Raw genomic sequence first — 70,266 nt, forward strand, 5'->3', positions numbered from 1 at the left:
ATCCAGTCACTGGTGCTGGCAACCAGCATATCAGCAGACACAAGACATCTTGTTTGCACTGCTCTCTAAGGGCATACCTTTGGTGGGTCTTATTTAAAGCTCATATTTCAGCTGGCTAGGTAACAGCAACTGAGAAGAGTCCTTTTCTTGTTTTGATGCCACTGAGATGCTTGTAAGAGTTTAGCCAAGCCGAAAGGTACTAGTGTTGAACCTACAGCAAACTACACCAGTGAAAAAATGTGCACAAACTCCATCTGCAGTTTATACCTTTGCTATCTGAGATTAATATCTACATCTCCACGAAATGAAATATTGTGTGCCAGAACAACAGTAACACCTGACCACCCTATGAAATGTCAGTATTTGAGAAAAACAGTAGCTCAGCAGCAAGCACAGGACATTAATCTTATTAAGCTTCAGAATGAACATCAAGCTTGATAAAGCTGAAGCTGTTAAATCCAGAGATGCAAAAGCTAGTGGAAACGTGAGGTGGGCTCTTAATTCTGAAAGGTTGAGAGCATGTCCAATTTTATTAGAAAAGGAACTTTGAAAAAAAATACATACAAGATTATTTTTTGTTATTTTTTATGGCCACAACAAAAACACCAACTGGTACAGAAGAGTACCTGTCCCTTAAAACAACAAAAGGCTTGAAGATCAAGGTATGTTCCCTGGGGAAGGCTGAAGACTTCAGTCTATTCGGAAGTAGTGTGCAGTCTTGCAATCAAACACATGTTTGGGTGGAACAATCCCATGTTCTAACCAGATTTGAAGAGCAGAATAGCAACTTGGCCCAAGTAGAAGTAGATGAAGTGTTTGGTCTCATGAGTCACGTAGCTGCCAAAATTTCTTCCCACAATACAGTGCCAAGTAGGATTGTATTTCTTGTCAAACTCCTGGAAAAGAATCACTAAAGAACTTAGTACGACAGATGTTAGCAGCTTCATGCAACATTTTGGCTAAACATTTCAACTAAAAAAAATTACTGCATTTTGAACTTCCAATGTATTTTAACACAATCTGTTCACCACTTCTGTTCTTGCTGCATATCAAGAAATTAAAAGGCTGCACCCACAAGGTTCGTTTAGTCTAACATCCTCACAGTGACTAGTCAGATGTTTTCAGGAATCCAACAAGCAGTGTGTGAAGATAACCATCTTTCCTGTTGCTGCCTCCCAGCAACAATGCATTTCATTATCTTCAATATAGCCATCAAGACTAACAACTGTTTAGGCCTATAATCAGTTTGTCTCATGTTTTAAAGCCACACAAGATGATGGCCATCACATCTTGGAGCAGTGGCCAGACTTTGCGCATGGGCAGTAACAATACCACTAGTAGTATAGCACTTGTCAATGTAAAATCTAGATTCGTCTTAGAATGCTAGGTGATCATGAAGGATGTACAAAAATTAAACAACTGGCGTAACATTCTAGCCATGTCCACCAAAACAAGTTACATTAATGAGTTTTTACAATGAGAACATAGGCTCATTTGAGCCATAAGACTGTCTATTCTTGGGAGTTTGGGGAATTTCACTATGTAAATTAATAGAATGCAAAAGCATTAAGAATTGAAGTTTGGCCTACTGAGTTGCTTTCTGAAAGTGGAGAAAAATAATCCCTTGTACTGCTTCAGATGCTATTGTCACAACATTCGTTATGATAAACTGATGCACTGAAATTGAATATTTTGCTTGAAGCTGCTTACATTCAACATATTTCCAGAATTAGCGCATACCAAAATTCACAGCTTTTCATAAGTCTTACTGCAGCATTCAACTCCTGTGCTAGTCTGAGACTAGTATAACCAGCTGTAAAGTCAGTCATTTGTCTCAGTCATTTGTATAACAGCAACCAGTTCCTTGAGTCACCAACATTGTTCAATATGTTGCCTTCATAGCTGTAAAAGCACATGAAGTTGTGTTTTTAGGTTTGTAGTGTGTCCTCCCCCCCCCCCACAGTCTTCATGGAACTGAAGCTATGTGTCTTCACACTGACTTGAATTGGTATAGTCCTATCACTGGCGATAACAGGGCCTGAATCATCTCAGGAGCTGTACTAAACCCATGAACAACAGATGCTTAGCTAACATTCTAGGAGTCACTCAGCAAGACAGACATGCTGTCAGATCAGCCTTTTGCCCAGGCTACAAAAATTATTTTTGGGCAAACCATACCATATTTTCATGTTAAAAATCTGTAGGCCTATTCCTATGTATTGAATTAGAAACGGGTTTCTAAATAATCTTATGTAGTTTCTTCAATTATCTTGAGCTTCAGTAACTGCATATGTTTGTACTGTAAACTGCTCACTCTCTTGGCCCAGATTTTCCTTTTTGGAACAACTTTCTTTATATTAATTATTCTAAATGTCACTGCACAGCAATAATCAAGTACCTTTTTTATGTGGGCAGCAATGTCTTTCTCAATGTTATATTTTTCCAGGGCCTGTGTAGCACACTCCACAGAGTCCTGCTGCATCTCCTCAGACATATCCGCATTCTTGATCACAGCCTTTCGATCACTCATGGTTACCTACAAAGAACAGACAAGAATGAGAAATAGCTGGTGTTAGCAGGACTATCCATTCTAACGTTACTTTTTTTTAAACTTGCATTTTCAAAAGCAGGTATCTAGTTCTTTATAAGTTAAACACCCTACATATCAAAATTTGTTCTACTTATTGTAGTTGGTAACATATGAAGATGTAAAAGAAAAAATTCTGAACTATCCATAACCATTTTTAAGAGCTCGGAAAGCTTATTTTATTTGTTCCCACACTTAGAATCTGTTTTGGCACAATAAATCAACATTTTGGATACTTCTACCAGAGTACATGTAGCATGCAAATTTGAATATATGCTATGCCCACTCAGTTTTCAGTGATCCTAGTCCTACCTAGTACATTGCTAGGTATAAAGTCTCTTTATATTGATTTTATCAACCTACATTGTACTTATCAGATGTCTCTATGCATAGACTGTTAACAATTCACACTGCATAATCTGCCCTGAAGAGGCCTATAACCACAGTAAAGAAAGGGCACCTGAAGTTTACAACTACTAAATTTTAAAGTTTGTGTGAAATGCAGAATCAGAAATACTTTGATGCACCTGATCAACCTTTATGAACAGTAGAACAGAGCAGAACTCAGCAACTCACCTCTTCTAATACCCGACATCAGCTTCTGTTGCACTTGTCTGTCAGATCATTCCAAACATTAACACTTAAATCAAAGCAGCCAATAATGCCATATACTCTTGCTGCATTAACCCTTAACTCAGTTACTACCGCCTACACTCACACAAAAAGGCCCACATTTCACATTCATTAATCACCTTCCTCACAACACTGTATGCAGTGTGTTCTCTTTCAAAAAGCTTAACCTTTTTCATGGGGAGAATTCTTGCATATGACCCCTATTCCTTATTTGCCTTCCATCACAACTGATATTTGGTCATTCTTTACAGATAATTCCTTCCCAAACATGTCCCCCAAGCTCAGTCATCCAGCATTATATTCCCCCCTTCTATTCTTTTTGTGTATCTTAAGTGCATGAACTGCACCGATGAACTTTAAAAAACACTGTACATGAATCAGCACATTTCCTTTTCTTATTACAATATCAAACCTATTTTATCCCATCTCTAAACAGTCCACAGCATTAAGTGATGCAATCATCCATACTGTACAAGCCAAGTTTTAAGTCGCTGCAAGATGTAGACAGGTCTTTTTAAACTTGACAGACAGCCCCTTAACACACTACACATACCACCTCCCCAGGCACATCATAATGCCATCCTTTACCTGTCCCTGGTTTACACACCACGCCTAAGAAATACCTTCTTTGTACAAGGTCTAGAATAATTGCTAGAGCAACAACAAGAACGCTACTGCCCACGCCTCATTAACATGTACATGCAGAACACTCGAGAGGCAGGCCCTGGTGCCTTCTGTTAAAAGGAATCCAGGCAGCAGGGAAGCCCCTCCTGCGCCCGAAACCCTGGAGAGCCGCGGCTGCCAGTTAGGCTATGCAATCGTGAGTTAGATAGACCAAGAGCCTGAGTCAGTACGAGATCGCTTCGTCTGTTCAATAATGTGCCGCCACTTTAAGGTCTCCGTCTGCCTCGCTTTCCAAGAACACCCCCTCCCCAAAACCCACACGGACAAGGCAGTTGCGCCTACTTCAATTGTTGCTCCCCCCCCCCCCTTTCTGTTCCTTAGCTGCACCTCATTCTTTCAGAAATTTTAAGCCGCTAGCAGGGACGTACCGTTTTCTTAGTTTGGAAGAGAAACACCTAAACACAATGCCATCTATACAAACGGTTTTAAGTTGTTTTCGTGCTTGCTCTTCTGTTTTTTTTTTTTTTTAAGTACAGCGCTGAGCACAACACCAACATGCCACTGCGCCCGCTCTCCGTTTCCTCGACGACGTTATTAGCACGAAAAGCAGCCTCTCCCCGCCCACCCCCCGGTTCCCCCCCAACTGCGTAGCCTCACGAGGCGCAGAACTCTCAGGACGAACCCCCGAGGAGCGGCCGCCGTCTCCGAGCGCTACCGCGGAAGCAGCAGCATCGCTCACCGTGTGCTGCTGGGCTGCTTCCGAGGACCGCGGGAAGGGATGTTAGTGGAGTGAACGGGCAGGTTGGCAACTCCGCGTTCCTCCGGCTCCCCCGTCGCGTAACGAACTGAGGAGGCGCGCGCGCACTTAGCCGCCCTACACTCCCTCGACCGCGACAAGCTCTGCCAACCCGGCCTCGCCCTCCCGCCTCCGCTGCCGGTGCCACGCCCACCTCCTTCCCCGGCAACAGTCATTGGCTACGACAACAATACTCCTTGCAGCCTATTGGCTTTTCTCTCTCCGCCTCCCGTAGAGTTTTATTGTTGCATTTTGTTGCAGTCCAGCATGCATCGCAACGGCGTCCGTTGCCATGGTTGGAAGGGGCTGGGCGGGAAGCTTCCCGAGGGCCTGGGAGGGCTGCTGAGTTTCGAAACGTTTCCGGTTTGGGTGGAAGGCAGTGGGTGTCTAAGAGGCAGCAAACAGAAGAGAGCCTCTGGACATATGCAGAAACATATTTTCACTGCCCGGGGGAAAATTTGCCTCCTTTTACATTTCAATATTCCTGGGCGAATGCCGAGTACTTTTGCAAATTGCGTTTTTATCCTGCCTTCACGGAGCAAACTCACGCTGGTGTATATAGTTGGACTCCATTCCAGTAGCAACCAATTTTGCAGTCAAAACGACCCTATAAGTTAGTCCAGGGTCACCGAATAAGCAGAGGAGGGATACACAGAATTCCCCAAGTCCAAGTCAAACTTTCTAACTACTGTAGTAAACTAACAGTGTCTCCTAAGCAGAACTACCCCTTAATCCTTCAATGGATTTAGAAGGGTATCAGTCTGCTTCGAATTGTACTGTAATCTTCCAAATAAGTGTAGTTGCTGTGTGAAAAGGAATGCCTTTAGCTGCTTTGGATACTGTTATCCTGTATTATCCACTGTCTGTGTAGGGTGGTGATGGACTTCAGCAGTGAACCTACTACAGAGAAGAAGCACAAGTTGCTGTGTTGGGCTGCTGGAAGATGTGCACATGCACCCCTGCACAATCTCATTGAACAACTGTGAACAGATGCTAGTAGTTTCCATCAACCTTTCATTAAACGTCAAGAGTTCCAGGAGATAGTGTAGTTGATACATTTTCCATTGACAAATTGGCTGCTATGGAAGAACAGAGATAACAGCACAGCTTACTTCTCTTGGCCTTTTCTTACATGTCCAGGGAAATGCTGATCACCACTTTGGGGATCAGGCAGTAATTTTTCTCCAGGCCAGATTGGCCAGGGATCCTGGAGGGTTTTTGCCATCTGGATATTGTGCAGGGGTCACTGGGGGTGGGAGGAATATTTGAGAATATGCTGCACTGTGCAGGAGATTGGACTAGATGACCCTGGAAGTCCCTTCCAATTCTATGATTCTATAATCATTCCACATAGTGAATCCTACACTTGAAAAACTCATGACAGAAATAGCCCTCTGCCTTCATCACCCCACTACCTGGTCTGTATGGACCTGGGGATCCCCCTGATTTACAACTCATCTCCAGACTACAGAGATTAGTTCTCCCGGCCACAATTGATGCTTCGGAGGATGAACTCTATGGCATTGTACCCCCTGGAGGTCCCTGTCCTTCCCAGGCTTCAACCCCAAATATCCAGAGTTTCTTAGAGAGGATTGGACAACCCTAACCCTCATCTCCCATCAGCGGCCAGGTGGGACCAGTTAATCCTATAAATCAAGAAGGATTCTGTTTGATTGTCATACTTATCTGAAAAAGTGAGTGGTGACTTATGAAAGCTCATATAGAAATAAACGTTAGTGTTTAAGGTGCCACAGGACTTTTGTTTTTATCATGGAGCAAAAGAAGAAGAAGAATTGCAGAATTATATCCCGCCCTTCTCCCTGAATCAGAGACTCTGAGTAGTTAACAATCTCCTATGTCTTCTCCCCACACAACAGACACCCTGTGAGGTGGGTGGGGCTGAGAGGACTCTCACAGCAGCTGCCCTTTCAAAGACAGCTCCTGCGATAGCTATGGATAACCCAAGGCCATTCCAGCAGCTGCAAGTGGAGGAGTGGGGAATCAAACCCGATTCTCCCAGATAAGAGTCCACACACTTAATCACTACACCAAACTGGCTCTCACAAACATATGTTGGATTCCCTGGAGGTCACTTATTTGACCAGACCCCAATTTTCATCTTAGACGGGCAAGGCAGTTGGCCCCCTTCCTGGCCCCCGACGACCTAGCAACAGTGATCCATGCCACGGTCACCTCGAGGTTGGATTACTGCAATGCCCTCTACATGGGGCTGCCCCTGTGCCGGACCCGGAAATTGCAGCTAGTGCAGAATGCCGCGGCCCGGCTGTTACTGGGCCTCCCAAGGTGGGGGCACATCCGGCCGGGCCTTCGGGCTCTGCACTGGCTTCCAATAATATACCGAGTCCGGTACAAGGTGCTGGTCATCACCTTTAAAGCCCTATATGGCCTGGGACCTGCCTACCTGAGGGACCGTCTCTCCCCACACGTTCCCCAGAGAGCACTGAGGTCTGGCACTCAAAATCTGCTCATCATCCCCGGGCCCAAGGAAGTGCGTCTCAAGGCAACTAGAGACAGGGCCTTTTCCACAATGGCCCCTATGTGGTGGAACCAGCTACCGGAAGAGGCGAGGGCCCTGCGGGACCTTGCTCAGTTCCGCAGGGCCTGTAAGACAGCCCTCTTCCGGTTAGCCTATGCCTGATGAGATAATGTGGCTACCAGATTTTTGTGTTTATACTGTATAGTTTAATGTTTAATTTTAAGGTTTTTAGGTTTTAATTGTCTGATTTTAGAGGTAATAACTTGCTCTGATTTTACTGTTTTATTGTTTTATTGTTGTTGTAAGCCGCCCTGAGCCACTTGTGGGAAGGGCGGGATAGAAGTCACCAAATAAATAAATAAATAAATAAATTATACAAGGTTGCTGTATTTCACATTCTTCAGCTATTTCCCAAAAAAGAAAACTTGCATATAAAATGATCTTCCTATAAATGGTTACACTCAAAAAGATGTTTCGTTATTGTATGTAACTAGTATGTGAATGTAAAAGAACCTCTTTTTCTTTCTTGAGGGATATGCGGGGGGACTACTCTTCTGCTCAAATAAATAAAGTATACCTTGAAAAGATTAAATAACAGGAACATAGGGTAAGAATAAATGTAGGGTTGCCAACTCCTGAAGATGTATTGCATATTTCCACCACAAAGATTGCTAGACAAGTGGCTGGCTAATGATTCAGGAGCATAGATTGCCATTATCATATAAAGACATGTGGTGGCAGCAGAGAACAAGAAGTACTTGAAGTAAATAGGATTTCAGTCATGAAGATGTTAATTTGTTCTTATAAGCAAGTCTGCTCACTAACTGGAATTCTCTGCTGAAGGCTCAGAATTTCCTGCTGTAACTACTGGGTGAGGTCTAGCTGTTGTAGAAAATCTTGTAAATGCAGGTCCTACATGACTGTGAGGTGACCTTTATTGCACCCATTTTTGTCATCAGATAGGCTTTGTAAGACAGCTGTTGCTATTTTAATACACTTACAATGCAGACCTGAACACAGTGTCAATCTTCTATATCACACTCAATGGTCTTTCAATTACTAAGGAAACTCCAGCCCTAGACAGTTATTTATTTCTGATGACCTCACCAATTCTGAGGGTTATTTTCAGTGCAACCATGAGGTTATTGGTGACCATGGCAGCAGAATACCAACAGAACTCCAAGATATGCAGTTGTAACGCTTCCTGAACTCCCTGAGCACTTTTGCCTCCAGGCCTTTCAAGGAGGTTGGCCTTGAAAGGGCAGCTGCTGTGAGAGTCCTCTCAGCCCCACCCACCTCACAGGGTGTGTGTTGTGGGGGAGGGAGATAAAGGAGATTGTGAGCCGCTCTGAGACTCTTGAGTGGAGGGTGGAATATAAATCCAATATCTTCTTCTTCTGGTTTTTACTCTGTAGTGAGATTTTTGTGCAAAGAAGCATTCACAGTTGAAATATTCTGGCTGTCTGTAATTTGAATTACTGCAGTCCATTCACTCAGCATTCTGCCACCTCATTCTCCTATATTTGTAGATCAGGTCTTAGATGCATTTTAAACCTACTCATTTCGATGTTCAGGCTGTCTGACTGTACACAGAAAGGAATGCATGTCCCATTGAATTTAATAGAGATTATTTCCAGGTAATACATATAGAATAGCAGCCATGGGCATGCTTAAAATTTACTTGTGGGATCTGAGGCAACAATCCTTTTATTGGGAATAAGTCCTATAGAGCACAATAAGAGTTATCCGGAGCAAACATACCTAATAGCATAGAAGCCACAGTTCCTACAGAGTGATTGCAGATCTTCAAACAAAGCTTTTGGAGGCAGAAAAGTGGCATGTTTGGAAACCCAAATATATAGAATTAATGACAAATTCTAGAAGATTAGCCATGTTATTCAAGCACAGTAAAAAAAAAGGGGGGGAGTGGCACTACAAACTGATTGTTTGCAGCATAATCTTATATGGTGCAGAGCCCACTTCATCTGATTGTCCTCTGTTGGCAGAGAACAAGGATTGTATGAAGGATTGTCCTCTGTTTGCTGAGGGAAAAAATTGTAAAAGGGGGCAAAAGGACCAGGAAATACAACAAGTATAGCCAGTGCAAAGCTCAGGTGTGTAGAAGAAATGCTGAATGAACCTTCATAACGGCAGAAAGTGGTGATTACACAATTGTTCAATAATTGCTGTACTAATTTAACACCTGCAGCAGGAGAGGTATAACATAACAAAGCTGGAAAGACTGTGTCATCACCAATTACTGCTGTTGTGAAGACTTGAAGGTATCACTGGATTTCTTTCTGTAGCTCATAAACAAGGACACGCTTTCATGAACTAGATCCCTCTTCATCAGATATATAACATGTGTCCTCCCTTGGCAGATATAATATCCATAATAACTGAGGGGAAAATGCAATCAGTCAAGCCAAAATGCAATGACATGCAAGAGGTAAAATCAAATAAAAGTTCAATGGCACCTTAAAAACTAACAATATTTATTTCAATATGAGTTTTTGTGAGTCTCAGCTCACTTTTTTAGATATGTAACAGGAATACTGGGAATTCTTCTTGAAGGAGGTTACAAGGGGATGATGTGAAATTTAATATACACCATCACATGCTAACAATGCCCTTCTACTAACTACCCTGGGCAGATGTATTGGTTGGTATCTGCATGAGAGAATGAATTAACACAAATAAGACATTAAAAATCACATTTAGGAGCCAGTGGGGGAATATTTTATCTCCCTGGTTGTATCATATTATAGATCTGCTGTTGTACTAAAAATAAAACAAAACCCAAAACATACAGTTTCTAAGTGCTGAATTAGAACTGATTAAGAAACGAAATACTACATATCATCCTGGCTGAAACCGAGAGTTGGATTCCTTCATTTACGTCTTTCAAATAAATTTTATTGCTGGTAACACAGAACCTAAAGATAGAGGATCTGTAGCCAGACTGCCCACTACTGTGATAATGCCAGTGCCTGAAACTATGGGCATCCAAGGTTGTCTTTCTGTATATTTTGGGAATGATAGTAGATTGTGCTTATAAGAACATAGCAGCTGTGCTGGATCAGATCAATGGACCACCTAGGGGCTCTAAAGGCAAAGTGTGATAGCTGAGCAGCCCTTTCTGTAGTCCCTGCCAATCATACCTTCTTAATTCCTGAGCTAAGAGAAAAATGTGTAAGCCAGAGGCTAAAAACTAGCCTGTGAGCTAGCTCACAGTAACTCAGCTTAGAGGGAACACTGCCTATGAGGTAAGTGGGGGGTGAGAATGCTCTTTTTAGAACTGCTCTTGAGAGAACAGCTCTGAGATAAATGTGGCTGATGCAAGGTCACCCACCTGGCTGCATGTAGAGGAGTGGGGAATGAAACCTAGTTCTCCAGAATAGAGTCTGTTGCTCTTAACCACTACACTGAACTGGCTCGCCAGTTTGGTGAAGTACATAAATATGTCAGAATAGAAGACTGATGTAAACGTATCCTTCTTAGTTGTGGAATGTGAAAAGTAATTAACATAGACGCTGTTGTTACATTATATTCATCTCTTTTCAAGCATGGAGGAAACGAATGGTATCCTTTTCTTTGAAATGAATGGTTGTGCAGTGTTATGTCTCCTGTTACCAGATCAGAAAAATACATTCCAATATCAATTGCATTATTTTACAGTCACTATTCCAATTTACTATTCCAAATGAGAAATCCAATACAGAGGCCATATAGCCTTTTTTTATGAGAATATATACATAAGGACTGGATAAGTTTCGCATATGTAGTGAGGTAAGAAACCAATATTCCTGTTAAACCCTGGGGGCAGGTTGTTCCAAGTGTTGTAATAACTTGTTATTCAGCAATTTCCTTTTCCAGTCTCTTCCTGAAGTTCCTTTGCAATCAAACAGCCACTTTGAGGTCACCCATTGAATGTCCTGGAAGACTGAAATGTTCTCCTACAGGTTTCTCAGTCTTGTGATTCCTGATGTCAGATTTGTGTCCATTTATCCTTTGGTGTAGGGTTGGACTTATTTAGTGCATAAGAACAAAAAGTGGCTAATGAATGTCTTAAAAAAATAAACAATCCTGCCTGAATTCAAGTCTCCATTCTGCTATAAAGCTTACTGGGTGACCTTGCACCAGCCCTCCATATCTGCCCAATAAATTTCACAGAATGGGTGTGAAAATAAAGTGGAGATGGTAGAAACATGTACACCATCCTAAGTTTCCTTGGGGAAGAAGAGTCCAATACCAGAAACAGTTTGTCAATACTAAACACACTTTATGAATCAAATGAAGTGAGCTCTATTCCACAAAAGTTTCTGACACAATAAACTTTATTATTTACAAGATCTATCTCTCACATTTCTGCCCTTACAAGGGCTACCAAGGTAGCTAACAATTTAAAACGGATGTGAGAAAATTACATTATAAAACTATTCAAATCAACCCCCCCTTCCAAACATACATCAGTAACTCAACTTTTAAAGAGCTTAAACAACAGAGTTAAAATACATACAAAACAGTTAAAACACATTAAAAACATCAAAACGTTGGTTAGGAAGGAGAGATCATTAAGGAACAAAAAAACAAAAGAAATTTTTTTTTCATCCACTGGTGGAAGATGGCAACAGAGGGAGGCAGATGAATCTCCCTAGGGAGAGAGTTCTAGAGCTTTGGTGACATGGCCGAGAAGGCCCTTTCCCAAATTGCTGCCTGCCTAATCTCAGAAGGCAGGGCATGCAAAGTAGGGTTTCCAAAGATTAAGGATTTAGGCAGTTGTAATGTACTGGGAGACGAGACGTGGTAAAGGCATTGGTCTTTAATCGCTGGTACATTACAGAACTGGGGAACACGCGGCCGGGTCCGCTAATATATACATGCACCCCGGATCAACCCCCCTGCTGGCCAGCCCAATCCTGGCCAGTTAAACTTCCCGCGCTTGGTCTTGATTGGCGGTGACTTTTCCCGCGCTGCGCCAGGTAACCCGAGGACGTCCCGGCTTGCGCGGCGCGGGTGCAGAGTCCGATACTCAACACTCCTCCCCCCTTAGTTTAAACCACATAGTCCCGGAGGTACGCCGGTGCTCTCCGTTCCCGTGTCGATCTCCTCGGGGTCGCTCTTGGTGCGGAGGCTGGTTCCGTTGTGGGCGATGCTGCTTCTGGCTGCGGGATGTTGGGGTCTGTTTCAGGCTCCGGCTCTGGTTCGGTGTCTCTGGGGGCGTCATAAGTGGGTAGTTCCTGTATTGGCGAGCGCCCTTCCGGACCTTCGGTTGCCCGCGGTTCCCTATTCCCTACCTCCTCTGTTTCTTCGGGTAGGGTGCGGCGGCGCAGCTGATCTATGTGCCGCCTTAGTACCTGGCCCCCCTCGGTGGTCACCTCGTATGACCTGGAACCTGTCACCCTAAGGACTCTCCCCACGACCCACTCGGGACCGCTTGCGAAGTTCTTCGCGTATACCGGGTCACCCGGAAAGAACCCCCGCACCGCCTCCCGGACCTCGGGGACCCGCGGACCTCGGGGGTCCCCAGTGCTTCCTTGGTGGTCCGCACCATCCGCTCTGCCTGGCCGTTGGTGGCCGGATGGAAGGGTGCGGATCTTATGTGTCGTATGAGGTACCTCTCCGTGAACTCCCGGAATTCCCGGGAGGTGAATGCAGTACCGTTATCCGTCACCAGGGTGTCTGGGATCCCGTGCGTGCATAGGACCCTCCTGAGTGCCCGGACGGCTGCTGCTGTGGAGGTCGAGGCTACTGGAATCACCTCCAGCCATTTTGTGTAGGCATCCACAAGTATAAAAAAGATTTGGCCCTGATACGGGCCTGCAAAATCTAAGTGGAGGCGGGACCATGGTCGCCTGTTAGACTCCCATCTGTGGACCGGGGCTGATGGGGGATCGGGCCGGGATTCTTGGCAGGGTTGGCACCTCCTCACCCACCCCTCTATCTCCTCATCCATGCCCGGCCACCACACATAACTACGGGCCAGGGCTTTCATCCTCACGATGCCCGGGTGGGTCTCGTGGAGGTCTTCCAGCACCTGCTTGCGCAAGGGGGGGGGAACCACCACCCGGCTGCCCCAAAGCACACACCCCTTGTGGGTTGATAGCTCGTCCTTCCTGGACGCGAATGGCCTGAACGCGTCTTCGACTTTGCCTGATGGCCACCCCCTCCCCACCCAGTCCCTGACCCGTGCCAGGATGCGGTCCCTCCCTGTTGCCCGAGCCACCTCCGCCGCGTGCAGGGGGCGCTCGGGGAGCGATTCAATGAGCATTACCCCATGTGCAGGGGCGGGATCCGGTTCTGTCATGGGGAGCGGCAGGCGGCTGAGGGCATCGGCGTGTCCCATGGCTTTACCCGGGCGGTGGACCAGTTCATACGTGTAGGAGTTCAGGAACTGGTTCCACCTCAGGACCCTCTGGGATAGGATTTGGGGGGTCTGACGGTCTGGAGCTAGGAGGCCCAGGAGCGGCTTGTGGTCCGTGGCGATGGTGAAACGCCTACCGTAGAGGTAGTCGTTGAACTTGTGCACCCCCGCCACGATCGCCAAGGCCTCCTTGTCAATTTGAGCGTAGTTCCGCTCCGCTGGAGATAGAGTCCGTGAATAGTACGCGACTGGCACTTCCCTCCCGTCCGGGAGTTGGTGCCCCAAAACCGCTCCTACTCCGTAGGGGGAGGCGTCGCAAGCTAGGATCAGGGGTAGGTTTTCGTCGTAGTGGTGAAGTACCGCGTTAGAGACCAAGAGGTCCTTCACTGCTTGGAACGCCGCGGCTTGGCGTTGGCCCCAGACCCACGGGGCCTGTTTATCCAGCAAACGGTGCAACGGTTCCGCTACGGCGGCTTTGTGCGGTAGGAACGTGTGATAAAAGTTCAACAATCCTAAAAAACTCTGTAGTTCTGCCTTGCATTTGGGCGCAGGAGCCTGGACTATGGCCCTGGTCTTGTCCGCCGTCGGGTGTATCCCCGCCGCGTCCACGGCGAACCCCAGGAACTCCACTCGCGGGACCCCTAACAAACATTTCTCCTTTTTGACTCTCAGCCCCGCCGCTTGGAACCGCCTGAGGACCTCGCGCAGGCGGCAGCAGAACTCTCCTTCATTGGGGGCGGCGATTAAAACGTCGTCAAAGAAGGGTTGAACTCCGGGGATCCCTTTAAGGAGAGAGTCCATTATGCTCTGGAATATCCCCGGAGCCACACTGACCCCGAACTGCAGCCGTTTAACCCTGAACGCGCCCCTGTGGGTCACGATCGTCTGCGCCTCCGCTGTCTTAGCGTCGACCGGCAGTTGCTGGTATGCTTGTGCTAAGTCCAGCTTCCCAAAAACCTTCGCCCCGGCTAGCGCTGCTAGGACGTGGCTGACCACCGGGACTGGGTAGGGGTTGTCTTGTAGCGCCTTATTGATCGTGCACTTGTAGTCAGCGCAGATCCTCACCTCCCCATTGGGTTTGACGGGCGTTACTATGGGGGTTTCCCATTCCGCGTATGTTACCGGTTCTAGGACGCCCTGGGCCGTTAGGCGGTCCAGTTCTGCCTCTATTTTCGGCTTAAGGGCGAACGGGACGCGCCTCGCTTTAAGCCTTATGGGCCTGACCATTGGGTCAATCGGTAGGGTGATGGGCGGACCCTTATAGCTCCCCAAGGACCCATCAAAGACCTCGGGGAACTCTCGGCAGACCCCGTCGAAATTGCTTGCCTGCAAGTGGTCCACCCCCACCAGCTGGATCCCCAGGGGATTGAACCAAGCCAACCCTAGAAGTGTGGTCAGTTGGCGCTTGACCACTAGGATGTCCAGGGGCCCTCTGAAACCCCTTCTTTCCACATGCACCCGGGCCCACCCCACGATGTGTACTGGGTTCTTCTGAAAGTCCCTCAGTACGAAGTCCGCTGGCCTCGTTTGAAGGCGGCGGTGGGGGCATAGTTTCTTGAGGGTTTCCTCCGAAATGATGGAGATGGAGGAACCCGAGTCCACTTCCATGGTGCAGGGGGCGCCCTCGATTAGGACCGACATTTTGACCTTGTCTGGGGCCGATAGGGGCAAGTTCAATACCTGCAGAGTGGTGGATGCCGCCGTGTGGGTGTCCAGGGAGTCGTGATGCGCTGATGGTTGTCGGCGGCTGTTCTTGGCCCGGCAAGCCCGAGCGATGTGGCCCGTCTTTCCGCAGCTGCGGCAGTCCAGGTTGCGGTACGGGCAGTCCCGGCGCTCGTGGGGGTCGCCGCAGCTGGCGCACCTGGGACCGGTGGTGGCGGTGGCCCTCTCCGTCGCTCGCTGTCTAGTGGGGGCCCTTGTGTCCGTTCTTTGGGGCCGCCGGAGTTGAAACGCTTCTTCCTCCGTTCGGTCTTCTGGCTCCGTTTCCCCTTGGTGGACTGCTTCACCTCGTGGCTGGCCGAACGCCTTGGTGGCCCTCTCGAAGGCCGTTGCCTCGTTGAAGGCTTGTTGTAGCGTTAGCTCCTCCTTCGCGAAGAGCTTCTGCTGCAATCGCTCGTCGCGGAGGCCCCAGACGAAACGGTCCCGCAGGGCTTCGTCCCTTTTGTCAAAGTTGCAATTTCCGGCGATCTGCCGAAGGGCCGCCAGGTAGACCGCCGCTGTCTCCCCCGACTTTTGGTCCCTCTTGTGGAAGAGGAATCGGCGGGCGACGATGGACGGTTGGGGTGAAAAGTGGCCCGTGAGGAGCCTCACGACTTCCCGGTAGGTCCTCTCCGTCAGCTTAGCTGGAGCGGAGAGACCTCGTGCGATCTCGAAGGTCTCTTCGCCACAGACGCTCAGCAGGACGTCTCTCTTTCTCTCGTCATCGTCGATCAGGTTCGCCCGCAGGTAGCACTCGACCCTTTCGGTGTAGGTCTCCCATCTCTCGGGGTGCTCCGGGTTGAATTCCGCAAGATGGCCCGTCGTTACGCTCGAGTTCGCCATGGTGGCGGCGGGCTGCCCGATCCTGCGGTCTCTCGCCTTCCTCGTCTCCGGCCGGACATATCTAGATCCCATCCTCGTCGCCAGTGTAATGTACTGGGAGACGAGACGTGGTAAAGGCATTGGTCTTTAATCGCTGGTACATTACAGAACTGGGGAACACGCGGCCGGGTCCGCTAATATATACATGCACCCCGGATCAACCCCCCTGCTGGCCAGCCCAATCCTGGCCAGTTAAACTTCCCGCGCTTGGTCTTGATTGGCGGTGACTTTTCCCGCGCTGCGCCAGGTAACCCGAGGACGTCCCGGCTTGCGCGGCGCGGGTGCAGAGTCCGATACTCAACAGCAGTCCTTCAGGTTTGTTGGTTGCCAATATTATAGGGCTTTGAAGGTCAAGACCAGCAATTTAAATCGTGCCCAGAAACAAACTGGAAGCCAGTTTAGATGGACCAAGACTGGAATTATATGGTCCTTACGACCCACTCCAGTCAACATGCTGGCTACAGTGTTCTGTAGCTATTGAAGTTTATGAACATCTTTTCAAGGACAGCCCCACAAAGCAGAGACGTTTTTGCTTGGATTACAATTAGAAAAATTTCCAAAGGAAGACAGGACTCTAATCTGGTACCTGCTATCAGCTGCTAGGACACTATACGCGCAGCTTTGGAAGCAAGAAAAGATACCGGAGAAATGGGACTGGACCATGAAAGTTTTATCGTGGTGTGAAATGGACAAACTAACTAGAACACTAAGAGACTATGATTTAGAGATATTCAAAAGGGAGTGGAGGAAATTTAAAGGATATATGGAGGAAGAGTAGAAAGTAAAAAGATATTGGACAATTTTTTAATAGTAAGAATATATATATATTGAATTTTGATCAGTTAGTAGTACCTTTAGTATTGAACTTGAATTTATAACCTCGGGGAAGTCATCATTGGAGGGAGGGGGGATAGAAATGTCATATGGGTTAATACTGAAATAGTGAAGAAATAATTAAGTTGTGTAACCATATGCTATCAATAAATTGTTAAAACACAAGGACAGCCCCACAAAGCATGCATTGTAGCAATCTTATCAAGACATAACCAGGGCATGTTTTATATCAATCAAACAAAATAAAATAAACTTCCATCTACAGTTGTCAGATCTCTCAGTCCAGGAAAGACTCTATCAGTTGGAGCTGATAAAAGGTACTCTTGGCCACAGCGGCCATCTGTTTATCCAGCAGTAGGCCTGAGTCCAAGAGCACCCCCATTCTATGGACCTATTACTTCAATGGGTGTGCAACCCCATCCAGAACAAGTGACACTTTCAATCCCAGGCCAGACCTTCCAGCCACCAATAGCACTTCCCTCTTGTTGGGAGTAAGCTTTCTTTTATTAGCCCATAACCACTCCTAAATTACTCCAGGCACTGGATCAGAGTTTCTACAACCTCCATGGGATTAGCAGGAAGTGCAAGACAGAGCTAAATGCCATCTGTGTATAGGTGACCTAATCTCTGAGTGACCTAACTCAGCAGTTTCATGTAGATGTTAAAGAACATAGGGGACAAGATGGAACCTTGCAGGACAATATAGGCCAAAGGCCAAGGGGCTAAACAGCAATCTCACAGACCAGCTGCTGAAACCTACCCCCAGGCAGGACTGGAACCACTGCAGAGTGCTGCCTCCCCATCCCAGTCCAGATAAGCAGTCCAGAAGTCAATCTATGAGAGATGGTATGGAAAGCCTTTGAGAGGTTCAAAATTATCAACAGAGTTGCATTCCCTATATCCATCTCCCGGTGCAGGTCATCCATCATGGTGACTGAGGCTGTTTCAGTCCCATACTCAGGCTTGAAACCAGACTGGAAGAGATCTAAAAAAACTGCCTCGTCCAGGAAGGCTTGGAGCTGTCCAGCCACCATTGGTTTAATCATTTTGATCAAGAATTAAATATTTGAGACTAGTTGATAATTATTTAGATCTCTGGGTCCAGGGTAGGCTTCTTTAGAAGTGGATGCACCACAGCCTGTTTCAAGGCTGGGTCAACCACCTCCACTCTTAAGGAAGCATTAACTACTTTTTGATCCCAGTCAGCAGGCATCCTTACCACAACTACTGAAAATTTAAGTAACCAGGAAAGGCAAGAGTCATACCAGCAGGTGGTAGGCCTCAAACTTCTTTACACAGCAACTGCTTAAAATTGGGGATTTGCTGTCAGAAAATGGCCACATACAGCTTTAAAAGGGGATTAGATAAAATTCATGGAAGATAGGTCTATCAGTGTCTACTAGCAATTAAGACTGAAGGGAACTGAAGGCAGACAATGTCTGAATCCCAGTGCTAGGAGGTTTTGCCTCTATGCTTTGCTGTTGGCCTTACAGAAGAACTGTTTGGCCAGTCTGCGAGACAGGATGCTGGACTAGATGGACCACTGGTCTGATCCAGCAGAACTCTTCTTATGTTCTTAAACTTCCAAGAATCCTGCCCACATTCTCAGACTGAATAAACTGAAAAGTATTCCACACTTCAGTGTTCAAGCTGCCACACAAGCATAGAATTGCAGCCCAATCCAGTGCATGTTTCTTATGAAACAAGAGCCATAGTGCTCAAACAAGCATTTATTAAACTGAGCGCATTTTAACAAGTACATTCTTGAAGGCTTTATTTAACGAAACTTCTGTGCTTTATAAATACTGGCGGCGCATGCATATGAGTGCTCACTCACAAAATTCATCCTGGGTTAAACCTGGTTAGTCATTGAGGGGGCTTTTGGAGTCCTATTTTATCCTGCCAATCACAGAATGGCTCAAGAAACGTCCCCAGCCCAGTCGGCCAATGGTTTTTACCAGAGAGAGCGCGACTGCAGTTCCCGCATGCGCGTTGCAAGAGGGCGGGATTTAGTTGTGGGGGCTTTTTCTTTTCTCTTTTCCTAGCGTGTGTTTCCTTGCGCGCGCGGCTCGTTTTCCGCCTCCCCTTTAAGTGGTTTTTTTTTGTCCTCCGTCAGGTGGCGAGGCCTGAGGTGGGGGAGGAGGTGGTGATAGCGGCGGCGACGACTGAATTTGTTTTCCGTAGGTTGCGGAGGGGCTTGCGGGTGCCGAGAGCGTGAGAGGGCGACGACGGCAACAGCAGCAATAATAGAGGCGGCATGTCCGGGGGCTGGGGCCGAGATATGATGGACTATGGCGGCGGTGGCGGGGCCGGGATGTCCGGGGGCGGGGGCGGCGGGGGCGACGGCCGCATCTATGTGGGCAACTTGCCGGCGGACGTGCGCGAGAAAGACTTGGAGGAGCTTTTCTACAAGTACGGCCGCATCCGGGACATCGAGCTGAAGACCAAGCGCGGCCTGGTGCCCTTCGCCTTCGTGCGCTTCGAGGATCCGCGGTGGGTGAGAGGAAGGCGGGGAGGGATACCTCCGCGTGAAGTGGGGGCAGAATATCTTCCTAGCCTCTCCCGCCCTTCGGTGAGCCTTGGGGCCACCACCATTGCCTGCCTCCCCGAGGCGCCGCTCTGCGCGCCCCCTCCCTTTTCCCGCCTTTTATGAGGCAAACCTCTTCCACCTTTCTGAGTGGAAATATGGAGGCAGAGTAGGAGGAACATCTCTTTGGGTAAATCTGGCTGAGGCCCTGTTTGTATAAGCAGAACGAAGGAGTAGGAAGGCAGACAGGACTGTAGCACTAAACATTGTACCACTAAGCAGCCCCCCAGGCTTCCTGCAAGTGGAAAACTAAGCAGAAAAGACTATGTGAAAGGGATTTTTCTCCCTGTTGTGCTAGATTTTTAAGAGCAGGGAATTTCAAGCAGAATTTATTGTCTGAAGCAGTTGAAACCCTTTTAAGAGCCATCTCTCCTGCACATGTGAATTAGGCCTGATATTTACAAATGATACTTAGCTTGTATGTAATGCTCTGGAATGCCTGAAGAACATTGCAGATTATTGTCTTGTAATCATGGCAATTCTTGTAGAGTAGACTAGTATGCTTCCAAGTTCCCAGGCAAAATGTGTGAAATTGCCTTGTACTGAATCAAACCCTTGATCTATCAAGGTCAAGTATTGTCCACTCAAACTGACAGCAGCTCTGGCTGGTTTTAAGTGGAGGTCTTTCACATCATTTACCCAATTGTCTACTCAGACTGGCAGCAGCTCTCCAGGGTGACAAGTGGAGGTAGTTCACATCACCTACTACCTGATCCTTAATTGGAGATTTCAGGGATTGAACCTGGAACTTTCTGTATCCCAGACAAGTAGATGCTGTACCACTGAGCCATGATCTTTCCCCATATTCCTGAAAGTTTAATGATGCAGTTACCTTGTTAAAGCCAAGCAGATCTGGGTGTAGAAAATACCTGAATAGGAAGACGTTTTGTGGACCCTTTCCCTTCAAGAGTGCCTCCTTGAGTCAGATATAAATGTAAGAAACATAAAGTGTTTGTTGGCCCTCCAAGGCAACTGGTTGGCCACTGTGAAACAGGATGCTGCAGGACTTGGACGCTGATTTTATCCAGCAGGCACTCTTCTTATTAAAATAATTGGCTAAGGTTGACAGAACAGTAGCTTGCCAAATTCTGCCTAATGAGTTCATGGCAGAAGTGGGGTATGAACCAGAGACTTCCTGATCTGGAGTACCCATTATGCTACACAAGCATTCAGGTGTGTACTTGGTATGGGAAATTATATTGTTGGCACCTAATCTCTGACCATCTTGTGTCCATTCTAAACCATTAAATTGAGTGGAGTGCTAAAGGGCCTATACCAAACAACAAAAAAACCCTCTTTGCTTATCTTCTCTTCTCCCTCCACCACTCCAAAAATAAATGCTCTTGAGACTAGTTGTATAGATCTCTCATTTGGAGGTACAGCAAATCAACCATAAATTCTTTAAAATGCATTGCTTCTGTGCAATTTACTTTTGTGTATTTCTGTTAAATTTTTATAAGAATAGGGTCCACACTAACCTTGTTCTGTGTTTTCTTTTCCCCATAAATCTGAAAGACCGCTGCTGAATGGGTGGGAGCAATTGCATAAAGCCTTCTCTTCCACAACCAAAATTTAAACTCTGTTAATCTAAACCAGGAACCTTCCCATTCTGAATTAATCTTGAATAAGGATGGGTTAATGTCTTTTGTGAAGGTTTCTACCCTTTGTTTTGCAGTATTTTTATGTAATTATTCTTCACATCTTTAGTAAACTATTTTAAATCTGAGTTTAAAAGAAACTCATTTAAAAAAAATGTGAATCATTTTTTTAAAAAAGTGATTGTTTTTTGTTTTCCCTAAGGCTTTCATGCAACATACCAAGAAGTTTTATATCACCTGACAGTTCTATTACTTTGCTCTTGTTCTAGCCCAGAGGTGGCCAAATTGCAGCTCAGGGGCCAAATGTGGCTCTTTCACACATATTGTGTGGCTCTCAAAGCCCCCACTGCCCCATCTGCTGACTTGGAGAAGGTGTTTAAAGTTAAAATTGCTTTCTTTTCACATCCCCCTCCCTCCTCCATCCCCCAATCTATTTCCCTCCCTCCCTCCCATATCTGACATGTCTTGTGGCTCTCAGACATCTGATGTTTCTTCTGTGTGGCTCTTACATTAAGCAAGTTTGGCCACCCATGTTCTAGCCCATAGTGACTGGGTGGGGGGGAGCAGTTATTGCCATGGGACCTCTGGTTAAGAGTTTCTTCTTGTTTAAAATGCAAAGTCATCATTGCTGCATATTTGCAGTTATACCGAAAGACCAGATATTCTGTGTGCTTTCACTTGCCATGATATTGATGTGTCTTCATAACTAAGGCCTGAGAATTTCAGAGTGGATGTGTTTCTGTATTTTATATGTATTTTTCTCTGAGAAGTGTAAAATTATTTGTACACAATATCACAGACATATTTTTTCTGCCTAGTACCTACCTTACCTACCAAAACCCTGACCTTTGGAGAAATGTCATCAGTTTCTCATCTACAGAAAAACAAGCCCTGAGTGGCCTTTAGGACTGTAATAATCAAAAGATTGAATACATATAGATACAGTAAACAGATGTAGAACAGAGTCCGTCTTTACTTAGTGTCCTTTCATTTCAAAGAAATTTTTCCTCTCAGGATCTGCTTAGTGAAATGGTCTCATAAAGGTTAACAGGTTAACCTGTATCTAGTATTTTTCCCAACCAGGATGTGATGAACCATGTGCCTTCATGAAACTACTTTAGCCAGATGGAAGGTGAGGCGAAAAGTCATGTTGTGGTACCTCATCCACATCAGAACTGGTTGGGTAGAAAAGGGCAGATTATGGAATGGGCCATCTGTTAATATTTTGCAGTTGGAACTCAACGTATGACATGAATTTCCTCTGACAATCTTGGCCTAATGACTAATTATAAAAGCATTTAAAGGGCTATCAGTCCTTTCTTGAATCTAGCAGTAAAACTAGCTTTGTTGGAACAAAGTCCTCAAGTTTATTGAACTGGATTTTGTTTCTCCTGCTTCTACAGCAAAGAACTGCTATCCATGTGCCATGCTAATTTAGTCTTATCACTCTTGGAATTTTTGGATAATATTGAGTAATTTTCTTCCAGTGTTCCCAGCAATACTTAGTTTAACATCATTTTTACCCAGTATCATGAGACAATTGTCTGACTGCAACTGAAAGACTGCAGACCTGGAATTCCCAAGTTGTGGGAGGAGACTTGCAACGTGAGATAGTCTTTTTGCATAGAAGCACCAACCAGTAAAGGTTTTGGCGGAGTCATGTTAGAGTTGAAGAGTGATTTTTTTTTAAATGAGCAAATGAAAACCATTACTCCCCAACATTGCACTCATGGGCATCATGGTATCCACCAGTGTGTTTTCTTGGTGCACATTTGCTTCTTTGATAAAGCATTTCTTCCCCAAAACCAAAAGGCAGTCTTGATTTCCCCCCCACACACCTGACCTGGAGTAGGAGATACTTTAGAAGAATCCAAGAAGCATCTCTTATGTCTGCAGAGAGCCTTCATTCAGAAAGAGCTACTTCCATTATAGGAATTCTTTTGCAGCCTCCAAAGACTTTGTAATTGACAGTCATATTGGAGTGTTATCCATTCTCTATCATTAAAATTCCAAAAGTGCACACAGGCTGAACAAGACTGGGGACTCCTGGAGTAGACTGCAGTTTATGCTCTGTTAAAATGAGTCTGTGATGTGTTGCTAGATTGCCTTTTAAATAAAACCACAGTTGCTAAAACAACATTTGGAACATAAATTGATTTATAGACTTAAAAAATGACATACTGAATGATTTTTGCAAATAATTAAATAGTGTACAGATTTTTCTCAAAAGCAAAATTATCTCTAAGTTAGCATGCTTTTGAGTAACTGGTACTGTTTTTTTCCTGGTAATTGGAGCAACAATGCCTCAGGCTTCTAAAACGTCGTTAATCTGTTGACTACCTTGATTCTACCCTAGAGAGCACAGCAAGTCAGCATAGTAATTGCTACTTGGAAAATATCAAGGAATTCACTAGAGTTTTGAAGCAATGCCTCTCGTTATGAGGCGTCACATCCTCAACTTTTTTTTTTTGTAAACATTTCAGCCCTGATGGTGAATAATTTGTGTAGTCCCTATCTTTATATTTTGCTGTTTTTTCAAATGTAAAAGCATTGTTATCACTTGCAAGTTTCAAAGCTAAATGCTTTTTCTGGGGATGTAAGCACTAGCGGTCCTTGATGTATTATATTGGATCTCAGAAATTGTTAGTAAGGGGTTGTCTTGAATACTGGAAATTTCCAGTTCTTTCAAATCTCTGTGTTAATATGCCAACGTTAAATCTTCAAGCTGCACTGGGTCATTTCAGGTGCTTTTTATACCACAGTCTTATCTCTTACGGGGACCCAAGTGATGTACAACATCATTCTACCCTTTTTATCCTCACAACAGTAACTCTTTGAGGTAGGTTAGGCTGAGAGCGACTAGCCCAAGGACATTCATGATAGAGTGGAGATTTAAACCTGGGTCTCTCAGACTGTAGTCTGATGCTCTAATTTTTCCACTATGCTGACTCCCACTAAACATTTCTAATCCCAGATCTGTATTTGTTTGCAGAGACGCAGAAGATGCAATATATGGGAGGAATGGTTATGATTATGGCCAGTGTCGTCTACGTGTTGAGTTTCCTAGACCTTCCAGAGGTCGGGGTGGAGGCTTTGGTGGGGGGCCTCGTGGGAGGAATGGCCCTCCTTTGCGACGTTCTGAATTTCGAGTCCTGGTTTCAGGTATGTTGCCTTCGGTACTTCATACTGACTAGGAACTTTCCTGATGCCACGTTTCACTTATATTGTGTTGGGGAGGAGTATCTTGCTACCATAATCTAAAGTTAACTTCTTTAATATGAAACCTGTGACTGAAGGAGCTTTTTCAGAGCTAAGAGGACCACATACCTTCCCAGTTTGATTCATAAGCAGAAGTCTTTTGCTTTTGGACTTCATCTTGATGAACGAATGGTGAGCAAAAAACATCTTCACCCAGTGAACTCAATGGACATGGAAGTGGGCAACTCTGTGGGTAGGTGAAGGGAAGGAAGTCAACTATGGGAACCATTCTTTTGGGGTTGAGGGCCAGAAGGAATAGATCCCAAAACTTCACCTATGCTGGCCATAGCATGTGTTGATTGGAAACAAGAATGAATCTGTTAAAAACAGAGATATGTGGCAAATGCTGCATCAGCCACATATTTGCATTTGTGATGGGAGAAAATTAACATGAGTTGGCTCCCTTGATTACTAATCTTGTGGACTCTTGAGGGCAACCTGGAATTTCTGGAATAGGTGTCTATTTAGTGAGTTAAGAAACACAGATGGAAAAGGTCTTTTACTGGAAAAAGTGGAAGTATTTTGGAGATTTTGCAATGGCAATCAAAGCTCTGGAGAAAACATCATTTTCTGACCAGATTTATGGAGTGGTACACTAAAAACAAACTTGCTCATAAAAACATGTTTATTCTCATATACTTAAAACACACACACCCATACATTCACCTGGGGAAAAAAATCCCTTCCCCTTCCAGGTGATCTAACTCTGCTACTGTGACATCCTGGCTAGATGCTCACTGTGAGGAAACCACTGAAGTGCAGTCTCTTCAGCTTTGCAACAGGACCTGACAACAAAAGTGTGGAACCCCAGGTGTACATCTCCCACACAGAAGCCTGGGAGGGAAGGGAGGCTGTCTGGAAAATTCTCTTGACTTTTGCCATGCATGTGAGAATATGGAGGATTCTTGCAAAGGCCAGGAGCTGCAGTGTACTAGTTTCTCCAGGAAATGATGTGGAACAGGGAAACCACTTTTCTTAGTAATCATGCTGATAGTTTAACTCGGGTATCCTTTTTCACTGCCCAAGGATGAACTATTGGAATCTAAGGACCCAAACTCATACTGTTAGATGGGAGCTACCATTCTTGGATGGGAATCTGATCGTGAGTAACTAAGTCACATGGAGTACAGTCTGTACAGTCAGAGTTAGGGGGTGATGTTAAGTTTACATTGGACCAATGGAGGATTCCTCTGAATGCCCAGCACTCTTGACTCCTAGGGGACTATCCTCAGGGACCTTGCTGACTTGGAGGGCTCATCCACTCTGGAATGGAACTTAATTGCTGTTCTTTGGATCCTTCTGTTCTTATTATAGCACTGGCCTTCTGGAATAAAAGGAAGTCTGTGGAAACAGTGGAGCCTGTGATGCTGGAGGAAACCAGTCAAGGGCATGTAGCCATTCCTGGAGTAGCCTAAGCACCTAGTGTCCTCTCTTTACACGGTGTCTTATGTTTTGTGTTCTCACTGCTCAGGGCTTCCTCCATCAGGCAGCTGGCAGGACCTGAAGGATCACATGCGTGAGGCTGGTGATGTATGTTATGCAGATGTACAGAAAGATGGAATGGGGGTGGTTGAGTTTCTTCGCAAGGAAGACATGGAATACGCACTGCGTAAACTGGATGACACCAAATTCCGGTCTCATGAGGTGGGTTCTTGCCTGTGGGTGAAGAGCATGTGCGTGTACCAGTCATGGAAGAACATGCGTTAACCAATCCTGTTGTGATGCTCTCAAGAGGCACCAGGGCACAATCTAGCAATAGTCTTGGAATTGATGGCTAATAGTAATCCTTAGAGAATGTTAGGAGACCAACTTAAGAGTTGTCAAGGCTGCATGAAACCAACCCCATGCTGGTTTGGTGTGAGCCCTGACAATCAAGATAAGGTTTTGTGGTTTCACTCTTTAAGTTACATGGAAAATGAGCACTTCGAATATTTGCCTCTAACTTCTTCAGGGTGGGTCATGTTGACTTGATTTGCCACTCTCCCTTTGACAGCCAGTGGCTGAACAGATTGCTATTGGCTCCTTGCCTTGGTAGCTGGAGGTTGTATCGGCAAACTGCAGTGCTGTCCCCCAGAGGAGCTGATGAGTAACTGTAGTGGGTTACAAGAGCAAAATTTTCCCCAACTGTGCATGGAACCTCTTCCTGTAGTGGTATCATACTACTGCCACCAACAAGTGTTTTTTTTCAGTCTTGGGGGCAGTGTTTACTTCACTTGAACCACCTTCATCCAGTGGCTGGCCTGATCTGCTGCAACCACCCCTTCTATCACCCTGGAGGCTGCTTTCTGTGGATTTTTCCCCTCCAGAACTTGAGCTGTGAAACAATTTAATTATGAGTTCACCAAGGCCTCTCCTAACCATGCCAAAGGATTTCACTAACTTACATCTTGTTCCCTCTGATGGTTATAAAATGGAAACCCACTGAGATCTTCACCTTTGATAATTATATTGAGAAATAACCCGTCTGGTTGCCTTGCAGCTGACATTATTTTCCTAATACCTGCACAATACTAGCTGTTGTGTAACATGCCCTTCTTCTGTAGACCTCAAGGGCAAGACCAGAGCTGACTCTAGGCGGCAGTAGAGGGATTGGTACCACCTTTTCTCTGATAATTCTTCCAGTCTTGAGCCACTTTGTGCATTGGTTTCTGAGCTTCATTCTGGCATCATTCATTCATAACATTGACCTCAGGATGTTATGCAAACGTTTGGGTTTTCTGTGTTTTAAATTCCAGGGTGAAACATCCTATATCAGAGTCTGTCCTGAAAGAAGCATCAGCTATGGCTACTCGCGCTCCCGTTCTGGTTCAAGGGGTCGCGATTCTCCATACCAAAGCAGGGGATCACCACGCTACTCCTCTCCGTTCAGGCCATTCTGATTCACCCAACAGGAACTTCTAAAATGTGAACTGAGCTCATGATTTCTGCTCAGAGTTTACATTCCAAAATGGATGGATATAGTCTTTCGTAGGAAGCCTTTTTTTTCCTTTCTATTCAACGATCTTTTTTTATGAATTACAGTTTTTACTAGGGAAGTGTTGGTAATGAAATGCTATAAACCGTTGCCACTTAAGACTTTTTGTTTGGAAAATGTAAATTGTTTTGTTTCTCCTCCTAAGTGAGAAAAAATGAGCTTGAGATTCAGCTTGTATTGGTGTGTCCGCAGGATGGTGGTGTAAAGCAGTGAAGCAACCTGTATGGCTCGACCTGTTGTGATGTTTTGAAATATACTTATATGTTTCTGTAACTTAAAAGTGGGTATTTGTCTTTTTGTGCAGTGAGGATGTTGAATGTATAGAGGCACAGCTGTGCTTGGACTTTAAATGTCTTTCTACTGTTTAAATTGACGCTCTAGTTTTTGCCCACTGTTAAAACAGTCAAATATTTATATTGTTCTAAGCCAAATGCATAGGCCTTTACAGATAGCAATGTAGTCCCACAAACAATCAAACAATGTCCAGGATGGGAGCCAGGAGGTAGAGTGCCTGAACACTACAATTGAGTATCTTTGGGTGAAGACTTAGCAAGCCTCCAAAGAGGGCCTTTTGTGCTCCTTGCCACCTGCAGATCAGCTACATGCAGTGGAGACACTCAAGAGCTAGTGTAATGTGAATAGTATTGGACTACAGTTCGGGGGACCCTGGTTTAAATCCCCACTCGGCTATTTTACTTGGTGGCCTTGTTGTACCTGTCAAATACATCCAGTCTTACCCAACCTCACAAGTTATTGTGATGATAAAGTGGAAGATGAGAGAATAATGGAGGGATTTACTTTTCTGTTTTGTACCTTAGTTGGTGGGGGGGGGGGGTTGCTGCATTTAGGGAAACCTAAATTAAGGGGAGGTTTCCCAGGCTGAAAGTATTATGCACTCAGAAACACAGTTCTCAAGCCAGCCTGTTGTAGGGAGTTACCAGATAATAAGTGCAGGCATTACAGAACACTTTTCTTAGGCTGAACCTTGGCTCAGATTAAGCTCTGCAAAAAAGAAAGTGCTGTCTCCATTATCTAGGTGTCTAGTTCTTTGGTTGACCTTAGCTGGCTTAAAACTGACCATGTCTCTTCTTTGGAAGTCTACTCTATGATATCACAATGAACTTTGAAAGCATGTGCTAACTCTGCCATAGCACATAAGTTGGGGTCAGTCAGGTCCCATTTGCCTACAGGTGTCAGTTTGTATGCATGATAGTATACTTGGTATTGGCTGATGTGCAATTCCACATGGAGAACATTTTAAGTACTGAGCTTGGTAATGGGGCCTGCAGCTTCTTCCTCCTTCAGTGTCTCCTCAGGTGATGCAAGCACATCTTGTCAGCACTATTTGTGCTCAGTCAGTAGCCTTTTTCCTTTCCAACTCATCCCTCCATGAGCTGATCCTGCCCACTGCATGGTGCCCCCTGCTTTGATTTATTCAGGCTGGGAAAAGTGGGAGAGTGCCGGAGCTCACAGACTGAGCATGGCTGGTGAGGAGTTAGACTGGTAAGAAGCAAGGGGGGAAGAAAAGAAGAGGCATGCCTGCTCATTACAACCTGGTGTTGGCAACAGGAGTGGCACACAGTAAAATCACTTGCCAGAGGATAAGCATGGGGAACACATTTCTGGGCCTTGTTAATTTGCTATTTATCAGTGTATGCCAAAGAGGTGCTTTGGTATAGCCTATTAAGGCTGTAGGCTTAGGCACTTCCTTGAGAGTAAACTCAGCACTATTGATGAACTAGTCTATGTGCTTTTATATACAGAATGTCAAATCATCAAAAAAATGCAATCACTATGTATTGGTCACCACACTGAACTTCTGAGATAGGAATTCATATGCCCGTTGAAAAATGGTGCATATGCTATGCTGAACAGAGGAAATGAGATTAATAAGTAGGGTAAAGTGCCAGAGTGAGTTAAAACATATTCAGTGTTCAGCCAACATTTAATATTCTGGTTTGTTCTCATTCCTTTTGTAAGATATTTTGTGCATGCCAAACTCTGAAATAATGAAAGTAGCACATTCTCCTGGAACAGTATAGTGCAGGAATCCCCAACATGGCACCCATGTATTTTTAGAAAGTGGGTGGAGCAAGGTGGAGTTTTGGTACTTCATGGCATTTGATTGGCTTGCAGATCTTTAAAAACATTGCAAGGATCTTCACTGTGATTGAAGGTCAGCTGTGTGCATTGAATATTTTAAAACTGTTCATTTACAAAGGCATCCTGTAAAACAGATCTTCTGCCTGAAATGTTGAAGCGTTACTATTGGAGTTATACGTAATGTAATGCCCTGACATTTTGTGGTTGGTTCTGCTTCCTGCAGCAGCCATTTTCTGGTTGCTTACAGCACCCCGTGGCAGAACTCCAAAAGCACCAACAAGCTCAAAAAATGTTGGGGACATGTACAATGTCTCCATTCCAAGAGTCTGATGCATTTTCCAGGCAAGGAGATTCTTTATCTGCCAAAGAACATTCATATTTAACTTGCCACTATCAGTTGCAGATACTCCAGCATACTTCCTAAACAACTTTATCAGAGCGGACAACAAAACATGCTCTTTGTAAAATACTGTATATTTTAAAATGAAACATTTATACCTCATATAAAACATCTGTGGACCAACACTGACACCACTGAGGACTATATGTATAGCTTTTTACTTAAAAAACCCTGTAAACTGCTCCAATTTATGTTTTGGTTGGGGGGGAGTATTGTGTATCTGTTTTTTTTACTCCTCTCTTCTGGTGTTGTCTGACAGTGCTGGATATCAGTGAGGCAACTTTCTCTTTTTAAAATACACTCTACCTCTCACTCCATCCTTGTGTACATTGAAGGCTGCAGCTTCTCTCATTTCTTTCCATCTACTTGGCAGAAAACATAATAGTGAATATTGGCTAGTGTGTTCACAATTGTTTTTTCAAAGGTTTGTGTGCAGGTCACCTCAAATGTGATCCCCCCTTTTTTTGTACCAACTCCCTTCCTGATTAATGCTTTTTTTTTGTGGGTGAGGGTTTTAAAAATGTTTTTTACCCCAATTCAACATAGAGTTAGGTACACGCTCACTCTAATGGAAATTACAAGCTTGTTTTAAGTGGATGCTGCGTAACTACCTCAATTGGGGGCTGTAAGTATACACGGGATGTTCAAAATTTTGTTGCAAGTGTTAATAGTCCTCAAGCAAGGCAGTCCATCATCCTTTCACAGAAGGTTGTGCAAGAGGCTTGGAATATTTAATCCTGGATGCAACTGCATGGACTATTGAGTCTAAAAAGTCAGCGGTAGCATGTCTGCCGAGGGCTTTTTTTCCTGCAGGAAAGTGTGTCTGTCTTCTAACTTTGGTAATGGGATGTTACCTAATGAAAACAATAAAATTGAATAGAATTAAGAATATGCTAGTACAACATTTACTTAAACAGCTCTAATCATTCTTTTCAGCAAGCAACACTATCCGGTCTGTGCACCTTATAGCATATCCTACTAATGCCATTATTACTAAAAGGTTAAGTAAGCAAATGTTGGCTCTAAGACTTTGCTGAAGGTGGTCCAAGATTCTGCAAGTTTCATTACAAATTCTCCCATTACTCAGCACTGGATGCTGTTGATTCTCTGCAGGAGTGCAGCAAGCAAGCAGAATGAAGCACAGGATGCAGAATTCTGCTCTCAAAGGATGTTAAGTGTTTGGGATTTTAAAAAGTCAACTTTCATTTTTTAGTTCATAGTAGATAATTGCCCTTATTGTCTGCTGTTTTATCTATTGAACTAGGAGGAATTAAGCAGCAACAGGTGAGAAGCTGTGTTGCTTACAGATATTTGGGAAAGGGTCAAGCATCTTCCAGCAAACTTAATTGCATGCATGGCACAAAATGTTACCTGGTGGAGCTACAAAATACTCTTCCACAGTCCGATTAGCATTCTTCAGTAGCTCATCTGCAAAGTTGCCTTCTGTAACATTATCTTCCCTGAGATACAAACACCTGAGGGAGTATAAATGATTAGTTGGGACTGCTGAGATATGATAAAGAAAATAAAGAATCAAGGCAGCTAGCCACAAGTCAAAACTAGGCCATACCACCTGACCAGAGAAGGCCAGAAGAACTTAAGAGAGATGTAACTACAGTCTTGCTTTTTGTAGTGTTACCATATACAGATAAGAACCTTTATGTCTGTCTTTAGAGGCAGCAAATGTGTGACACCTGGCAACAAACATTGCCTTCTCTGTTCAGAGCTGTCTGCATACTTGTGATAGCATTTTGAGTGGCAGCAAAGACCATTGGTTCATTTTACAAACTGCCTCCACAGATCAATATCCATCTAACATCACGTCTTCAATAACAGCAAAAAGGATGCCTTCAGGAAGTCTACAAGTAGTATGAGAAAGTGATGGCATTCCTATTTATCTCCCAACATACACTCCACTGCCTGTGAACATAGAGCTTCTATTTTGTTAATGCAACTAAAAGAACTCTCTGAATGTGTCTAATCTTAAAACTGCTTTACTTCGATGGGGGGGTGGGCATGGCTTGGTGATAGAGCATCTGATTGGCATGCAGAAGGTCCCAAGTTCAATCCTGCATCTCCAGTTGAAAGGACAAGGTGATGTGAAAAACCTTTGCCTGAAACCCAGAAGAACCGCTGCCAGTCTGAATAGACAATACTGACCTTGATGGACCAGTGGTCTGATTCAGTATAACACTGTTTCATGTGTATGTGGTTCTGTCCAGAAGGCCTATTTCCTAAGGCTACATTTCTAAAAACTTGAGTGTGTCCCAAGTAAATATGCTTGTCATGCAATAATTTAGATTGGCAAAGGTGTAGGAAGATTATAGAGGATAGGCTGGGGGTAACAATATTTATCAACTGTACATATCCTGTTAGCAAAAAAGGGAATTTTAAAACATGTTACAGAGACCCATCAAATCTAGGATTGCCTGTACAACCCAACTGCAGTGTAAAATGTATACAGAAGCAGCACAGTAGCCCCCTGCTAATTTCAGAACAAAATTATATTCCACAAAACAATGCCAACTTTAAGACCTACATATAAGAAACAAACTATATAACATAATTGTAGAAATCATTAGGTAAGTTTTAAGAACAGACATGTTGCTAAGACTTACCTGTCCTCCAGTACTGAATCCATTGGCTCTACACCATCTGTGTTAACAGAATGAAGTTGATCAGCAAATTCTATTGCTTTCTCCAAACGCTCCACACCCTCCTGATTGCGAAAATCAACAAGTGCAAGATGCTCCAGATGATCCAGCAGCTCCAAAGTTACCTTTTTCTTCAAACACAGAAAAAAAAAAAAACATTTGGGTTGTGTGGAAAAGCTTTCCAAATATGACAAGGTAAACTAGATCTTACCCATTTTTCTGAAGTCCCTGAAGTTAAAAGTTAAACATCGGTGTGTGTATGTGTGTGGTTCAGTGGTGCTCTGCATTCAGAAGTTCCCTGGCAAATCCAGTTAAAGGATCTTGAGTGTTTTATTTGGGCATTACTGTTTTTCCTGACATTTCAAATATGCATGTTTAGAACTGGAGCATTGCTAACCTAAGATTTTTAAAAGTTCACACATCTAGTGACTAAGAGTCAATATTTCTTGCCAGCTGGGTTTACTTTGTAAAAATGAGAAGTACCAGGGCAGTCTCCCCACCCCTCTCCCCAGTCAAATATTTTGACAGGAGATATCACAGGTACCAATGCTTAATTTCTACAATACTGTCAGATCTCAAGTCCTATCATCTGATACTTTAAAAAAGATTTGATAGTGTAGTGGCCGAGGAAGCATGTTTGTCCCCAGTTGAATTCCGCCTCAGCTACAAACTCGGTAGCAGCGTGATCATGCACGCGTTTATTCAGATACATTCAGCTCTTCGATAGAACTTCTCTATGTTTGCGGCCTGCATGCGCTTAAGCCAAGCATCTATCTACTATATACGGCTATAAATACTGACCTGCCCTTATGGGGAATGTAAGCATTACTGAAATAATAACGGTCACACAGAAGAGGCACAAATGTTACTGTTCTGAACAGTCTTTTCTAAAAATGCAGGTGTAATAAACCGCTGGGAAAAGAGCACTTTGTACATGCTCGAAGGAGTTAGCCTTTCTGTCATGCTTCTAGGGGTGGCGGTGAAAGATTCGCCCAGAAGACGTTGCACGCTTCTCACCCTGCCGCGTTCATCTTCCTGAGGTGACGGAACAGAAGAGAGCCCTACAGGGTTGCCGCTCCGAGAACAGAAAGCCGCGCGGGCCAAACGACTGACCCGGACCACCCACATTGCACTCCTCCATCCGGTCTCCCGGTCGGCTCCTCCAAAATGTGTCACCTCCACTTCCTGGTCCCGGGCGGAATTACGTATTTATGCGCGCCCGCTATTTCCGGTTACCTTAAGCTAGGGGTCTTCCGCAGTCGCCATGAACAGCGTGGGGGAGGCCTGTACGGAGCTGAAGCGGGAGTACGACCAGTGTTTCAACCGCTGGTTCGCTGAGAAGTTCCTGAAGGGGGAAAGCGCAGGCGACCCTTGCGTCCAGCTCTTTAAGCGCTACCAGCTGTGCGTCCAGGCAAGGCAGTTTCTGAGCATGTGCGGGACTTCGTCTGTGGGTCAGGACGCTTCCGGGTGTCATCTCGCTGGGCGGGCTTGGCTTAGTGGTTGAGCTAGGGAAACGGTAGACTCGGCGGAGATTCAAGCAAGTAGGGACTGAAAAGGCCATGGATGGCATTAAAGGGAAAGCCAGGAAATTGCTGGACGCAGAAGGATGTCGGAAACGAAGGAGCAGTAATATCATATGGTCAGGCAGGTGATTTATAGGGTAGCTACCGAAGGCGTCCACTTTTTTGCTGTAAGACTTCTGTATTCCTGCATTTGTTGTTACTTATGTTCACGCTTATTTCTTTGAAATATGCTCGTAAGCTACCCAGTGATGTGAATCACTAGCTTGTCTGAAAATCACACCCCTGTATTCCAGACACACTATTATTTCTAAATCCAGTTTTTGAAGATGTTATAATGCAGATTGTTTATTTCTATTGCAAACATGATCTGGAATTTAATATCTCAATATCATCAGAACTATTAAAATATACTTGCTTTTCCTTTTTCTAGAAAGCAATCAAGGAAAAGGACATACCCATTGAAGGGCTGGAATTTATGGGCCCCAGCAAAGGAAAATCTGAAAACTCTTCTTGACCATGATGGGATACAGGTGGAGTCATTTGAATTCTGAATCACAGTGGCAACAGGACAAGTTGGCTGTCTGAAATACAAGGACTTTTCTCCATTGCGGTTTCTGTCACGTAAAAACAGCTTTGTTTTTAATGAACTGATGGTGGGTTTTACCACTGGGGAGAGAATGAGTAGAGGGGAGGGAGCAAGTTCAGATTACATGAAGTTACTGATCATCTTTTCCCCTCATGCAGGCCAAATTAAGCTGTAACTGTAAAATGAATGTGATGGAGCTTGATTGATACAATGCACTGCTGTATCTTTGTTTTCTGAATTTTTTCTCTCCATTAGTGCTACTTCCTGAAGCAGAAGGTGCTCTCAGCATTGATTATGAAAGATACAGCACTTGAGAAATGTTGTGGAGAAATGTTAACTTCTCTCTAAAGACTGTAGCCTCATGCTACTGCTTTAAAAAAACAACCCTGTGAGCTTATAAAACCCACACATTCATTCTTTCTAACCCTCTCTCCAGATGTATGGAAGTTTCAGGCATACAGTGCTTCCTTTTGGCAAGGGGAAGCAAGACAAAACCTGTTTAGAACTTACTTTCTGCTTCTGTCTAGTAAATGTAAAGGAGAAGCAGCAGCATGGTTATATACAATGTGATGCATATATTCCTTCTTGAAAAGGAGAATGTTATTCATCTTGCATTTTGTTTGGCCAAACAGACTATATTTTGGATTGCTGTTTAGAAGGTGAGAAATGTGTTGAAAGAGTGGGGTTTAAAATACTATTCTCCTTTGTCACTCAAGAGCTTCAGATTACTAAACAGCATCCATTCATGTTACACACGCTACCTAGATGTTTTGCTGAAACATCTAAGAAAATTTAGAGCAAATACTGTTAAGTAGACAGTTGGTATAAGCACCTGTCTTGGTATAATTTATAAAAAGCTTCACTACATTAGTGAAAATGTAATGAATTCTTAGTCATGACATTAAAGCACCTGGTTTAGAACTGCTAGAAGCTATTCAGTTCTCTGCCTCTCTTCCATGGATTTCTTTTAAATTATTATATGAAGTTCCATGTTAGTATTTAAGATTGTTCTGGCTGTCATAAACTTACAGCTGTAACAGTCAGCACTTATGAGAGTCCAAGCTGCTTTATCAGAAAAGCATTGTATTCATTTAATAGAAATACAAACATTTGGATTCAAACTAGGGTGCAGAAAAATTATTTACCTCATTTTGTAATCACATCTCACTTTCTATACCTTTGTGTGTTTGATATATGGCTCCCAACTGATAACTTTTGCTTCCATCAAAAGGAATGTTTGTGCCACAGTAAATATTAATCTTTAAGGTGCCGCACAGCTTTGTTTTCATGGATGTGAAACCTTATAGGATGTTGGGCAAACACATGGCTTGCTTCATATCACAGCCATAGGCTTAAAGCCCTTGTGTTGTCAGCAGAAAGACTAACATGAAATGCTAATATGAAGTACAACCCTGGTTAATGCTCCCATTGAGTTTCCTCAGCTTATTGTACTGAGGAGCAAAATAAATGATTTCTCCTTTGCTTATGCTTTCTTTCAGTTTTCACCAAGGTCACTTTGTCTTGCCGAAAGTTTCCAAGGCAGTTATGGTGCTTTGAAAATAGGCTTCTTGCTTTCATTTTGCAGGAGGAACACATGCAGAGGTGGTGAAAAGTTGTTGCTTTAGAGTTTAAGCAGTTCTCTGCAGCACTGGGGACAAAGTTCATATTCTGCCTTTTTGCATGCTAGCCCAATGTGGGGATTATCTAGTAGTGCTCAGTACAGAGAGGAAAAGTCAAATTAAGGCTGTAATCCCAGGCTTTGGATAAATTTTATTGACTACAGTATATCTTACTTTTACGTAAGCATACATACAGTCAGACTGCTTATGGAAATAATGTTCTTGCAACAGAAAGTGCCTTATAACATGATTGAACAGCTGTATGTATTTTGCTATGTGCAATAATGGAAAATCAATAAGGATAATAAAATTGGATTCAATAGAAATGAGGACTTCGTTACAGTCTTGGTATTGATTTGATATGCTGCACAGCTGAAGCTGTTAGTGAGAAAAGGGAGGCAGCAGGCAGGAGTGTTTTCTGCCTTGACAGACACTCTAATGACTAATCATCCTGCTGGTTACTGCCATGACTCTCCCAAGGCAGTGGCTTCTCTACTCAAACAAACACTTGCTAATGGGATACTAGCTACTGGAACTTCCAACACCAGAGTGAGAAGTACAGAGGTCTAATGGGTCACCAAGAGTTTTTTCTCCCCTTCTCTACCAGCCATGAAATCTGTGGACTGCAAACAAACTCCCCCCCCCCTCCGGTCTCCGTTGTGTTTGATCAAGCAGGATACAAGCACTCCATAAGAAACCGCCATATTTCATTGCCATATTTCCTTGTTAGGCAATCGTACTTTGTTGTGATATAATAGTAGCCAAGAATCCAAGTGTCTCGGTACCTACAAAAATCTAATAACAACTTGGCTTGCCTGAAGTCTCCTCTATCAGTCGATCTAGATCAGTCCATTGTCAGTGGGGGAGAGAAAAGTACTGATTTACCAAACTGGGTTATAATCATACAGCTGTATATAAAGCACTTCAGACTTTCAAAAGATACCACTTGAGCACAGCAGATCTCACAGCATAACTTTCCCATCTACTGCCATGCTGTGTCCAAGATAAGAGAACCCTCTGGAACAATGCATGCTGTGGTATCATCATGCTGGGTATCATAAGCAATTAGATCCCTCCCCCAAAGAGTCCTTCCACCAGCAGAAAGAGTTCACATCAGGAAGACTCAGTTGTCAGTGTTCACAGGAGGCTTTAAGGCAGGGTCATCAAACTCATTTGTTATGAGGGCCGGATCTGACATAAATGAGATCTTGTTGGGTCAAGCCATGTCGGGCTGGGCCGTATGTGTACCTATTTAATATTAGGTAGCAGAGATATAAACTCTATAAAGGACACAAACGCAATTAAAGATTTTTTAAAAAACCTTTAAACACGCTTAAAACATTGGTCTTAAAGGTGCTTTCTTTGTATTTCTCCCATGGGATCCAGGGAACTGAGCAAAGGAAGCTCTGGCTCTTTCCTTGCTTCCCCAGGGGACTGAGGGGGAGGAGCCTCAGCCAATAGAAGGAAGAGAGGGTTGGCTGCTGTGAGTTCTCCCTCACCCCTTCCTCCCCAAGGGAGGAGCCTCAGTCAATGGAGAAAATAAGAGACTTTGCTCTGTTGCTCCTGTGCAAGTGAGCAAGCCCTGCAAAGCAAGCTGTAATGCAGAAGGAAGCAAGAAAGAGAGAGAAGGAAGCAGATGATAGCCAATTGTTCTGGGGCCGGATAGGAGCCCTCCAAGGGCCTGATACAGCCCCTGGGCTGCATGTTTGACACTCCTGCATTAGGGCCTTTACAGCTGTCATTTTCCTTGCCATGTTTTGGCCACTGTAAGTCTTGTCCTCTACCACATGAGTTAGAAATGACAAAAGTTGGACAGTCTGAACTTGAGCAATAAAATACTGAACTCAAGTAGCATGTTTAAGCTTGCTGGCACAAAAAGGGAGCTATATCTGGCAAAATCTTGAAGTTGCAAAGAGAACCTCAGATCCTTGAATTGATAATCCAGTGGCTGTTAATTACAATGCAGAGTCTTTTCAAAGAGACAAAGTGTTGGTAAGCCTCCAGAGGTGATGGAACAGCTTATCTTTGTCTGAATAATGATATCCCACATTCCCCCTGAAAAGACGCAAGACAGCTTGCAATAATAGCTCCCCAATAATAAGTTTTTACCCAGGCCACTGTTCTCCCTCCTCTCTGGTGCATCATTTCTTTCAATGATGCAGTCAGCCAGTCAGCTTAAAGAGAAAAAACTATCCAATACAGAGAGATAAATAGTTCAAAGGCCAAACAACTTATTGATGCAAGTCATACTCATTCCTATTATTCCTTTCTTCCCAAGCAGAACTCTTTTATTGCTTTGTACAGACACTGCTGCTGCTTTTGCCTCCCTAAAGTGGAGCTCACCAAGAAAAACTAGTAAGGAATACTAGATCAGACAGTGGGTTGGATCCAACCAACTTTTCTGCTGGTGAAAAGAAGAGGTGGAACCACAAGAAAAAAACTTGCTGGTGATCAGGGGATCCAAAAACCATGGAGGACATAATATGAAGGAGAACTGGGTGAAAAAGCTGGTTAGATGCAACCCAAGCTTGGTATCCAAAACAAATCACAAAAATATTCAAATGGAATAGTTTTATTTAGGTGACCTCTGCAAAAAACCAAACTGCTAGAGATCAGGATGCAGTTCATAATTTCACAGTACAAGGAATGAAGAATATTTTTATTGTGAATTGCAGCCTATGTTCTGGTCCAGCTACCTTAATGATGGTCCATGGTGCTACTGTGATCCACTCATTTAATGGTCGTCTTCATAGCCAGTTGGGAGAGGGTTAGTATGAGGATTGTGGAAGAAAGTATGGTTCCCATCACCCCAAGGGAAGGGCTGAAAAAGAAAAGACCAGATGGAAGGTTTAGCCTGCCATTCCTCAGATTTTTAGTTATTTAATGGCTAATTAACCTGGAAGCAATGACACAGAATGAAGATATTCTTCCACTTTCAATTTGCATGGTGCTTACCCACAAGAGTACTGTTACAGAGCAAGAACACCCTGGATGTACAGAATATTCCAACTATAGAGACCTATTATTTGAATTCAGGCCTGTGAACAACTGCAGATCCAGCCTATTTAACTGCAAGAAGCCACTGCTTCAGCTGGTATCACCTGTAGCACAAAACCTGGAGAACTCTTATACTGTTAAGGTTTTACCACTTTGGAAGCAATTATCAGACAAACATTGTTCTTCAAATTTTCCTTGGAATACAACATTTGGTATACAGAAACTTCCATGTTGGCATACACACATTGTTAAAATGTTGGAAATTAGATAACAGCTGAATTACATTTGCTTTCAATACCAGTGTAGTGCAGTGGTTAAGAGTGACAGACTAGTATCTGGGAGGCCAGGGTTCAAATCTTTGTGCGTGCAGTGGAAGCTTGCTGGATGACTTTGGACCAGTCACACTCTCTCAGCCTAACCTACCTCTTGGGGTTGTTGTGAGGATAAAATGGAGAACAGAAAAACAATGTAAGCTGCTTTGGGTCCCCACTGGCGAGAAAGGCAGACTACAAATGAGTTAAATAAAGAAGCACAAAGGGTTTTCTGTTGCAGACCATTCATTTGCTGGTTGACCACCATTTTGTAGGCTCAGATAATTTCTGAAATTCAGCTATTTCAGCTATTTTTGTTTTTTAAGCAAAAATCTGACCTGAAGTTTTAAACTTACAGGCTTAACAAATGTACACATAGTTTACCTAATGGAAAGAGAACAAATGTAGTACATGTTCTACTGTGCTAATACAGACAGGCTGCTTGAGGAGAAAGAGACAATATTGGCACTGTGGTGCCTGCCTCTGGGTTTTGTTTGGTCTAGCAGGATAACAGAGAGGGAATTTGACTTTGGAGATGTGCACATTTGGAGAAGCATTTATCATACACTCCCAAGTTCCTTCTCCCTAAACTTGGACAGGAAGTGGCCAGTTTACAATCTCCATGTTCTTCAAAAAATATACATTTCACGTCCAGCACAGGCAGATGGTTAGTTCCACTCACACACATACACTCTTATAAGGACTTTTGGGTGCAGGGGGAAGGCTAGGGCTTAGTTTCATGGGGCCTGTCATGGAATATAGATGCATAAAACAAGAATGGGGCTGAAAAGCCAAGGAAGAATGTCCATGGAAAATAACTACAATCAGCAAAACATTCAACATTCCTTTACTGTTTACACAGGATAGATTAAAGTAAGGGCTTTAACTTATGTTTCCAAGATGTTTGGTGCATGCATAAATTGGTAAAAAACTCCAAACGTTTTCTTAAACCCAAGGTTATTTGAATTGGAGAGGCTAAACAACAATATACTGGAACTTCCATTTTAAGAGAAGCTTCAAATGAAACATTTTCTGAGGAAAACAAACAATTTATATAAGAAACTCTGCTTCCTTGCCAATACTTCAACTTTAAAGTTTGTTTTCAACCAGGATCAAACAAGATTTCAGAGCATTAGGCATTAACATCTTTTCCTGTCCAGTAAGTGTGAAATTTAAAAATTAAATGACATGGTATCATGCTGATCTAAGCCAAATACCTTGGTCCGGATACGGAGGTGAGGATAAGGAACAAACTCTGGTCTTTCATGTTCATGCTGAGCCTTCAGGTAGCAGTTCAGCATGCAGACAGCAACTCCAGGGAGAGCAACCACAAAGGTCAGGATCTTCCATGTACGGGCTAATTTAGAACAGAACAGAATAACATTTTTAAAAAGTGGTGAAATAAAATGCATAATTCCAACACAATAGATAATCTGTGCCCTTATTGCATAAATGCATGATATTAACTGAATTGCATTGAGTTCAATATGCAGAAATTCACAATTAAGATTACTGTAGCTACAGCGTAGTAATCTTGCTTATCATCTTTGAATAGCAACTATAAATTAGCTTGACAGATCTGTTCGCTTTTCTGTTATACATCTTCTATTTAAAATAACCACACTTATTTTGATGCCAAGATAGAAAATGTTAATTTCATAGGTGCCAATATGCAAAATTTGCACAAATGTTGAAGCGGGGGGGGGGGGGGGGGCATTTTTTTTTTAGAAAAAATGTAGTGTTGGAAAAACTGAAATACACACAATAGCTGCTTTCTCGTCAAACTTAAACTTATTTTAATGCTTTAACATAAAATGCATCATTGGTAACTCAGCCTATAAAATGGTACTAATGTGAATATTCATCAAATTTAGAAATATAAATGCCTTAGTTCAGGGGTGGCCAACAGTAGCTCTCCAGATGTTTTTTGCCTACAACTTCCATCAGCCCCAGCCAGCATGGCCAATGGCTGCGGCTGATGGGAGTTGTAGGCAAAAACATCTGGAGAGCTACCGTTGGCTACCCCTGCCTTAGTTTATTTACAAACAAAACTGAAAAACACTGAAGATAGAGAGAGCTACTAATGTGCCCAATGCCACCATAGCATGTGTACCTTACTTTTTGATATGATAAGCAGGAAAAAACAAAAGTTCAAAATAGAAAACACAAATTTCACAGTAAAGAAATGAATGTATTCTTTGGAAAGAAATAATCGTATACAGTTATAATAGTGCTAGATATCAAATTAACACTTCTAACACTGAGAACATCCAACAATTCAATAGTTTATCATCATACATGTTATATCATATTCGCTGTCAAAAATTACATTTAAATATATATATGTTTGAAAATGTATGTCTAATGTATTGTCTAATGTCTAATGCAGTGCAAGACACACTACCTATTCTTGAGTCAGTAAAAGCTTGTCTTTAAGAAATTAAAAAAAATATGCATAGCTTTTTCAGATTTCAGTTTCCAGTTTTTCTGTGGAAAACTGGAGAGTCCTAAAGAAAAAAAAAATGTCTCCTCGATATTTCCAGGGAGGGCTGGTTCTACATCTCTATCTGAATGCCAGTTTTAAAAACCACACTTAGAACTACCCATGAACCGAGCACCTGAGATCCTTGCAATTCTGATCCAGAGCCAGGCCTGTTCTGGATCTAAGCACTTTACCGCCGTGTGCCTCTCAGCACAGCACAACTAGCTGAGCCTAAGAATAGCGTTATTCCAAGAATGCAGGGAACGTAGGAGAAGGGCGAGTTACACCCAGAACAGCTAGCCGACCAGTTTGATTTCCCACAGGGGCAGGTACCTCAGGGAAGCCCACGAACAGGAGACGGTTTTCTGCAGCACCTGACCCTCAGAGGTGCACCACCTCTACTCATGAAGGTTCTGCCCAACGTCCGATAACAACCCCCCACCGTCTCAAGGTCATCAAGTGGTAACCCTAGCCCAACTATCTTACAGCTCCCAGCTTCTCCATGGCCCTCTGATGCAGCCGCCGACAGCAGCCGTCTCAGTCCTGCTCGAGGAGCCTCGGCTACAAGCCGTTGAGGAACTTTGAAGAGCGCCGCCACTGAAGCCATATTAGGCGTACCACCAGAATAAGGACACCAGCCGCCGCTTCCAACCCGGAACAGGAAATACGAATGAGATCGGCGCGGATCGATTACATCACCAGTTTCGTAGCTTGGAGAAGTGCGGCGGGCCGCGTCCTGTGGAGGTATAGTATACGCAGTGCGCATGCGTCTTTTGGTTTGTGGCTGTTCGGGAAAGTTTCGGAGTTATTGTTGTTTAATCAAGTTTATGGGGAGTGAAAATGATCTTCTTTTCCTCCTGAGTCAAAATAAGGGAATCTTCAATCGTCCTAAATGGCTGTATGGTCCGAGAGGTGTATCCCAATTCTGCCAGTAGTTCTAGGTGTGTTCTTCTTAGATTGCAGTGTACGAGAAATACTGCTTCAAGCACCTCCTTCGTTTGCTTTCGCAGCCTCCTTCTCATTATTCCCCAAAGACTAATGAAATAAGCTCATTAGGGACAGGTGCTCGAATACACAGAATTGAAAGCAGGGCGAGACACCCCCTATTTACCCCATGGGTGCGCATGTGGTGCTAAGAAAGAAAAATCTGTTTACCCCAACGGTGCCAGTGTGAATGCGTACTGCCGCTCACAGGGAATAAAAATTCCTCTCGGACCGTCTCAATTCCTTTCAATTTTGTCTGCTGCACTTCCGTCCTCTTTATAAAGCTTGCTTCTGTTTCTCGGAGCAGGGGAAATGTGGCATGCTGCTGGTTTTTTGAAAAGGGTCAAGAAGTCCTCTGAAGCCGTTTTGATCTCTGTTGGGAGGCGGGATATGGACCTAGAGCAACGCAAAAACTGTCCCCCGCCCCACCCTGCTGCATTCCTATTAGCCATGTTGGGCAAAATGTCCATCTTTTTTATTTCTTTCTTGTAAGGCTTGTCGGAGCGAAAGTGGTTTTAAAAGGCAAAACTGTACAGGGTGGGAGAATGGAACTCTCTTCCCCTCCCTTCCCTCAGCAGTCTTGATTTACGTGAAATGTAGCTCCTAAAATGGCTTGTTGTTCTATGACCTCCTTGGTATCTAGCTTAACCCTGAGAAGGGAAGAGAAACCGATAGAAAGAAAAGTGGTCAAGAGGCCCAGTCCATTTCTCTGATAAGTTATCTACAGTTAGTTGAAAGAAACATTCCCTGGGATATGCACTGTTCCCAGGGCAACCAGATCTGAAGTAGCCGGTTAGGGAACATACCATATTGTAACCCATTTTTGTCACACCATTCTTCGCAAAGGGCACAAGAGGGAGCTCTTGCACTAAACCCAACTTTCTCAAACTGGGCCCTAGAACCTTTAAAAAGAAAATGCTCAAAGTGTCCCTTAGTAAACTTGGGGCAGTGGTAGAGCACCTGCTTGGCATGCAGAAAGTCCCAGCTTCATTCCCTGACATCTTCAGTTTAGAAACGATTGAATAATAGGTGATGTGGAAAGATTTAGATGGGTGGCTGTGTGGATCTGAAGCAATAGAACAAAGTCTGAGTCCAGTGGCACCTTTAAGACCAGTGAAATGGAAGTTACCAGTCCACACTCTCTAGCTTTATGTATGCACTGGTAACTTCCATTTAATTGTATCTGAGGAAGTGTGTGTGCACACACAAGCTCATACCTTGAACAAAACGTTGATGGTCTTAAAGGTGCCACTGGACTCAAACTTTGTTCAGGTGAAGTGGAAGTGTTCTCCATCTAAGGCCTCAGAGAGCTGCTGCCAATTAGTGCAGCCAATACTCTGCTAAACCAATGTGTAAGGCACTAAAGGCAGCTCTATGAATATGCATGTCTGTAGAACTGTCCTCCCCCCTCCCTGGGAATTAAAGAACCACAATCAACTTCACAACTAGCTCTCTGAAAATCCTGTACAACCCCCCGCCTCCAAGCCTGTACATCACTCTGCAGAGGCATCTGAGTGAAGGAGCAGTCTTTTCTTCTCATGCTGGGCTTTCTCAGAAACCCACATATCTTAAATAGCTTCTAAAAGAGTCCTTGGTGTATCACCCAGGCATGAGAGAAGGTCAGGCTTCTGCCACTTCTTACCATCATGGGCAGCTGGCATAACATAACCCGGTGTCTCTTCAACCCTATCCTCAGCCTCTGTCCCTTGCAACTGTTAGCACTACCTCCACTTCCTAAAACAAAGATGTGACCAGGCCAAACAGCATACCTGCCAACAGATAATAGTAAAAGCGAAGGAGTTCTAGCAGCAGACCTGGGAAAACCTTGGTAGATGTTGGAGAGCTATTGTTAGTATAGTAATAGTTCTAAATTAAGCCCTTGTTCATGATCTGTCTTCTGCTGAAGTACATAAGAAACTTCTGCTTTCCACAAAAAGCTTCTCTCATGTTAAACAGTGCAATCCTATGTAGTGTTATTCCAGGCTGCATAGGATCATATTGTGCTAGTTTTTAAAGCAGCACAAGATGGTTTTGTTGTTTTGCAGAAACACTGAAAGGGCCCTCCTAAGCAGAGTTTGTCTTTCTACATTTATTGAAGTCAGTGGGTTGAAAAGAGTGTAATTCTAGTTAGGAGGGTACAGTGATACAGCAACCTCTCTGGTGATGGGAGACCTTTTCCTTTCTTTATCTGACAGGTTGATATCCCTCTGGGAAACAAAATTGACAGAAATAAGGATTCATTTCCCAACTGCATTGAAGCCACAATGTTCTTCATGGACACCCTTGAATTATGCATAGAAGCAATTTGGCAATTAGTGAAAACTGTTTAGTACTGGCAGCAAGTCTGGCTTAATAGGTATTTTATTGTATTCTTAAAGTATTTCCATGTCTTGACTAGTTTGGTTGGACAGAAAGAGAAATAAGGAAATGCCTAGAAGCAAACCTGTATTTGTCCACTTTTATCTATAGTTGCTGACTCCAGATTGGAAAATTTCTGGAGTTTGGAGGTGGAGTCTTGGAAGGGCAGGGTTTGGGGACCTCAGCAGGGTATACTGTCACAAAGTCCACTCTCCAAAGCAAGTATTTTCTCCAGTGGAATGGATCTCTGTTTGGAGATTATTTGTGACTCCAGATCTCCAGGCCACACTTGGAGGCTGGCAACCCTACTTCTCCCTTTCTTTCTGGTCACCCCAAAGTAACAAAAATAGACTGCAAACTCATTTAGATCTTTTTATTTTTGATCATGAAACTGTTTCACATACATTAACAATGCTGTGCAAATGCCATCACAATCACCCACACAATAAATATGTATTTTTATGCCACCTCTCAGCTCCTGAGGCGGGTACAGTGGCCTGCACTTGCTGATCAGCTTCTCTCCTCTCGTCACCCGACCCCCTCCTCTACTGCAGTGATTGCTTCACACACAAATTCCCTTTCATACACATGCATGCAGCCACAGACGCCATACAAGCTCTTGTTTTCAGAGAAGGATTTATTTATGTCTTGGCCTCCTTGTGAATGTGAAAAGGTGGGGGGAGACTCCACCCCTCCCTGAGGATTCCTTTCATGTGGAAATCAGAAAGAGAGAGGAGAGCACCACCAGGGTCACAGGAGAAGGGGGTGACTCTTAATTACTCTGAGAGAAAGCAAGCGGGAGGTTTTCTCAAGCTCATATCAATGGATTCATGGATGGGAGACGCAACTACCTTCAAATGTCTTTTATGTCAGAATCTCAGTGGGATGTTTTGCTTAAAGACACCCTTCTTTACTGTCGTCTTGCAGAGATACTGCAGGCAGATGTGGAGTAGGCCCAGCAGTGTTTCCCAAACTTCAGTGTTGTTTTTTTTTAATTCTAAATTGAAGTTGGAGACATCCTTATTCTTGAAAGCTGCTTCACTTTTACAAAATGTAAGAGTAAGACCTATACAGTCACAAAGGAGGCCAGCTCCCACTAAGTTTCTTTATGATTTTGGGATGCAAGCAGAGGGGGGGGGTGTAATTTGGAGATACAAAATATGTTTGCCAACTCTGGGGTGGAAAATTCTGGAGATTTGGGGGTGGAGCCTGGAGAGGGCAGGGACCTCAGCAAGGTATGTCATAGAGTCACTCTCAAAAGCAGTCATTTTCTCCAAAAGGAATTGATCTCTGTTGTCTAGAGATCATTTGTAATTCTGGAAGATTTCCAGGCCCCACTTGGAGGCTGGTAACCCTAGCAAAGCACAGACTTCTCTGAAAGCAGGACATGTCTGTATGATCCAGAAGCAGATGGGACAGAGTTTCCTTTTCCATCATGCAGAAATGAGCAGGCAGTCTCCTTTGGGAATGAGAACTCCATTGCACCTTTACTTACTCTTTTTTGTTGTTTTTTCTACAAAATTATCATCCTGGAATAAACCATGGTAATTATAACAAGATACAAAACAAAGCTGAATGGAATATTATTTTTCTACAAAATTTTCTACAAAATTATCATCCTGGAATAAACCATGGTAATTATAACAAGATACAAAACAAAGCTGAATGGAATATTATTTTTCTTTTAATTTTATTTAATAAATATTAAGAACTTACCTCGTGATGCCACTTAAGTGTAGATCATGGGTGTCAAATGTCTGGCCTGTGGGCAAGAATTGGCCTGCTCACGGCTTTAATCAGGTCTGTGGCTCTTTTCTCCCCCCCTCCTCCCCCTCTTGTTCTCACTCTTTGAAGCTCTAAGGCTGTCAGAGTTTCCAGCTCCTTCTGCCTTGTCTGCCAGCTGCAGTAGGAAGCTCTTCTGAGCTCACAGAGCTGCAAAGAAAATGCAGAATAGATTTTCCATTAAGGTCTCTGGGCCCAGATAGACACCTTAATTGAAAATCCATTCCACATTTTCCTTGCAACTTTGTCTGTGCTGCAGTGTGTTCCAATGGAGTGGAGCTCAGTTTCACTTTCCGGCAATCTTATGGCCACCTGAAGCTCTTGCTTCCTCGTGTCCTTGCAAATAAAGGGTTGGTGCTTTGACCCAGCTTGTCTCTGCTGAATGGACCTGAGAACTTCCCATTTAGTGCTCCTCTAGTTAATTGTTGTTGTGAGAGGAAGGTGCAACCTCCATTTTCTGCCTCAACTGGCCAAAGTTGTGTACTGCAGCGGTCCCCAACCTTTTTGGTACCACGGTTTTGTGGAAGACTATTTTTCTAGGGACCGGGGAGGGGGGGGTGATGGTTTCGGGATGATACAATTGTACACTTTGTTTCTATTAGTTTGTTGTGGTGGTTAACTGTGCGGACTCTTATCTGGGAGAAACAGGTTTGATTCCCCACTCCTCCACTTGCAGGAAATTGTAGGCCACTCTGAAATTCAGAGTGGAGGGCAGGATATAAATCCAATGTCATCTTATTATTGTTACTACATTGAAATATATAATGAAATAATTATACAACTCACGGCCTGGTTGCTAACAGGCCACGGACCGGGACTGGTCTGTGGCCCGGGGGTTCTCCTGGTGTGTTGGACAGAGTGTTTCTCTAAGATCTAAGAGACTCAGAACTGAATCCCCCCTCTGCCATGGGGAGGGGGGACCATGGACTAGTCACTTCCTCTCAGCCTAACCTGCCTCGCAGGACTGTTCTTGTGAGTATGAAATGGAGGAAGGGAGACCGATATAGTAAGTTGCTTTGGGTCCCCACTGCGGAAGGAAGTGCAGTACAAATATATTTAAACAAATGTAAGAATGACTGGTTCTGGCGTGTGCACCTTGTACAGTCATATTGCCTTTGCTTGTTGAGATGTAGCTCTCTTTGCATCTCACAATGCTATTATTATTATTCAGGGCTTTTTTTGAGCAGGAACGCAGCTCTGGCTGGCTTGGTGTCAGGGGGTGTGGCCTAATATGCAGATGAGTTTCTGATGGGATTTTTCTACAAAAAGCTGTTACTATTAACAACAACAATAACAACAGCAACATTTATAAATCACCCAATCCCTGCTATTGCAGGGCTATAAGTGATGTACAACATATATAAAACCACAACAAAATAGAACCAATTAAAATCAATTTACAGAACATTGTAACAATTCAGTGACAATAAATAATTCCAGTCCCTACAGCCAAGCTACATTCTTGTGGGGAAAAAAATCAACATGGGATCACAGTTCATATTACAGGAAATACAAACAAGAGAAAAGGTTCAGGACTGGCTTGCTCCTAATATAAATATCTACACCAGGGTGTCAAACTCATTTGTTAAGAGGGGTGGATCTGACACAAATGGGACTTTGTGAGGCCAGGCCATGCATATCATAAAATGTAATGCCAGGTAGCAGAGAAATATCCTTTATAAAGGATATGGAGAAACACAAAGATGTTATTTTTAACTTAAAATATAAACATGCTTAAAACTCACTGTTTTGTTTAAAATGGAAAGGTGGGGAAATAATGGGATTTGGCAATGCAATTTTTAAAATAAAACATCAAGAAAAAGTGTAAGGATCACAGCAGAAACTAAAAGTATAAAATGCTCTGAGCCTAGGAAAATATGAAATTGACTGGGCATTGCAAGCTTCTTCCCCCCGCCCCAGTCTACTCAGATTGGCAATGGCTCCGCAGTGTAATATCCCCCTTTTGCCGTGGGTCCCCAGGTTAAGGTACTCACTAGGTACCAGTTCTCCTGCACAAGCCCAGTTGAAATGCACATGACCAGCACACAAGACTTCATTTCAGCAGGTGATCCTAGCAGGTGGTGCTCAAAAAGTTTCAATCCCCATCCTGCTCTGAAGCTCAGTGGACAGCACTGGGCAAGCTGCTCTCTCCCCTCCCCCTCAGCACCCATTTCAGCATAGCCCACCGCACAGGACTGTTGTGACGCTAAAATTCTGCCGAGTTCCTTGGCTCCATCTGGAGTTTATTTCTTTCCAATCAGTTGACAGTGTGAAGCAGAAAGGCCCCTGTTGTTCCTCTACACCTGGCCTATTTATTTGAAGTAATAACAATAAATATTTCAATCCCTCTGGAGAGAATCCTCAGGGTCCTTCTGCAGCCATAGATACAAGAGGTTTGGGCTGGGGAGTTGAACAGCTGCTTTGTTTTGGGAGCACCTGCCGGAGGAAGTGCACCCAGTGAAGAGGGGAGGGGAAAACAACATGTTGTTTGCAGATATCTGAAGAAGTTAAAGATGTGCCATTTCTTTTGCAAATGAAGATGTGCAGCCTGGAATAGCCCCACCAGGTCTCCACATGGGAGTCCTTTGATAAGATTGATGAGAATGAGAAGCAAAAAAAGGACTTATCTGCTGCATAGGGCTGCTGAGAGGGGAGGATTGGCATACAACATTTCGGGAGGAGCCCAGCTTGCTCTGGGGTCTCAGAAAGTCAGACAAGAAATGCCTTTGGAAATAAGCAGCAGAACACCTATGCAGCCAAGCCTAGGGGAATCTATGAAACATCCTCTTCATGCTGATACGGACGAATGGGTGTCTCATCAAGTCCTTCCTTCCTTATGGGTTGCAAGAAAATGAGGCTGAGACCATCTTATACAGTACTATATAAGATGGACGAATATTATGACCTGTCCTTTATGTGAAAGTTACACTGGTTTAATGTTGTGATTTGTATGTTTGCTCTGTTTCAAGCCTAAAACAGTGAATGAAAGCAAATAATGTCTACTGTAAATACCAACAATACTCCTCTAAGCTGTGGAGTCTTGTGAGCAAAAATTCTATTTTGTGAGCTACTAGCTTTGTGAACTACTGCATAAATTAGTTCTTTCTAGGGCCATTTTTCCTGAACTAAGACAAAAATATGAGAGCCAGAAGGTAAAAAACTGTGAGCTAGCTCACACTAACTCAGCTTAGAGGGAACACTGCCAACAATCACATTCATATCCCATTCCTCCTCCAAGGAATACATGGAATTACCTATTCTGTTTTTACAACAACCCTGTGATGCAGGCAGGTGACTGAGTCAAATCATCCTGTTAGTTGTAATGGCTTCTCAGGGACTGGAACACAATTCTCCCCTATGTTTCTGCTTCCCAAAAGCTCAGACGTACAGCTTCTGATTAACTTTTCTACATTTCTGCATCCACAGAATCCTTTCAAACACTGATAAAGGAGTTATGGCAACATTTTAGAAGGATGGCCAGAAAGAATAAGTCTGTTTTTGTGTGGGATGTGCCTCCTTGCACTGGCTACTTTCACAGAGCTGAAATTGGATCTGGAGTAGCCAACTATGTCTCTCTTTCCCGAGAGCTGACTTGGGGTTGTGCTTGCTGAATAAACAAAGCAAGATGGTGGCAGAGCCATTGATATGTGAAGGTGGGTGCTCCAGATTGGGGCCCTATAATATAGTGCAGGGGTGGCCAATGGTAGCTCTCCAGATGTTTTTTGCCTACAACTCCCATCAGCCCCAGCCATTGGCCATGCTGGCTGGGGCTGATGGGAGTTGTAGACAAAAACATCTGGAGAGCTACCGTTAGCCACTCCTGATATAGTGGGTTGGATGCATTGAGGAGGTGAGGTTGTGGTGATAATCAGCTCTTTATTAGATACAGCATAGTATAGGGCTGCACTAAAAGACTAGCCAACGGGGCCAACTATATACAACTCTGGGTTCCCACGCAAGCACGTTATTGGATCATTCAAACCAGCAGGGGATTCGTGATTGGAGCAGGGCAGCAGGGATTTGGATTCTCCTGCCCATTGTTCCCAAGTCCCCAAGCTCAGTCCTTCTGGTTCCAATGAGCCCTGCAGGAACACCCATCTCAGTCTTCACTTTGGTCCACATACATAACAGACCCCAATGAGCAAAGCAGGAGGGTGGAATCTTAAAGGCTTCACAAAAATGATGGCATGAACTTTCACAACCGGCTCACAAAAACCTATGCCATAACAACATTTATTAGACTATCAGGTGCCACAAGACACTTTTGTTATTTTGGCTCCCTCGCAGGGTTGTTGTCTTGATAAAATGGGAGGCAAATGTCCCCATGTATGCTGTCAAGCTCCTTGAAGGAAAAGCAGGATATCAGTGACAGAAATAAAGAAACAACACCTGATCAGAAGTTGGACATTTTATGATTTGATACTCCAGCACAATACACTGAAGTGCATTGAAGCATCTTTCCTCATTTTAAGACAGAACAAGCTAAGCTGGTAAAATGCCCTTTCCTAATTGGTGCCTCTGATTAGGAACAGTAATTAGTAACATGCACAGCCAAGTGCTCACAGTGTCCCAGACTTAGAGAAAAGACTGACCTTGCAATAAACCCCTCTATGCGAATGCTTTGGCTAACTTGCGTGTCTCTGTCTAACGCATGGCCTCAAGAAATCCCTACTTCCTGAGTGCAGGAAAGCCAAACATGCATGTTCTATTCTTCTCATTTTCTGGTGTTTTAAAATTCCCAAGGTGCTAATTCCTGAACTGTGTGGTGCAATGCATACATTTTAAAAAGTAAAGGCCCCTATGAGCCCAAAGTACCCACTCATACAGAAGTTGCCTGTTGTGTCTCAGTATGACTCCCTGCTCTACCTTTATCTTGTTTCAATCAGTGTCTGCTATGAGTGGATGTTTCTGCCACATTTCTGCAACGTCTGTGAGTTATTCCCAGAGCTGTGAGTTATTCCCAAGGCTTTTTTTGAGCAGGAACACAGTTCCAGCTGGCTTGGTGTCAGGGGTGTGACCTAATATGTAAATGAGTTCATGTGCGAAACAATGGTGACATCAGAGGGGATGGCCCAATATACAAATGAGCTTCCACTGTGCTTTTTATACAAAAAAGCCCCGCGCAAAACAATGGCGGCATCATGGGGTGTGGCCTAATATGCAAATGAATTCCTGCTGAGCTTTTTTCTACACCCCCCCCCCAGTTATTCCCAACACAGGACAAAGAATAATTTCCAGCCTTCAGAGGAAGTTGACCCTTGCATCTATGCATGAGTGGCTGTTCTGGTCTACTTGCCCAGGTCTATGGTGCTCCAGTCATTTTATCCCTGTATGGCAGGTCAATTCCAGAAAAGAGTGGTGGAATTCTATTGCCCTTTGGTACTTTTTCAGAAGTCTCCCTTTTGTTTTCTACATTCTTTAACATTTGCATTTAAATCTTGGGAAGTCGAACAGCAGGTTTGAGGGTGAGGTTTCACCTATGCGTGGATGACACCCAGTTCTGTGTCTTCTTTTCAGGTGTGGCTTTCCTAAATAGGTGTCTGGAGTCAGTTAAGAAGCTAGATGTAGCCTCATAAAATGAGGCTCAACACAGATAATGGAAAAACTGTGGGTATAAATTGAACCATTAAGGTAGTCTTCAGCTGACTCTAGATGGTGTTTCACTCCCTGCTAAAGATCAGGTGAGTTGTTTGGAAGAGTTTTTAGATCTAGATCTATATAGGTATGGTCAAGTCAACTTGCATCACTTATGTCTCCTAGAGACACTTATTCATGCTTTAGTGATACTTGATTACTACAATGTGTTATGTGTAGGGCTGCCCTTGGAATCTGGAAAGTTCAACTGGTTAAACACATAAATAGAATTTGAAATAAATAATTCAAAATACAGTGACCAGGCTGTTGACTGGTGTGTGCCATAATGACAGTATCCCTCCAACGAAGAAACAAAGCTTGTTTCTGGGCACAGTGCAAGATGCTTATAAACGTATAAAGCATTAAATGGAGTGGGATTAGTATCTAAAGGGCCACTGTTCCCCACATGAACCAACCGGGGAATGAATTGTGTCCAAGGGCTTTCTCTAAATGCTCTTATTTCTAGAAATTAGATGGATGAATATTACAGATGGTCTTTTTTGTGATGACACTTTGACTTTAGAACCCCCCCCCCCCCCGGAGATCTGTCTCATTCTGTCATTATAATTTAAGCAGAGGGTGAAGTCTATCCTGTTCATCCAATATGTGAATAGTGATTCACTTTTTATGGCTTTGTACTGCTGGTGAAAATAGAAAATTGCATTAGTTTATTAGAAATTTGCAAGCCACTGAGGACTTTTAAAGTAAAAGGTTGGGACATGCTCTTTTTAAAAGTACATGTATAGAATGAGAAGTCTATCAGAAAAGTAGCTCACACAGGAAGGCAGAGATAGGCTTTTGGGTGAGAAGTGTGCCTTTAATTTTTATTCCAAAAATAATGTGTCTTGTTTATGAAAAGTTTGGGAAATGCTTACAGACAGGCAAATGGCTGCTTTTGAATGTGCAGAAAATATTTAGAGCATTTCATTCTGGAAACTATGTTCATAACCTGCATTTTGTTCTGGAAACTATGTTTGTAACCTGTTTTACAAGACCACTAGAAGTATCTGAATTGTTGCTATCCCTGAATGAGAAACAAAATCCATGTTAAAAACAGAATTGTAACTAGCCATGTGCTTGGTTGTCAATGGAGAGTAAGACCTGACTCCAGGCAATCAAATACAAAGCTGTCTCTTTATTTCTGTAAGACTAGAAGTGGCTAACATGTGTGAACAAGCTGGCTTGTTTAAGTGCTTATTTGGACTTTATTTGTGAGGCTGTTTTCCAAGAAGGTTGAATGAGTATGTTAGAGCAGAATCTATTATGTCAAGTGAACAGCATAAACAGACTTCTGTCCAGAACTACTTATTTACCAGAAACTATTTGGTAAATGCAGGACAAAACTTAGAACATGCAAAAGAAACTACCAGCTTTGTATTTGGGCTTAGCTCACTCCACCATCTTTGAGAATAAACAGCAACTAGCTGTTGCTTGAAAAGCAAGTTCCCATGTTCACAATGTAGCAGAACTGCTGTAAACGCAGTCAGATACAAGATCTCCACTTAGAGCCGCTGATCTCCAGCTACTAAAAATTAAGCAGAGCCTGTTTTGGCTCCAGCAGAACAGACAGAACCACCCTCAGCACCAGAGACTGCGGAGGGCCCCATCCAGCCAACAGAATCCCCCTCGGCACCTGGACCTCGGCCAGGAACACCTGGCACAGAAACTGTGTCGCCACCAGCTCCAGTGCTCAGGCAGTTGACGCGAAAGCACTGCAAGCCCATGTACCTTAAAGACTAGGTTCACTAGGCTTGTGAACTAAGGGGGGGAGGGATGTTACGTATGTGGACTCAAGAGGAGACTTGGATATTCCCACCGGCTCATTGGAGCCAGGCAGACTGAGCTTGGGGACATGGGAACAAAGGGCTGCAGGATCCAAATCCCTGCAGCCCTAGACCAATCACAAGCCCCCACCAATTTGAATGACCCAATGATGTGCTAGCGCAGGAACCTAGAGATGTATATAAGTTGGGCCTGCAGGCCCCATCCCCAGTCTTGTCTTGTAACCTTTACTATGTGATTCCTAATAAAGAGCTTGTTATCACTACGCTGAAACTCTGCCATGCATAGAACCCACTATATTATAGCTCAGAATGCTGCCGTGGAAATAGGAAGGGCTCGTTCTTTCCTTGCAGCCATTTTCTGTACCAAAAGTGTAGGGGAGGGACAGGTTCCCTGGTTTGCTACTCCACATGTACAGAATACTGCACATCACTCACCAGGTGCAACTTTTAAAAAAAGGAATGTCTTAAGTTAGGGTTGTAAATTCTGGGTTAGGAAATTCTGGGAGAATAGAGGGTGGAACCTGGGGAGGGTGGGATTTTAGGAGGGGAGGGACCTCAGCTGGGTACAATGCTAAAGAACAGGAGTGGTCAGATTGCAACTCGAGAGCCACATGTGGCTCTTTCACACATATTGTGTGGTTCTCAAAGCCCCCACCACCCCATTGGTTGGCTTGGAGAAATCTCTAAATCCCTTCACCAAGCCAGCCAGCAGCTACTTTCTTTCCACCTCTACCTCCCCCATCTATTTGCCTTCCTTCCTTCCTGTCTTGTGGCTCTCAAACACCTGACATGTATTCTGTGTGGCTCTTATGTTAAAGCAAGTTGGGCTACCCCTGTTTTAGAAGGAGCTCGGTGGAAATATGATGCCATAGAGTCCACCCTTCAAAGCAGCCATTTTCCCCAGGAGAAGTGATCCCTGTTGTTTGGAGATTACTGGTAAAGTTAGCAAACCTAAGTTTGGCCCTTAGATGATCCTACAAGCATCTACAGAAACTTGAATAGCAACAGGCCATTTACACTGTAATCCTAAACCAAGTTACATTCTTTTATTGTGATGGCAGAAAGGTGGGATATAAAATTTGTAAAAATAAACATATATAGATAACTCTGTATAGGATTGCATGATAGTGTCCAAATAGCACCCTGGGGAGTAGGGGTGGCTTTATAAAAATGGTAGTGTATATGCTGTGATTCTTTGGGAATACAGAATGTGGTGCTGGCCACAGAATTCAGCTTCCTGAGAATCTAAGCTTTCATCCTAAACAAAAAATGTTTCTAGCCCACATGACTGAAAAGATATGTCACCCAGTGTGTGGGCAATATCTATGAAAATCTCTAAAGCAGGGGTGGCCAAACTTGCTAAATGCAAGAGCCACATAGAATACATCAGATATATGAGAACCGCAAGACAGGAAGGAGGGAAGACGACGAGAAGACTACAGATTTATACCCCGCACTTCTCCTATCTCCCAGATAAGAGTCTACACACATAACCACTACTTCAAACTGGAAGGAAAGAAAGGAGGAGGGAGAGGTGGAAAAAAACAATTTTAACTTTAAATGTATTCTCCAAGCCACTGTCTCGCTTGGATAGATAAATGATTTAAAGAGAGAAATGCCTTCTCCAACCTAGCTGACAGGGGGTGGGGGGTGGCAGGGACTTCAAGAGCCACACAATCTGTGTGAAAGAGCCACATGTGGCTCCCAAACCGCAGTTTGGCCATCGCTGCTCTAAAGTGAGGTGTTTCCTGCAGAAAGGCTGAAATCTCATGCACATTTACCCTGAATGACAGCCCATTGAACAAAATAGTTCTTCCAAGAGAGGTGTTGCGGATCAGGCTGCAGAACTCCCAGTGCTCTGCACAGCTCCTTGCCCCACTTAATAATTTTAAAAAATCAAAATAAACAACGCAGAATAGAATTTGTGTAATTTATACACCATGTGGAATTTTCTCAGTGCAGAATATGGACTTTAATTCTTAAAGCATGTGCAGCTGAAAACAATTGGGACTAGCGTTTATATGACTTTCCTTTGGCCTCTGGAGAATTACAAATTGGAAGTCCAATTTTTATACAAGTAGCAACATCTCAAACTGCACCTGATGTTTGAGGTGTGGTTTTATTTGCTAGAAACTTTTCCACTGGTGTTTGATGCAAGGAGAGGGGAATCCACATCAACTTTTTAAAAGCATCCCTTGATCAAGAATGCAATTGTTTGTTCTGAGAGTTGGTCTCACTCCTTTCCCTCTCCCTTTCTTTCCTCCCTCCCTTTCTTTAGCCTGACAGCCGTTCAGGGGTAAAGGTTTTAATTACAGCTCAGGGAGGCCTGTTTCACCCTACAACAGAGCCCTTGATGCTGCCTGGGACAGAAAGATGGTTGTTTATACACACCTGCCTTAATAAGGTGCAGCATTTCAACTGAGAAGAATAAAGCAGTGTTTGGTTTCTCACCGTTTTCATGTGAAACTCACCATGCTGGATTCACTGTAATCTGTGACCTAAATTGCCAGGAGCCTCAGTAACAAATAGCAAGTGACTAGGAAGGATACTGAAAAGGGACAGCAAGATGGGAGGAATTTCTGCCAGCAAAGGGCTACTCAATGCACAGTTTGTGTGGACAACATTTAAACTGTGAATGGGGTGTTGGGAGCTTTGTAACACAGGTTTGTTACTCAGTTTGAAGATCTCCTAGGAGGCCCTTGGGGAAAAGAACTCTCTATTAATCTAACATACCCCAGAGGGTTGCTGTGAAACTAAAGTTCTGTACTCCTTAGAGGAAGGTAGGATTTTACCATAAGCCGGACTGTATACTTCATGTTTAAAAAAAGAAAACATACTCAGGTTACTGGAATTCTGTGCCCAAAAAGTCAGCTTCTGCAACATGTGAACATATTTGCATGACTTTGTAATTCTTATTGCTTTACATAACTTATGTTGGTGTCAGGTGCATGTCCCTCACAAGGAATTGTTTCAGTTTTGTGGTTCAGCTTATTGATTTTCCTAATATTATTGTCATTGCTGAGGAATGGTTAATTGTCCCAAGCATATTCATATAGCCACTATTCCACTATTTTATGTATTAATATATGCATTTATGTGTATGTATTCATGACTGCATTAATTCCTGTATAACAATGTCAGTATCTACTAACTTTTAAATATATTTGTTTTTATGGATTTATGTAGACTAGGAGTGGCAACATGCAAGGCCATAAATGAATGCAACTTATGGGAAGCTAGGGTCTAATTTTGTCTCCCTGGGAACAGAAGATAGGTACTAACTGAAAATGTCTGCAAAACATGAATGTGACCTTGGAGAAGAGTAACATCATGGTCTGGAAACTAATTCAAAGACTTTTGAACAGGAGAGAGTTAGGCGGGAGAAAGGATGAGCCATTAACTTGTTGTAACCTATATCTGGACTGGATTTTTCACTTACTGTCAGTCTGGCAGGACAAGTAGTTTTGTGTGCACCTGCTACAAGTGTTTGCTATATGATTCTTCATTAAAAGCTGCTTTTGCATTTACTCATGATGAAGTCTTGTGATAGATTCTTGGCAAAACCTTCTAGAACAGTTAAAGTCCAGTGGCACCTTTAAGGCCAACAACATTTTCCAGGAGAAAACAGGCAAGTAAATGTGTCAGACCTGTTAATTATATCTGTCTTTTCTAAACAATGATGATCTTATTTACATTTAACTTGTTATTCTTTTTTGCATCTGTTAAAACATTTCATTATATTGTATGCTTGCATGCCAATTCTGCCTTATATGTATGGACTGTTAAGTCTTATTCCAATCTGTCTGACAAAATGCGCATGCAAGCTCATACCCTGAATAAAACTTTGTTGGTTTTAAAGGTGCCACTGAAGTCAAACTTTGTTCTATTGCAGACCTACACAGCTACCAACCTGGAGTTATGTTGGTTCTCTTAGTCATGTGGGAAGGAACAAAGAGCTATACTTGACACTCTGCTGCCATTACTGAATCATCACCGAGATTTCAGCAGACTCCACACTTTCGTAGTCATGAGGGCTAGAACCTTTTTTAAAAAATAAAAACTGCATGCAGTTCTGGAACTGCAAATAAATACTGATAACAAGTAAACAAAGCAACATAGCTGGATACAGGTCAATTTCCTGTCCAAATCCATCCATCAGTCTTTTGCTTAATTGACACAACCTACTTACTCTAGAACAACCCCACTGTAGCCAGTGGTTCATCTACTGCAACCAAAAATGTTTCATTAGTAACTGCTGAATGCCTGCTTAGATATGCACAAACAGAAATGATCAAGTAGAAGGACTGAGGGAGACTCACCTCTTGTTGTGGGGAGTAGAGGGTGGCTTTCCACTCCAAAAATAGTAATGTGTCAGAGGAGAAGACCTGTTAGAGAAGAGATTAGCAGTGATGACACAGGGCAGGTCATATTTCAAGGCAAGCACCTGTAAAGCATCCCACTAAGCCCATAAGCAGCAAACCTCTAAAACCACATTCACCTTGGCAGCTCCACCCAGGCAAGGACACATCCTTCAGCTAAGGCTGCAGTGATCTCACCCTCCTGGTAACATTGGGCTATGGCTATTTGATTTGTCTGTAGTATAATTAGAGTGGCATCATGGGCTCTAGGGCCTTTAAGGAGGGGCCAATTCCAAGCTGTAAGAGATTGTTCAGAAACTAGAAGGGAACAGGCGTATACAGTGTCATCACTAGTAGGGTTGCCAAGATGGTACCTGGAGATTGCCTACTAACTATTACAACTGATCGCCAGGGAGCAGAGATCAGTTCACCTGGAGAAAAACAGCCACTCTGGAAGGTGGACTCTGTCCTATACCTCACTGAAGTCCTTCCTTTCTCCAACACCCCCCTTGGGTCCAACCCCAAAACCTCCACGTATCTTCCATCCCTGAGCTAGCAACCTAAGCACTAGGTAAGGTTGCCAAGCTCTAGGGGGCAAGTAGAGATATGCTGGAATTACAATCTATCTCCAGACCACAGAGGTCAGTTTCCTTGGAGAAAATGGCTGCTTTGAAGGTTGGGCTCTATGGCATTATACTCGGCTGAAGTCCCTCCCCTCCCCAAACCCTGCCTCTCCTCTGGAGCCACCTCCAAATTTCCAGGAATTTCCCAACCTGGAGTTGCCACTAGGGACTGGAGTATCTAAAGAGATGCTGGCCTTCTGGCCTTGCCTAGTTGACCACTTGACAGAGAAGCATTTTCTGTATGATCGTAAGGTCACTCAGGCAGAGAACATGCCTTCCATTTATAGACTGGTATGGTTGACCCATTCCACCAGCCTAACTTAGGACAGGACAGGTCGGGTGACAGAGGGACCAACTGGTCCGATCTGTACAGGGGTGCAAAATGAGCATCCAGATGGTGTCACAGATTGAAAGAATGTTTTAATTACTACAGTCTTCCTTTTGTCACTTGGGAATAATTAGGTAGGTTTACAAGATGTGAATTTTTTGAAAAGGTGGCTCGCCAGTTTGCTCAGAGGCTTCACGAAAGCAGCAGGCCAGGCACTCTTGCAGTTTCTGCTTGGCTTTGTGCCTGCAATGTAACATAAGAAAGGACATTCAGGCGTGTTTGGGAGGGAGTGAAGAACATTTGGGACATGTGACTCTCACCCATTGCTGGTGATTGGATAGCAGCAGCTGGCAGATTCCCCCCTCCTTTTTTCTTTTTTGCACAACAGCTTCTAAGTAGGAAGCTAAGGATGGAGAACTTCATTAGCAGAAGGGGGTGAATGGAAAGACAGACTGATCAGGTTAGATTCAAGATATTTCGGCACCAGAGAGACATCTTGGATCTACCTGGAGCAATCTCTCCTCCTCCTCAAAACTCACACAACAACAACATGCAACTCTGTTCATTTCAGTGGGGCTTGCATTTGAAAACTTGCTAGTAGATTGCAACTTGTGACAGGTTAAGATCTGTCTGGCTATATTAGTTAGTACCCAGCATCTATCACCCGAAGAGGCTCCCTCTGTTTGTACTTTACATCCAGTATGCTCCCCCCCCACCATTTGTCTACACAGCTGAAACATAACAAATTATTTTGGCACTTTCAAGACTAATTTATTGTGGCAGAAACTGGATCTCCATTGTCAGTTCTGAAGTGGGCTCTGATTAATGAAAACATCTGCCAAGATAAATTGATTAGTTTTCAAGATGCCATAAGACTCTGTTATTTGGCTGCAGTATGGGTTGCCAACTAGCCCCGGGGTGGGGAAGTCTTGTCACTCTTCATGTATAGGATTGAGCAGGTGATGTTTTTCATAGGATGAAATAACAGCCCATTAAGCCTTAAAGGGACATCTTTCTCCAGGCGGGTTGGTAGCTGCGACCATGTTACCCCTCTGTAGCTGTCATGTGGTATGGGGGGAGCTATAATTTGCAGCTGACACATTTCCTTCTCCAGTTGCAATTTGCTTTGTAATCACTGGCTTACATCATGCCCCAAGATTTCAGTCAGTTTTGGAAAGGGTGAGAAACTGAATTATTTATTATCAATTAGAAAATCCCAGGGCTTCTGACATGGCACAGAGCTGGTATTGTCTGGTATCTGCATTTAACACTTCCTCAAATAAAAGAATGAAATTATTACTTCCAATGCTTTTATTCCAAGCTAGTTACAAGATGGCTGCTTTGCATACTTGGCAAAATTCTCCAACAACACTTCAATTTGTTAATGTTACACCTTGTGGCAGACTGAGGGGAGAGGAGGAATAAATTTAGAACTGAGACATGGTACACTGCATCCAGAGGCCATCTAGTCCCACCTTTGAAAGCTTTTCTCCAGATTGGTTTATGTAATCCAAGTCACAGCTGGTAGGTATTTATTATCTGTAGTCATGGCCACTTTAGTCATGCCACAGAGTTCATGCCTGCTTTAAGTTTAAAACACTGGCCTCTATTCAACAGCATTCCAAAAACATAACAACATCTAAATTTTCTTAAGGGTAGGTGGTGATGGCTATCAGTTCTCCCCTCCCACTGCAATCCCAACAATGTTATTCCTGGGGGTTCACTGACTCACCCAAATTACAGGGGGCTCAGTGAGCAGCAGGAGGATGGGGAATTGGTAGCAACTGCCACCCCTTTAACAAAACAGCAGTACTTAAATTTTCTTAACTGTGTGGTTGGATACAATATAATGCATGATATAAAAGGGGGAAAAAGTAAGGAAGATAAATATAAGCAACCTCAGGAATCAATTTTTAGATAATTCTATTTGAGTATCTTTGTTGGCCTGATTTTTTTTGCCTGGGTTCTACTTGATGCTTTTCTAGCAAGGCTTTCCAAGGGCATTTCCACATCCTCTACTTATTTTTGGGGGAGTCAATCCAGAAGCACTGGAATTGGTTTCAGCAGGGTTTTTCTGCATATCTGACCTTCCTCTGCATTTTCATAGTTGTGGAGTCAGTTTACTTTCTTCTACACATGCCTTAAATAATCAGGACTTTCAACAGAGAATGCTGGCATCATCAATGCTGTCACCACTGGTGTCACAGTACTTTCCGTTTATTTTTTGTGCATGCTTATATAGATGTATTGGTATCTTGGCTGCATCTTTTAAAATGTACTAAAATACTGATGTACTGCTGTACTAATAGGTCAAGCAGGTTCTCTGAATTCAGTTTTAATTTTTTTCAAAAGTAAGTCTCTTATCCTGCCCCTTGCAGCAATATACTTGTTCCTTATATCTCTGAAGGGAGAAGACTAGAGACTTTTCTTAATTGAAAACCTGATATATAATTACAGCAGTATATTGATATTTTAGGGTTATATTTTTTAAAAATGAAACCGGGGGGGGGGGAGAGGGAGTGGTTTGATGATGACAACAGTCCAATCATTGAAAAGTGGGCTGGAGGTAGGGTTGCCAGCTCCAGGAAATTTGGGTGGTGGAGCCTGGGGAGCACAGGGACCTCAGTGGGCTTCAATGCCATACAGTCCACCTTCCAAAGCATCCATTTTATCCAGGGGAACTGACATCTGTATCCTGGAGATGAGCTGTAATACCAGAGGATCTCCAGGTCCCACCTGGAGGCTGGCATCCCTAGCTGGAGGTATGTGGGAGTGGACAGGACAAAGAAAACTAACTGAAACATTATGCCCTTGGGGAAAATGTCTCAAAATCAACCTCCAGGGTAAAAGGTCTCAAAAGAAACAGAAAAAAACTTCACTGGGAACCTCCCCCCCCCCACAAGTGACACAAAAATGCATTCAGAAATTGGGATAAACCAAATCAGTTTGGGGTCAGATGCAATGTCCCCCCCCCCCAAAAAAAGTGAAAAAGCCCCAACTCTCTCTGGAGAAGGTTAATTCTTCCACGCATTTTCCTTTTCTCAGGAGGAATCTATAAAAATTCTCCCCAGTTCTAATCTCCCTTCACTGGCAGAAAAGCTTATGCACATACAGTTGCCAACTCCAGATTGGGAAATTCCTGGAGATTTGAGGGTGGGGTGTGGAGAAGGGAACCTCAGTGGGATATAATGTTATGGAGTCCATCCCACAAAGCACCCGTTTTCTCCAGGGAAATACATATCTGTAGTCTGGAGAGTGATTCTAGAACTAGGTCCCACCTGAAGACTGGTAACCTTAGATAGGGAGAGAAGAGAGTGGGCAAAGGGACTAACAGCTGCACTTTCACATGTGCTATATAATGCATTCAATACACTTCAGTGACTGTTTGCAAGCGGATTTTGCCATTTCACACAGTAAAACTGTTGCAAAGTGCATTGAAAGTGCATTATTTAGTGTGTGAAAGTGCTGTAATAGCAGCCCCAACACTTTGAGGCTGAATACAGACAATAGTGGTTAAAAGAGTTCAAAGAGGCTTGAGAGAGGCTTTTTTTTCTGCCTCATTATGTCCTCTGGCCAAACAGGTTTTTAAAAAACCCTTCTAGAGGTGGTCAGCATGTACACATCCAGAGCAGCGTGTTTTCTTTTCAAATTCTCAGGAGAATTCCCAGCTGCTATGGGGAAATGCAATCCTACCTAAGGGTCAGGCTTCTCTCTCTCTCTCTCTCTGCATTGTTTTCCCCTGTAATTAAATCCTAGCATATTGTGACCTATACACTTATCTTGTTATTGTTATTTTGTCTTTCCATATGTCAAAACATCTTCATTACATTGTATGCTAATTTGCTGTTCATCTGCATCTGCCTATCTATATGAACTGTTAACTTCCCTTTCACTGTATTTGAGAAAGTTTGCGTGCACACAAAAGCTCATACCTTGAATAAAATAAACCTTTGTTGATCTTAAAGGTGCCATTGGACTCAAATTTGTTTTCTGGACTATCATTAAGGGTGCCCTGAACCCAGTGCTGGAGGAGGTCATCTCACTTTGCAAGGTTGCATTTGACTGCCATCTTTTGCTAAGATGATTTTTCTTGCTAGGCCGTTCCTCCTGCCTCAAGTAGGGTTGCCAGCTCTGGTCTAGATATTTCCTGAAGACCTGGGGATACAGCCTGTGGAGGTCAGGCTTTGGGGAGGGGAAGACATTTGTCAGGGATGTGATGCCATCGAGTCCACCCTCCAAAGCTCCAGGGAGACTGTTTTCTCTAGTTGGGAGATCAGTTGTAATTCCAGAACTCTAGGCCTCAAGTGGAGTTTGACACTCTTAGCCTTCAGTCCCACAGTTGATATATTTTATCCCTATTGGAGTTCAGCAGTCTCTCTTTTCTGTTAGCAGCTGCTCTTGGGCAAATTATCTTTCTTGTAATAGGGTCAGCAAGTAGGGGGAGAATGCTGCTCCTTTATCTGGTCCAGGGAAACTGAAATTCTTTGGGGCCCAACACTGGAGGCCTGGTTGGGCACAGATGGGACTTAGGGGAGGGTTTCTCCCCCCCCCCCCAGAAGGTGACAAAAGAAGAAAAAGGGCAGAGCCTTATATTTAATTGTGGGGGGGGGGAGTAACCCGCCAACCCAACTCTGTGCAAGTAGCCTCCCAAGGGCCTCTGTTGTCATCAGCTCCACAAAGCACTGTGATAAATGAAAGGAACTGAGTAGGGGAAAAAGGGTCTCTTTCTCTTTTGGGTCTCTTTCCCAGCTCCTGTTTGCTCGGCTGTCTCACCCGCTCCCATTGATCAGGCATGCGGAAACATTCCGCCTCCTGGGCGCTCATTGTCGCCACCCGGTTGCCAGGCTGCGGCTGGCTTGAATAACTCTGCTAAGCCCGGCTTCTCCAAACCCTGCCATCCGGTGCTCTGGATGGGGGGGGGGGGGGGCAGACAGAGCCTGCCTGCCCTTTCACCCATCCCCCTCCCTCTCTCTGTCTTTGAGGCAGAGGTGGTGGGACACCTGGGAAGTCCACAGGTCCCACTGGAATTATGGCAGAGGAGGAGGGAGCCAGTGAAAGTGGATTACATCATGTTTCCCCAGAACCCCTGCCAGACTAGTTCACCAATACACTTGAGGCGTGGTTCATGCACAGAGTTAACTGTGAAGTGACTACACGAAGTAATGACTTGCTTGTGTGAAGATGCCATTATGCTCCTGGCGCTTGAACTCAGTCAAAGCCAACTTAGCATCATTAACACTGGCTGATGCAGCTGCTGAAAGAGATCACCACTTCGGTAGCCCTTGGTAACCAGCCGGTGCTTTTCTGGCAGCTGTACCTTATGACCTATGCCTATCTGCCAAATTCTTCTTCTCCCCTTTAGTTTTTTATCCACTCTCCTGCCATTTCTCTCAGCCTCTGGTATTTGTTTCCAGCATTATGGCACCCATCAGACTCTTTCTCTCTCTTATCCCCACTGGCTGCCTCTCCTCACTGCTTCCCTTTTTCTCCTCTGGCACCCAGAAGGCAACCATCCACCACGATCCTTTTCTTTCTCAGCCATTGCTGCTACTTGTCATTACTAAAACCTGTCACTGTCCCCTCTCACTAACAGTTTCTGCCCTCTCTTTTAGAGCTCTCTTTTCCCCATACTGCACCCTGCAGGAGTACCCCACAAACTGCTTACCTGTTCTTTCAGGGGAGCATAGCCCTATCCTATCATCTTTCTTCCCAATCCACAAAGCTTTTGTCTTGTCTAGATTAAATGTCTGTCCACCAAACACTGGTATTTCTCCCACCTTCTTGACATTAGATGGAAAGGAGAGAGAAAGCTGAGTATTGGTGACACTTGTCTCCAGATGACTGGCAGTTCTCCCCCAGCGGTTCCTTGTACATGTTAAACAGCAGCATGGATGAGATGGAACTTTGCCGTACCCCACAGGCCAGCAAACCGAAGCCAGAACATCAATTTTCCAGCCCTACCTTCTGGGACCTGCTCTCCAGTAAGAACTGGAGCCAGCACTTCCAGGCCCATCCTAGCTAGGTGGGTTCAGATAAATAACCATCCATAGTCAGTGCTGAAAGCTGCTGAGAGATCCAGGACAATACAAAGGAACTAAATTCAGTCAATAGATCAACACATATCATCTCTCAGGGCAACCACACTGGTTTTCCTGAAGCATAGCCAGGTCTGAATCCAGACTGAAAAGGACCTTGGTAATATGTCTCATCAGGAAATACCTGGAGTGGTAAACTCACCACCCCATAGGCCAATAATTATTTTTAATTCATGGCCTAACACCTGCCTGTCTTCTGCCTGCTCCACAGTCTTCCCACTGTTGACTTTTCATTCAAGACTTTGTCTTCAATAATACTGGAAACATCCACTGTGATCTCTCTCTCTCCATCTCTCCCTCTATCAGTGCTTCCTGTTTCCTCACTTGGTGATGACACATTTTTTTTCCCTTTTATATTTATTACCTGCTCTCTCAATCAACTTTGGCCTCTAAGATGGTTACCTGATTTATGTTGTTTAACATCTTCATGTACCCCCTAGATCTTAATTTCTCGTTACCATCTCCCTCACCTCCAACTTGTTTCCTAGATCCTTCCCTATTATAGTGGTTTAGAGTCTCAGACCCAGGTTCATATTCTCACTGCCATGGAAGCTTGCTAGGTGACCTTGGCTCTAAACACAGAACATTTGCCACGTCTGGTTTGATAAGATCTGGGGCAGACTTGGGGACATAGGAATGTGTAGTTCGTCCTAGCTATACCCTTAAAAGCTGACTTCTATTTGCATTCCACCAATTTACAAGATTATGCATGGTTTACAAGATTATGCATGGGATAGAGAAGGTAGAGAAAGAAGTACTTTTCTCCCTTTCTCACAATACAAGAACTTGTGGGCATTCAATGAAATTGCTGAGCAGTTGGGTTAGAACTAATAAAAGGACGTACTTCTTCACCCAAAGAGTGATTAACATGTGGCATTCACTGCCACAGGAGGTGGCAGCGGCTACAAGCATAGACAGCTGCAAGAGGGGAATGGATATGCATATGGAGCAGAGGTCCATCAGTGGCTATTAGCCACAGCTTATTGTTGGAACTCTGGGGCAGTGATGCTCTGTATTCTTGTGCTGGGGGGGCACAGTGGCGGGGCTTCTAGCCCCACTGGTGGACCTCTTGATGGCACTTGGCTTTTTTGGCCACTGTGACACAGAGTGTTGGACTTGATGGGCCACTGGCCTGATCCAACATGGCTTCTCTTATGTTCGCCCCCAAATCACTGACCATGCACTATATCGTCCTCCTTGAGCTCCCTTCTGCCTTTGATACAACTGATAATTGTCTCTTCCTTGACTGCCTTCCCACTCTAGGTTTCTGTGACCTTGTCCTCAGGTAGTTTTATCTGTTTATATGCTCATTCAACTTTCCTCTTCTTTCTTTCTGTTGATGTCCTCCAGGGTTCCATAGCTTTTCTATTATATCTGCACACACTATCCCAGGGTGACTTCATCAAATCCTATGACTCAGTGCCAGCTTTATACTGATGACTGCTAGCACCCTCCCTGAAGTGTCTCCCTCCTTCCACATCTTCTATTGTCTGTCTGCTTGGATGTCTCATCTCCAGCTCAAACTCAGTATGTCCAAGATTTACACTTCTCAAGCCTCTCCTTACTATCCATAGCCGTTGACAATATCCCCATTTGCCTTGTAAACAGACTTGAAGTTTTGGCTTCATTTTTGGCCATTCGGTTTTCTTTGATCACTGTATTCAACTTGTCACCAAGGTCTTCCTGAATGCTTCATGACTGTATGGGGATTTAAACCTCACTCAGCTGTGGAACCTCACTAGATGAGCCTGGCTCAGTTTCTCTCAACCTAACCTACTTCACAAAATTGCTGTGATAACAAAACTTGGACACCCCCTTGTGTAAAAGGAGCGGTTGTCTGTTGTGTGTGATGCTCTTGTATAAGGTTAGGAAAGAAAGCAGGTTCCACCAGAAGTCTATGTTTTCCTCATATGTCTCCCCATTATTTTGTATTCTAGGGCTGCCAGCCTCCAGGTGGAACCTGGGGATGCCCTGGAATTACAGCTCATCTCCAGACTACAGAGATCAATTCCACTGGAGAAAATAGATTCTTTAGAGGGTAGACTTTGTGGTGTTGTACCCCACTGAGATCTCTGTCTTCCCAAGGCTCCACCTGCAAATCTCCAGGAATTTGCCAACCTAGATCTGGCAGTCATCCCCCCATCCCCCACTGGTAGCCAGGGGGCACTTAGCAACCTTAGTCTAGGAAGAGAGGGCATGGAACAAGTCCTCTTGGCGGGGTAGTCTATAAGAAGTGAACCAAAGAGTGTTATAGAAGTCCACAACAGGAGGATGCAGGATTATGTTAACCCTCAAGCCAAGAGGTTGTTAATATGCCATATTCCTGATGGTGCAATTCTAGCTCACCTTCTTGTAGTGCACCCTAGATAACTAAAAAGCTAGAACTTCTGGCTGCCAGACAGCTGTAGAATCTCCTGGCTACACTACACACATGGAAACAATCAGTGAATCAATCAATCAAACAGTCCTCCTCAGGACTACTTGACAAGGCATACAAGAAACAGCATCTGAATCTGCCAAATGAATAGAGGTATAAGCAGGTCTAACTGCCAATACTTGTCATAAATCCAGTTGGCCAATAAAACAGATTTAGCTTTTATTCAAGAAACTCATCTTGATAACGAAAATCAAGCCCACTACAGAATGAAAATTGCCAGATGTGATGTTACTGGCATCACATACCATCATACCTACAGCATAGTGATTTATGCCCAAAACAACACTGAAAATGTGAAGCTGGCATTGAGCAACATCCACACAATCTAAAAGCTGGGAAGTACATGTGGTCAGTGTTTACAAATCTCCTGCAGCTTCATGGCCAGCACATGTCCTATCCTTCTGTATACACTGATGACTTTAATGGCCACCAATGAAACTGGAGATACATGATAAGAATAGTGAGGAACTTGTTGACTGGGCTGAAGAATGTGGCTTGCATCTCATTTTTGATGCTAAAGGCAGAGATGTCTTCAGATCAGCAGCATTGAATAGAGAATCCAACTGTGATTTAACATTTGTTTCATCTGACCAGAGAAGCCAGCCCTTGTCTATATTCAGACATGTTCTTGAGGCTTCTCCACACAGCCAGCATCAACCTGTAATTCTCAAGCTAGGAATCCATCAGGTCTTTTCCAAGATCACAATGGAACTTTTTAAGAGGGTGAATTGGATAGGTTTCACTGGATAAGTGTCTTGGATGGGTCCCTCCAACACATAACTACCACTGATTTGCTGGAGCTGTTATATTTATGGCCAAAACACAAATTCCTTAAGGATATCAGAAAGTATATATTCCAGGCTAGAGCGATCAGACCAAGAGGCCGTGTCAAAATTTCCTTGACTGCAAAGACCCAGAAGTAGCAATTGAACTGCTCCATGAACTTGATGCTGCACATGGACAAAAATGGACCAAAGCAACTGTGAATTTGGATTTAAGACATTCCAATAGGAAAACCTGGAACCTACTAGAAAAACTAGGTGCAAGCTCACCTGTGCTCTGAGGAACATCAAACCACGTAGCTGCCTCTGAAGGGCCAAGAATTTACAATCAGGATAAAAAGATTTTGAAACACAGCTGCCCTGAAGACTGCAAGCTGTCAGGGATTTCAGTGCTGATGAGATTTCCAAGGCACTGAAGGATATCAGGAGTAGAAAGGCATCAGGCTTTAACTGCATCCATAATGAATTCCAGATCAAAGTGGCACCTTCACTAAGAAGTGGCTCACAAAGTTTCTCACTGACATGAGAACAGGGGAATTCGAGAAAGTGTAGATAGTTGTTATTCTGAAACCTTGTTATTATTCTGGAAAACCAAAACATCTGGCAGAAAGTTACAGACCTAGTTCCCTTCTGTGCTCCTGTTTTAAACTCCTTGAGAGGCTAATCCTGAACAGAATCAGTGATGGAACTAACATGTCCCTATAGAGCAAGCAGGATTTATACCCCAGGTTCTCAGCTTAACAACTTCAATTGAGGCAGGATATCAGAAGTGCCTTAAGACCTCAGCCATTTCTTTTGATCTGACTGCCACACAGTCTGGAGAATGGTCTGCAGTACAAGTTTTTAACAAGTTTCCCCCTGCAGAACAGAGAGCTCTCAAATAACATGCTGAGTGATTGAACTTTCCAAGTAATTATGTGTCAGTCAATCAGCAAGCAGAAGAAACTGAATAATGGTCTACCCTAGGGCTCTGTCCAGTTCTTTTCAATCTATACATCTCTGATGTTCCCAAGACGATACCCATTCAGTTTGCTTATGCCAGTGACATGGTGACTGCAGTAAGGCACAAATCAACTGAAAGGACTGAGGAAATA

General features: G+C 43.8%; 5 protein-coding genes across 5 annotated transcripts; 2 read left to right on the plus strand and 3 right to left on the minus strand.

Annotated features, from left to right (window-relative positions):
* Positions 1–511: 511 nt before the first annotated feature.
* On the minus strand, positions 512–4,832 carry DYNLL1 (dynein light chain LC8-type 1). The gene is made up of 3 exons (XM_060250041.1): positions 4,584–4,832; positions 2,399–2,536; positions 512–896 (listed from the first exon to the last, which is right to left on the minus strand). The coding sequence occupies exons 2-3, from the start codon at positions 2,528–2,530 to the stop codon at positions 759–761; spliced, it is 270 nt and encodes an 89-aa protein (XP_060106024.1). The 5' UTR covers positions 2,531–2,536; positions 4,584–4,832; the 3' UTR covers positions 512–758.
* A 14,254-nt stretch (positions 4,833–19,086) lies between these two features.
* SRSF9 (serine and arginine rich splicing factor 9) lies at positions 19,087–27,612 on the plus strand. Its single transcript, XM_060249268.1, has 4 exons — positions 19,087–19,408; positions 24,093–24,262; positions 25,830–26,002; positions 27,094–27,612. Exons 1-4 carry the CDS (start codon positions 19,173–19,175, stop codon positions 27,235–27,237), a joined length of 723 nt encoding a protein of 240 aa, XP_060105251.1. The 5' UTR covers positions 19,087–19,172; the 3' UTR covers positions 27,238–27,612.
* A 2,278-nt stretch (positions 27,613–29,890) lies between these two features.
* On the minus strand, positions 29,891–33,686 carry GATC (glutamyl-tRNA amidotransferase subunit C). Its single transcript, XM_060249485.1, has 4 exons — positions 33,507–33,686; positions 32,454–32,620; positions 31,207–31,310; positions 29,891–30,689 (listed from the first exon to the last, which is right to left on the minus strand). Exons 1-4 carry the CDS (start codon positions 33,615–33,617, stop codon positions 30,601–30,603), a joined length of 471 nt encoding a protein of 156 aa, XP_060105468.1. The 5' UTR covers positions 33,618–33,686; the 3' UTR covers positions 29,891–30,600.
* Positions 33,687–33,740: 54 nt separating this feature from the next.
* Positions 33,741–36,543, plus strand: TRIAP1 (TP53 regulated inhibitor of apoptosis 1). The gene is made up of 2 exons (XM_060249486.1): positions 33,741–33,900; positions 34,443–36,543. The coding sequence occupies exons 1-2, from the start codon at positions 33,754–33,756 to the stop codon at positions 34,524–34,526; spliced, it is 231 nt and encodes a 76-aa protein (XP_060105469.1). The 5' UTR covers positions 33,741–33,753; the 3' UTR covers positions 34,527–36,543.
* A 2,230-nt stretch (positions 36,544–38,773) lies between these two features.
* LOC132579246 (cytochrome c oxidase subunit 6A2, mitochondrial) lies at positions 38,774–43,394 on the minus strand. The gene is made up of 3 exons (XM_060249488.1): positions 42,494–43,394; positions 40,743–40,882; positions 38,774–39,038 (listed from the first exon to the last, which is right to left on the minus strand). Exons 1-3 carry the CDS (start codon positions 42,771–42,773, stop codon positions 38,952–38,954), a joined length of 507 nt encoding a protein of 168 aa, XP_060105471.1. The 5' UTR covers positions 42,774–43,394; the 3' UTR covers positions 38,774–38,951.
* Between the last annotated feature and the right edge of the window lie 26,872 nt (positions 43,395–70,266).

The sequence above is a fragment of the Heteronotia binoei genome, chromosome 11, assembly GCF_032191835.1.
Source record: "Heteronotia binoei isolate CCM8104 ecotype False Entrance Well chromosome 11, APGP_CSIRO_Hbin_v1, whole genome shotgun sequence".
NCBI lineage: Eukaryota > Metazoa > Chordata > Lepidosauria > Squamata > Gekkonidae > Heteronotia > Heteronotia binoei.

Bases quoted from the DNA above. Each gene is read 5' to 3' on its own strand.
- LOC132579246 (XM_060249488.1), bottom strand. From the start codon at position 42,773: ATGCGCACTGCGTATACTATACCTCCACAGGACGCGGCCCGCCGCACT. The intron at 40,883-42,493 runs GTAAGATAGTTG...GTTCTAAATTAG, and splicing joins CCATGGAGAAGCTGGGAGCT to CCCGTACATGGAAGATCCTG. The intron at 39,039-40,742 runs GTATTTGGCTTA...TTTCTTTTTCAG, and splicing joins ACCTCCGTATCCGGACCAAG to CCCTTCCCTTGGGGTGATGG.
- SRSF9 (XM_060249268.1), top strand. From the start codon at position 19,173: ATGTCCGGGGGCTGGGGCCGAGATATGATGGACTATGGCGGCGGTGGC. The intron at 19,409-24,092 runs GTGGGTGAGAGG...ATTTGTTTGCAG, and splicing joins GTGCGCTTCGAGGATCCGCG to AGACGCAGAAGATGCAATAT. The intron at 24,263-25,829 runs GTATGTTGCCTT...CTCACTGCTCAG, and splicing joins ATTTCGAGTCCTGGTTTCAG to GGCTTCCTCCATCAGGCAGC.
- GATC (XM_060249485.1), bottom strand. From the start codon at position 33,617: ATGTGGGTGGTCCGGGTCAGTCGTTTGGCCCGCGCGGCTTTCTGTTCT. The intron at 32,621-33,506 runs GTGAGAAGCGTG...CTGTGTTTGAAG, and splicing joins AGGAAGATGAACGCGGCAGG to AAAAAGGTAACTTTGGAGCT. The intron at 30,690-31,206 runs GTAACATTTTGT...TGTTTTCATTAG, and splicing joins GTATTTTGTAGCTCCACCAG to GTAACATCCCATTACCAAAG.
- TRIAP1 (XM_060249486.1), top strand. From the start codon at position 33,754: ATGAACAGCGTGGGGGAGGCCTGTACGGAGCTGAAGCGGGAGTACGAC. The intron at 33,901-34,442 runs GCAAGGCAGTTT...TCCTTTTTCTAG, and splicing joins GCTACCAGCTGTGCGTCCAG to AAAGCAATCAAGGAAAAGGA.
- DYNLL1 (XM_060250041.1), bottom strand. From the start codon at position 2,530: ATGAGTGATCGAAAGGCTGTGATCAAGAATGCGGATATGTCTGAGGAG. The intron at 897-2,398 runs GTACTTGATTAT...ATTCTTTTCCAG, and splicing joins TTGCTGCCCACATAAAAAAG to GAGTTTGACAAGAAATACAA.